Below are 72,089 nucleotides of genomic sequence, written 5' to 3'. Positions count from 1 at the left end.
TCAGCACCCACCGGCAGCTTCCTGCCCCCCTGCCCAGCTCACCTCTGCCTCCGCCTCCTCCCCTGAGCGCACTTCCCCCCCTCCCTCCCAGCACTCGCGCCACGAAACAGCTGTTTTGCATGGCTGGGAGGGAGGGGGGAGAAGGAAGAAGGCGGCACGCTCGGGGAAAGAGGCGGGGCTGGGGCGGGGATTTGGGGAAGGGGTCCAATAGGGGCAGGGAGGGGGCGGAGTTGGGGACTTTGGGGAAGGGATTGGAATGGGAGTGGGGCAGGGGTGGGGAAAGGGTGGAGTCGGGGTAGGGCCGGGAGTGGGGGCGCGAGCACCCACCGGCGCCGAGGAAAGTTGGCGCCTATGACTGAGATCACTGATTCTGTGTCCAGTATGAACACACCTGAGAATGGGTGTGCCAGTGATTCAAGCTATTTTATTTTTAGGAGTTAATCTCACAGTATATTGACAATGCACCAGTCCTTCAATCTGCATGTAAGAGAGCAGTATGGATGCTAGATAACATTTGCTGTGAATATTTATTGAGATTTTTATACATGATCAATCTACACATTCCAAATCCATAACGCATATACTCTGATTTTAAAAAGGAACTGTCAAGATTTATAGCCCTAAAAAGTTATTTACCTTGACATTTGTACCATGCTGGAAACCCTGAGGGGTCCCTATTATCAATTGCTTTTTTTTTTTAAGTGCCTTTCACAAGCCTCACGGGACTTTTCAGGATTAAAAACTGTGGCCCTAACCTTGCAAAGAGATCTCAAATAGACCTTATGTCCATTCTAGTAGCTGAAAGCTGGTGCTGTGTCATGGGTGTAATTCATACAGTTGTGTGTAAAAGAGCCAAAAATGGGGGGCTCTTAATTCCATGTGCTGTGTTGTAGTGAGCAATGCCCCTGTTTGTATGTGCTCCCCCACTTTGTGCACAGTGGCCCCACGTCTGGAGGCACAACATCTCTTTGTCCCCATGTAGCTGTTCCTCCCACCTTCGCTGATTCACTGTCACGTTACAACCGGCACAGACCCTTTGGGCCCCAGCAGTCTATCTGGTTCTCACAGGACCCAGTGATGACTGAATCTGGTGATGCTCTGAGCAAAGAGAGCTCTCAGCCATGTTGTAGCTGCTACCATCACTTCACACTGATTCAATGGACATTCTAGGCTTCAGAATGACACAGACAGAGTGGCAGTCCTGGGAGATTTGTGTGGATGGTGAAATAGGGGTGTTTGCTGCGATGAGGGGTTGTGTGTATTTTGGGTTGTTGTATACGCTGGTTGTGTTGTATGTGGATTGTGTTGATTTGCAACTGGGGATGTTGTGCTAGAAGATTTGTGTTGATTTGTGGGGGTGGCAATTGTGTACTTGGATGGGGCAGTTGGGCCAAGTAATTTACCATCTGTGCTGTTGCCCTCATACAACCGATGAAATTATTACATGCAAATTAGCTGCAAAGTAAGGGTGGTGTTTTGTTACCTCTGATATTACAATAGTCTAGGGCCCTTGGCATGACATCAGTACATGCCTTAGGGCACGTCTTCACTACCCGCTGGATTGGCGGGTAGCAATCGATCTATTGGGGATCGACTTATCGCGTCTAGCGAAGACGCGATAAAATCGATCTCTGATCGCTCTACCGTCGACTCCGGAAATCCACCACGGCAAAAGGCGAAAGCGGAGTCGACGGCGGAGCGGCAGCGGTCGACTCGCCGCCGTCCTCACAGTCAGGTAAGTCGACCTAAAATACGCAACTTCAGCTACGCTATTCACATAGCTGAAGTTGCGTATCTTAGGTCGAGCCCCCCCCCACCCCCCCCGTAGCGTAGACCTAGCCTTAGTGTAGCTGTACACTGCATAGGTGTAACTTGTAAAGTCAAAACGGCTGAGAATGTAAAAATTGGACAGTAACAGACTGTGACTCCCAATGATGATTGAACCTGGTGATATTCTGAACAAAAAGTGCTCTCAACCATGCTTATAGCTGTTTCCATTGCTTCACACTGACTCTACAGGCATTTTAGGCTTAGCGTCAGGGCCAGCTCCAGGCACCAGCCCACCAAGCATGTGCTTGGGGCGGCACCTGGAGGGGGGCGGCGCGGTGGGGCGCCCCGGCCGGGCTCGCCGCCCTCCCCCCGGCGCTCTGGCTGCCGGGGAGAGCGGAGCCGCGGCGGGCTCGCCACCCTCCCCCTGGCGCTCCGGCCGGTTGGGGATTGCGGGCCCGCGGCCGGGCTCGGCGCCCTCCCCTGCCGCGCTGGGAGGGGGAGGGGGCGGCGGGGGACTTTTTTGCCTAGGGCAGCAAAAAAGCCAGAGCCGGCCCTGCTTAGAGTGATACAAAGAATGACATTCCTGGAATCTCATTATATAGATAATTTTTATGGTGTTCAACTGAAGCCAGTGAAACTCCTTTGCAACTTTTGGCCTAATGCATAAATGGCCCCAGAAGAGGGGTAAATTAATACTTGCCGTGTTCTCCATCCATAGCCCTTCTCCGCTTTAAATACAGAGCTTATTCCTATTCTGAGCAGGAATAATATGTGGAGACAAGGGGATTGGAGGCTAGGGCTGCATGTGCACCAACATACAGACAGTTGCCTCCACAGCTGAAACCCTCTGAATAGGTTATTTTGGGGAGTCAGATTCGATGTGTGAAATCACATCTACCCTGCCATTCCCCTTCCTGCATGTTATTTTTCTGACATGCACATATATACCATATATTAGGCAATCAAAATTTGGCCCTTTATGTATACAGGGATCAGATCCATTGTCATCAAAATGCCACTGGTGTGGAATGCAGCAGTCATTATAGCGGCAATGATAGCACACAGCGGTTTTGGAGAGGAACTGAAGAAAGAAATCTTATCCTTTGGTAACTATTGGAGAGGAGGAATTTGACCAAGATATTTGGGTTAACACTGCACCTCTTAAGAAAAGTGCTAGGTGATCTTTACTGAATGCAAGTGGTCAGGACTCAGGACCTTAGTATTAATTCAATGCCCCATGGCTGTATCAATGCAGATTTACGGCTGCCTACTGATGTCTTGTGTCCTTCCAGAATGTTGAATTCAGCTACAGTCCAATCCAAGAAAACCAGGAAATTAGGAATTAAGGTATATGCCACCCCTGCAATGCACAATAATAAACATACTTATTCATCATAATAAAGGCCCAAGCCAACTCCTATTAAAGTGAATGGCATTCTTTCCTAAAACCCTACACAACTATATTAAAATGTGGAGGTTAATGGCATTACTGCATTGAGAGCACAATTCACATGAGTGCTCTGAAGAATATTTTAAAATTGCTGAAAACATGTATTGTTCAGGAGCTTGACTACAACTAGGGAAAAATATGAATTTTTTTTGCTTTTGTGCCATTGTGCTGATTTTTTTTTTTAACGTATTAGCCCCTTAGTGCTGTGGGTTGATATAAGATCTGAATATTGACTAGTACTTACTGCTAGCATCTTTGGGCTAATAAGTTAATAAAAGAGCCCAAATAAGCTTTATAAATTAGCTTTTTTAATGACAGGAAATGAATGCTTAATTAGTTCAGAATGGGCTAAAATGACATGGGAGCTATATAGGAACATTTTTTTTTTAGACCACTGACAAGCAATTGAAAAATTCAAAGGTAGTCATCTAGGTTCAGTACACAACCTGGGAATGCAATCTAAAAGGTATATAAATATGATTCTGGAGTACTTAATGGAGTTATCTCAGGAAATTAAATCACTGAAGATTGCAATCTTGAATGTCTGCAATGAAGAATTTATCAATCCGTTTAAACATAAGGAGAGCAAAGAAACTGGAATGCTCTGGCCCAAAATGCTTGGGTTATCTTGTTTACTGTCATGTCTAGACTCCCTACATTTGTATGATTTGTTGATAGCAATATAGATAGCATGTCAGAGGCTTTTAGAATCTTGTGGAAATAACAGTTTTTTTTGCAAAAAATAATATTGCTGCTGAACTGTGCTCCTCAAATATTCCACAGGTAGAAAGTGTATTGCAACAAACATTCAGCCTGACTTGTTGATTATCATTTTGCACGTACATAGCCTTTCATCCACAGGTCTCAAAATACTTCTACAAATCTTAAAGGTGAACCATTTCTTATGGGTAAGAACCATGGTGGATGGTGGAGTGGAGAGACACATTAATTACAAGAGCCAACATTGCACAGGGCTGGCAACTGCACCACATGGTAGGATACACACTATTTCTTTGTAAAGGAACAATGTATATCCCTGGCTATTGGTTGCAGCAGATGGCACTGTCACAGTACAGGGCAACTGTACCTGGATTACCCCTCTATGGTCCAGGTAGGGCACCCATTCTCAGGGCTCCCAGCTCCTCAGCTGTCACCTCTCTTGGGCAGAGACTTGTGTCTCTCTCCCTTCTGCGTGGGTTATTTCCAGATTGCATGTTCCCTGCCTACACTGTGAATTCCCCAGCAAAGTCAGACTGCCTAAGCAGGCCTGCCTTGCTTTTCTTTTCTGAGATGGTAAACAGTGTAGTTGCCACAGTTAAATTACCACTTAGCTCTTTCTAAGCAAGCACATTTATTCTTAAGGCAAAAGCATTACAGAGAAAACATATTAAGAACAAAGAACCTACATGCATGCTAATAAGCTTACCAGCAGTCACCTCCCTTCTCCAACAAGGGCTCTGGTTAGCAGTTAGGCCTTCAAACCCCACAAAAGGGTTTTTCCCATTGTCACAACTTCATCACAGCTTCAACTCAGAACAAGCACACTCATGAATCAGTGAGTCAGTCCCTCCATTATCCAGTTTGGATCTTTGAAGAGACTGTGAATAGTTAATCAGCCAGACAATAGGTTCCCCCTCAGGGCAAAGCTTCAAAAGGCTAAGTTCTAGCATAACTGGAGCAGGTGCATTCACATACCCCTTAAAGGAAGTTTTTACATAATCTCGTAAGACTATATCAACATTTGCATTTTGAATACAATGAACTCCTAAAATACTTAAACTTAATTCAAGAAGGTTTTGTCCCGGATATTGTCTTATCTACCACAGACACCATATATGTTAGCCAGTCAGGGGTCCTGGTTATGCTCCTTTTTGACACTCAGACACCATGACAATGAGCACAGAATAAATACCTAGACAGCTAGATATGGTAGAGTTCAGGGTGAGGATGTGCTCTCCCAGTGCTCTCTCAAGTATACTAAACTGGAATCTACCCTGCTGCTAGGGCCAATTCATACAATGCTGCTAGGGCCAATTCATACAATGCTGCCAAACCTGCAGGCCACAGAAAACCATCACCACACCAAAGACTGGGGGTAAAACTTTATTCATCATGCTCCCATGCTGCCTGGTGTAGAGTGCCTATTGTTTGTGCACCGTAATAGCTCCATGGTGATAATAAATTGCACCTCCTGGAAAATCAGGACATCTCCCTATCCTTCACAGCTTGCAGGTTCCCCCTCCTACTGTTTAACAGAAAACCTCTATCCATTATTCCACTAACTCCCTCCAAAATACACAAGTCTTTTTCAAGTTCACCTCTACCTCGATATAACGCTGTCCTCGGGAGCCAAAAAATCTTACCGCGTTATAGGTGAAACTGCGTTATATTGAACTTGCTTTGATCCACCGGAGTGGATATTACAGCGTTATATCCAAATTCATGTTATATCGGGTTGCGTTATATCGAGGTAGCAGCGTACTACTATATTTCCCTGAAGTGAACCATTCCCCCGGTGTCCATGACATAATAGTTTGTGAAAGGTGATGAACAGATCCGACTTTGATTCTTAGGCCTTGCAGCCAGGGCATGAAATTACAGGTTTTGTGGCGGTGTAGGCACATTTACTTAAACCATCACTGCCTGATGCAGCTCAAGAAGCAAAAGGCTCCCATGCAGCACAGGGTAGAATTTATCCTGCTACTGATAATTAACTACTTTTCTAAGCTGTTGAGAAAATATTTTAAAATTTATACAAGAGTGATATTCAAGTATATGGTACATTTGAAAGTAACATTAAATTTCTTAGCTGTGATGTTCCTGCTAATCATTGAGAATGGGGAGGCTATTGCTGTGATCTCTCCTTGGACTTGTCTTTACATTTCCATAAGGACTCTAATAACAAGTGAGGTAATTCCTACAGAATTTGCCTCTACGAAATTGATCAGATTTTGTTACTCACAGGACCTTTTAATCAGTGCTGTAATACAGAACTTTCTCATCCTGGCTTCCCAGCTGTACCTTATAAGCTTATATATAAATATGCATCTCAATTAACTTGCTAGAAAGTTGTCTTTGTTATCAACGACTCTGTGATTAAAATTAATTGTTGCAGAAATTGTCTGAGTAATCATTCATGATGGGAAGTCTGCATGCAGTTGGAATACCTATAAATATTCTTTTACAGCTAGGGTGACCAGATGTCCTGATTTTTTAGGGACAGTCCTGATATTTGGGGCTTTTTCTTATATAGGCACCTATTACCCTCCACCCCCGTCCCGATTTTTCACACTTGCTATCTAGTCACCCTGTTTACAGCCTTCATGTTAATTAGGTTCAAGTTACCAGAAAAGTAAATTTCCTGCACTGAATATAATCTATAATTGAAAACAATGTAGTGGATTAAGAAAGAGAACTGCATTTAATTTATCAAGTAAGCTCCAGTGTAGGACTTTCATAAAAAGTCACACTACAGAAATAAACAATGCATTTGTCACTCTTGTTAATGAAGTCCATGTTTCCAGCATAGTATTATTTTGTTTTTAAATGAATACTTTACATTAAATATTGACAGAAATTTACATTTGGCATACATGCGGGAATGGATGTCTAAGAAGATTGGCAAGGGGATACAGAACTTTCATCTATAGGTTATTAGTTCAAATGGAAGCCCGGTTGGAATTGTTACCAGCTAATGCCTTGCTAGTGATCCATGCAAAATCAATTCAGTGGTTCAGTCTAGTTTCCAGTAGACAGGTGTCTATATTACAAAAATTACCACCATCATTAGCACCCTTGTCACTGACAGAGGAAAGGCCAAGGATTGAATGGGTACAGACTGAACTGTCCTTTCATCTTTATGGGTAGTCACTTCAGGTCTGGGTGCTACCCAAACTGTGAGTGTCATATGGATAAATAAGAATTAGGTCACGCTGGGTTTTCTAAGACACCCAAACAAAGAAAGGATTTTTGGTATGAAAATCTAAGATTGAACTGACATGCACCTTCATTTGGATTCAGCAAATGGACAGGACCTTCTCTCCAAGGGTGGTGCAGCCCCAATCCTTTTAGAAGGGTTGGAAGAGACGCTGACCTACCAGGGCCCCATAAAGATGGGTGATTCCTGGTATATGTATTAGTAACCATGTAGGAACTTTTATTACTTTTTATATGTCTACTCTGTGATGCTTTTGTACTTAAAATAAATGTATTCTGCTGAGAAAGAGTTGTGTGGGAACTTGTAATGGCTGGCAATACACTGTTCATAGCCTCGAAGAGAAAGCAATGCACAGGCACTGGCCATTAGGCAGACTGGCTTGCTGGGGATATCACAGTATAAGGAAAAACCCCTGGTCAGAAGGGAGTAGGACAAGGGTTCCTATTCATAGACAAAAATAACAAGGAGTCCGGTGGCACCTTAAAGACTAACATATTTATTTGGGCATAAGCTTTCGTGGGTAAAAAGCGCATCTGAAGAAGTGGGCTTTTTACCCACGAAAGCTTATGCCCAAATAAATCTGTTAGTCTTTAAGGTGCCACCGGACTCCTCGTTATTCTTGTGGATACAGACTAACACGGCGACTCCTCTGATACTGTTCATAGACAGGTAATGCCAGGAGTCCAGAGACCTGACTAGGCATTCCTGGAGTGAATCACGGAGGGAGAATACAGGTGCAGTTGCCCTGAAACTGTGACAGGTATCCCCCTGGGTAATCTTCACATTTAAAACCGGAAAAGACAAAGTAATAGAAAATGTACAAAATTCTGCTCTGACTTCCTAAGGCAAATAGGCTAGTTGATTTCATTTCTATGAAATGTAGTTCAGATGTTGATAAAAGATAATGCATGCAGCTGACATTTAAATGATAAAGGCTTAGATGATTAATTCATAAGCAGGGTTTCTCGATGTGTGTTTTATCACAGTCTTTTAAAACCAAAACGGGACCAGAAAAAAACACACCAAAAAAACCAAAGACCTTGTAAAGCTGGCTTCAGTCCTGGTCCTTGGAAGTGCTAAGCTCTTCCAATTCCCACTGAAGTCAATTAGAACTGTAAGTGTTCATTACCTGTTGGGATAACATCCTAACTTTTAGATGTAAATTATCCCAGATGCAGAGGGAGGTGAAACTCCCATTGTGAAATGATTCCTGTTATAACTTCCAACTTCTCAAAGCTCAAATATGGGACAAAATAATCAGCACAAGAAGGAAGCTCAATTAATAATTAATACTTAACATTTATATAACTTGCTGCATTGATTCTCACAACAAATTAATTGGATTAATTATTCAATTAATTATTTAATGTTTGCACAGCGCTTTATCCAGAAACTCCTGAGTTTTAGTCCTGGATCTAACACTAACTCACTGTGACTTCAGGAAGTCACTTAAACTCACCATGTAAATTGTAAAATGGGGATAATCGCAGATTAACAACATAGGATCCATTTCTTTAGTATAATATTCTCAGAGACAATGAGATATAGGATATGTGGCCAGGAAGTACAAGAGCTATTAGTCACAGGACAAAGACCACAAGGAAGACCTAGAAAAAGGTGGTTCAGGACGCTGAAGGGGGACATGAAGAAGGTAGGTATCATGTTGGGAGATGCACTTGACAGGAACATTTGGAGATGAAGAAGAAGAGCCACCAACCCCAATTGATGGGACAAGGCGAAGAAGAATTATTCTCTGTAAACTCTAGTCCACAATTTTACATTTCTGATGTAAATAATTTACGATAGTAAAAGTGAAATAACATTTGAAAATGGTTCAGGTAAATTTGGGGCTAAGGATGATTTAATTCAGAGGCATGTTACCTGCCATAGATATGCAACTGTCATGTGATTTTTCAAAGTAACAACCAGCAGCCTTTACCAACAAGGCAAAGCTTCAATGGAATTAAGTAGGGTGCACTGAGGACAGTTGATGGGCCCAGTCTTGCAGCCCTAGCTCATGAGCAGTTCCATAGGTCTACTTATGAGATAGCGGGCGTATGTAATATGGGCACTTGTTAACTAGAAATTAGAATGAGACCATCGTTTCACTTTTCACTGGGCACCAAAAACTGACGACTGCAACCCTGGATTAGATTTGTGTCAGCAGCAAGGTGAGAAAGTTTGAATAGGTCTTTGACAATCACCTAAGCCATTCAGTTCTTTCTACTATGTGTTTTTGTTTTCAGTGATATGCAGCAATGTAAATTATGGCCCCAATCTTGCAGTAAGACACAGGCAGACCTTTGTGCCCACGTGGAGCTTCAGGGCACCAGGTGGGTGTATTTTGTTGCAGGATCTGGGCCACGGGCCTGATAAATTAACCACTGAAGTCAAATGGGACCCCTTCCATTAATTTCAATGGGTACTTGATCAGCCCTATAGTTTGCACTGCAGGATATTAGCTGAAAAGGAAAGTACATAGTAGGAAGGACTGAATTAATTAAATCATGAATTCTCAACCTGGGCATCAGGACCATCTTCCTGTTCATAATGGCTAGGTGGAGGGGGATGCTGACATTTTTTTCTGTTGTAACATGGGGTTATGGGAGTGAAAAGTTAAGAATTACTGGCTTAGACAGTTGGTAAAGGGCTATACAACTTCTTTTGAGTCATGAATTCAAATCCAGTCCAGAGCTATAGCAATCAATATATGGTGCCCTATGAAAAATGAATTTGTTTCAGTCCAGTACCTAGTGAATAGGTGCCCACATGAGTTAAGGCTGCAGAATAAAGCCCATAGACATAGGGCTGCAGGATTCAGCCCTACAATGATATATACACACAGGCAGATCTGTGCTGCTTCTCTGGAATTGTTTTAGTTCGTGGAGGAGTTGTGATAACCCTCCCCCATGGAGTAGGACACCATCATACAGAAAACATTCATAAGTTCAATACAATGATCCCCAAAGATACTGCATGGGGTTGCAATATCTGTCACAATACCAAACTGGGTGAGTTAGAAGGAAATGAATCAAGTGGACCAGGACTGGGACTGACACCAGCTACTTCTGCTGGGGAGTCTGGGAAGAGAGAGAATGGTGGAGGCAATATTGTGGCCAAGTGCAGAGCAGGGGGAGAGGTGGACACTTTTGCTCCCTCATGAGTAGGGTATGTAGCAGTCAGGGTTGGCAATTTCCTGGGAAAAACTAGTTTAGGACAGGTTTCAGAGTAGCAGCCGTGTTAGTCTGTATCCGAAGAAGTGGGTTGTAGCCCACGAAAGCTTATGCTCTAATAAATTTGTTAGTCTCTAAGGTGCCACAAGTACTCCTGTTAGTTTAGGACAGGGCACTGGTAAATACTAGCTTAAACCCAGTTTAAACTGGGAAAAATAATTGCATCAGTGTCCAGCAAGTATAGAACAATTTTTTTCCAATTTTGGATACTTTCCATTCCGAACTGAGGAATAGGCTGGGTCTGTCCACTATATCCAAGTAGGTTTTCTGCTACAGACTGCTGCATGGCCAAATGGACTTGGACTAGTAGTCTGAAACTCTGCATGCTTCTGATTGATTAATGCTTCAAGCCTACAATGCTGCATTATTGTCATTTTCATAAATCAAATGTTTTTTACTTCTGTTTATATAATATTGAAAACTGAAATATGAGTCATGACATGGATAACTTCCTTGAGAAAATACCAAACCAAAATGTATAGACATTCTGATATTCAGTATGATAATTACATATATTAGTATTATGCCCAAGCCAATTTTACTTTTTATTTGTACAAGCCTAAATTAACCTCTGAATCTATTCTTATGTAACCACAATTTGACTATGTAATTAAAACTAAGTGTAATGTGGTGTGTATTAATGAAACAGTTTTTAAAATAGAAAATGCCTTAAACTAGTACTAGCTAGTTGTTCCCAAGGTTGTAAAAACCATGATTTTACCTGGTAAAAATTACCTCAGGTAAATACCGTGCCATCCCTGGCAGCAGTATCATGTACTAGCACCTCACTGGAACATTATCTTGTTCACCAAAATCTCAGCTTTCATGTTTTGAAAAAACTAAGTATTTAGCTGTTTGTGAAGAAAACTTAAAAAATTTGAAGCAACAGTAACTCTTGCAGAGATGTCCCCATGAATAAGCAGAGTCAATAACAATAGCTCAGAGAGGTGTGAACTGCCCCTTTCATCTTAGTGATGTTATTTCAGGTGTCCAGTGATGATAATTTAAATGCCAACACTATTACCTATGTCTCTCTGCGTTCTTACCTGAGAAATGAAAATCACAGATCTGCACAATTTACTGTGATATCTCATTTTAGTGCCACAAATAAGTGACAAATGGGAGATGCCGCCTTTTCTTTGTTAATCTCCCACCCTCCAATCGAGAAGGAGCCAAGCCCAAGGAGCCTGACATGACACTTGAATATGCTTGAAGGGGAGCCAAGCTCCAGGAGCCCAGTGGATCTCACAAAGCATGCACAATTGTATTTTGAATATCCACACAATCTACTGTGAGCAGTGTAAAGTAACAGAGGGTCCTGTGGCATCTTTAAGACTAACAGAAGTATTGGGAGCATAAACTTTCGTGGGTAAGAACCTCTCTTCTTCAGATGCAAGGGTGAGCAGTGTCTCATTCTGATGACTCATAGGATGAGGGGGGGGCTGAGTTTGGAAGAGTATGGCCATCTTTCCCCCCTTTAATATAAGTCCTGCCTGTGAGGCCACATTTATCCTTTTGAAATACTGATTGTAGCTTTTACTAGCATCCAGAAAACTGCCCCAGCTCAAGCCTGCAGTGATTCTCATCTGCCGAACCAGTTCAGCTGCCATCTGCCGCACCATGTCTAGATTGTGGGATGCCCTGTATAGATCCTGAGATGCTGGAAAATTCTTGGCCATTTCTCAGTCTAGCTCCTTTCTCAGTCTAGGTCCCTCTATCGCAACCTGTTCCCCTCCTTGCCTTGTCCCTCACCGAAGCATTGCATGGAGTCCCCATGATGCCCAGGGGCTTGCTGGGGCATGTAGAAGGACAACTACTGAAGATTCAGTACCCTCGCAAAGTGCAGCTCCTTTCTAATGTCTTCTCTCCTGCTCCACCTGTATGATTAGTGCACCAGGCTTTATAACACTGGCCCTAAAGCGCCTTCATCTTCTCGTGGCCCAGCTGGCTGGGGCTCATCAGCCGCAGTCAGAGGCGGGCAAGGAGAGAGCCAGGCGTTCCTGGCCGCCGGCGACAAGGATCTGCTCACTGGGAGCGCCAGTCCCCACCGCCTGTGCTGGGCTGGCTACCAGGCTCTGAGTCACACTGGGCGACGGGCGTGTGTCACCTTAAGTGCAGCAGCTACCCTTCCCCAACCCAGAAAAAACGGGAAGCAAACAGGATACCGCAAAGCATTCTAGGAATTGTGTCCTCTTCCGCAAGCTTCCTCCCCTGCCGACCCGGTGACCAACACAAAAGACTACATCTCCCAGAAACCATTGGGAGCTAATCTCGCCTACCTCTTCTCTCTCCCGTACCCTTCCCAACGCATTGCATGACGGTACTTGTAGTTCTGGAACTATCCAATCTCCTATTGCCAACAGCCTGGCTCCTCTCGCGGAGAAAACTACAATTCCCGGCTGGCTGAGCAGCGTCGCGCCTGCGCCGTCTGCGTGGAAGGCCGTTGCATTGCAGGCAACGGCCGGGGCAGTGAAGAAGCAGTAAGCGGTGGTGCCGGTGGCTTCCGCGTTCCGTGGGAGGCTTGGTGCGCCGCGGTTGGGGGAAGGGGCGGAATCCGTCGGGCTCCGGCCGTTACCCGGGGCGAGGGGATGAGCTTGTGAGGGGAGAGAAGCTAGGGGGGGAGACTGCCCACTGCGGAGCGATGTCCCAACCGCCGCCGCCTCCTCCTCCGCCTTCTCAGCAGCAGCAGCAGCAGCCGCCGCCGCCTGTCTCGAAAAAGCGGGACCGGCGCATCTTCTCCGGAACCTGCCCGGACCCCAGCTGCCAGGCGCGCCTGTTCTTCCCGGCCCACGGGCCGCTGAGCAGCGGCAGCATCGAGTGCACGGACTGCGGGCAGCGCCACGAGCAGCGGCAGCTGCTGGGGGTGGAGGAGGTGACGGACCCGGACCTGGTGCTGCACAACCTGCTGCGGAACGCGCTGCTGGGGGTGAGCGGCGGGGGGCCCCCCAGGAAGAACACGGAGCTGGTCAAAGTTATGGGCCTGTCCAACTACCACTGCAAGCTGCTCTCCCCCATCCTGGCCCGCTATGGCATGGACAAGCAAACGGGCAAGGCCAAGCTTCTCACCGAGATGAACCAGGGGGATATCTTTGACTGTGCTCTCCTGGGCGACCGCGCCTTCCTCATCGAGCCCGAGCATGTTGACACTATGGGCTATGGCAAGGACCGCTCCGGCAGCCTCCTCTACCTGCATGACACCCTGGAGGACATCAAGAAAGCCAACAACAGCCAGGACTGCCTGATCCCTGTCCACGTGGATGGTGACGGCCACTGCCTGGTCCATGCTGTCTCACGGGCACTGGTGGGCAGGGAGCTGTTCTGGCATGCTCTCCGGGAGAACCTGAAGAAGCACTTCAAGGAGAACCTGAGCCGCTACAAGGCTCTATTCCATGATTTCATTGACGCAGTAGAGTGGGAGGACATAATCAATGAGTGTGACCCTTTGTTTGTCCCTCCAGAAGGTGTGCCATTGGGCCTGCGAAACATTCACATCTTTGGTTTGGCCAATGTGCTTCACCGGCCCATCATCTTGCTGGATTCCTTGAGTGGAATGCGCAGTTCTGGAGATTACTCAGCCACTTTCCTCCCTGGGCTGGTACCGGTAGAGAAATGCATGGGAAAAGATGGCATGTTGAACAAACCTATCTGTATTGCCTGGAGTAGCTCTGGACGTAACCATTATATTCCTCTGGTTGGAATAAAAGGTGCTGCTTTACCGAAACTGCCTATGAAATTACTTCCTAAAGCTTGGGGAGTTCCTCAGGATCTCATCAAAAAGTACATCAAACTGGAGGAGGATGGTTGTGTGATTGGAGGAGATAGAAGTTTGCAAGACAAATACTTACTGAGGCTGGTTGCTGCAATGGAAGAGGTTTTCATGAATAAGCATGGTATTCATCCCAGTTTAGTAGCTGATGTACATCAGTATTTTTACAGAAGGACTGGTGTAATAGGAGTTCAGCCTGAAGATGTTACTGCAGCTGCCAAAAAAGCAGTCGTGGATAACCGCCTTCACAAGTGTCTAATCTGTGGTGCCCTTTCAGAGCTTCATGTTCCTCCAGAATGGCTGGCTCCAGGAGGGAAACTGTATAACCTGGCCAAAAGTACCCATGGCCAGCTGAGGCCTGACAAAAATTACAGTTTCCCTCTGAACAGTTTGGTGTGCTCTTATAATTCTGTGAAGGATGTCCTGGTACCAGACTACAGTCTGAGTAGTTTGACTGCTTGTAACTGGTGTCATGGTACCTTGGTGCGTCGTGTCAGGGGAGATGGATCTGTTGTGTATCTGGATGGGGACAGAACTAATACTAGATCCACTGGTGGCAAATGTGGCTGTGGATTCAAGCACTATTGGGATGGTAAAGAATATGACAATCTCCCTGAAGCCTTTCCTATTACTTTAGAATGGGGTGGAAGAGTGGTGAGAGAGACTGTATATTGGTTCCAGTATGAAAGTGATACAACTCTTAACAGTAATGTGTATGATGTTGCAATGAAACTTGTTACCAAACATTTTCCTGGTGAATTTGGTAGTGAGATTCTTGTTCAGAAAGTTGTCAATACAATATTACATCAGACTGCCAAAAAGAACCCTGATGATTATACTCCTGTAAATATTGATAGTGCTCATGCGCAAAGAGCTGATGATATACAACAAGGACAAGACTTAGAGTCGCAACTTCCAACCAAAATTATTCTTACTGGACAGAAAATGAAAACTTTGCACAAGGAAGAGTTAAATATGAGTAAAACTGAAAGAACTATTCAACAGAACATTGCAGACCAGGCTTCTGTAATGCAGAAACGGAAAACTGAAAAATTAAAACAAGAACAAAAAGGGCAACCTAGGACTACTTCCCCTGCCGCTGTTCGTGATGGGCCATCATCTGCTCCTGCTACGCCTACAAAGACCCCTTATTCTCCAACTTCTACAAAAGAAAAGAAGATCCGAATAACAACAAATGATGGGCGACAGTCTATGCTTACATTGAAGTCCACAACCACATTCGTGGAGCTGCAGGAAAGTATAGCCAGAGAATTTAATATTCCTCCATACTTGCAATGTATTCGCTATGGCTTTCCTCCCAAAGAGCTTCTGCCACCCAAGGAAGGAATGGAAAACGAGCCAGTTCCCTTGCAGCATGGTGATAAAATAACTATAGAGATCTTCAAAGGTAAGGAAGAAGGTAGTCAGTCTACTTCAGCACCCTCAACTCATGCTGTGAAATATGAAGATGTTGCAGTAACCAGTAAAATATCTTCCAAGGAGTTGCAAGAGCAAGTTGATAAAGAAATGTACTCATTGTGTCTTCTAGCAACATTAATGGGTAAGACTAACTTTAATTTGTATTTAATTTGTCTTGTGAGGTATCTATAGTTCATACATTTTTTTTTTTTTTTTAACACAATACAGAAAATACCTTCTACTCTATGTCTTTGTGGAGCCCTCTCTGAGCTCATTCTGTTTTTCCCCCCAGTCCCTTCTGAAGGTAAAATTTGTTGTATACATAAGTTACTCTTCCCACCCTCACCCAGACTTCAGAGGATGCAAGGATGGATGCAGGCTAAGGGGATGAGAAGAAAATAATTACAGCTTTTGTTTAATTGGAAGTTTGGATGCTATCTAAACTCTTAATTTTGTACAGAGATAAAGCCTTACAGCTTGCCACACAAAAGGTTACACTGGTCAGTGAAGTCAGTGCAACATTGCACCTTGGCTAAGTTGATGCTAGACTGAAACATAGTGAGGAACAGTAGTTGGGTATTGTAATTGTCTTAATGTAAGCAGAGGAGAAGCAATAGATACCAAAGAAAGAAGCTGAATATATTTGAGTCCCAAATCAACCAGTAAGTTGGAGAAGCTTCACTTGAAAACAATTGAAAAATGTGAATTTGAGGTATTCATAATGCCAGAAGAAGGGACTCTTCACCGCTTCCTTTTTCTTGTCATCTTATTTTCATTTTTCCTACCTTGACTCAGATGACTCAGGCCTTTTTCAGTGCTTCTCTCACTTCCTGATGTCTAAACTTCTGGTGGCTGACAAGAGAGACTGTTTCTAGTACTGATAGTTTTTATTTTTCCTTTCTTCTATTTATTTCTGTTCTGCCTCCTCTTTTCCCATTGTCTCTGCTCTGTTTTTGTCCCAGTAATGTACCAGTGTGCTAAGCTGAAATGGCTTTGCATTACTCAGTGCAACAATTCCTCTCACTTATTTCCAGGAAGTACAACGTTCACTGTAGTACATTAGCTGGACAAGCATACAGAGTAGTAATATTTAGAGTGTTTTGTTGGAATGGGCCTTCTCCTTTGCCTGGAATTAGTTTGGCTAACACAAAGTAAAATGTAATATTTAAAAACAAAACAATTTCATAATCCGAGAGTGCAGTGACAGAAGCTTACACCTTATTATTTTGCTTTCTTATGAGTCTGTCTACACCCAGATCTCCTGTATGATAGCATTTTGAACCACCAGCCAAGACATTAGCTTGGCATATGTGCTACAACCTCAAGGGCCCATTTTGGACTAGTCTAGGTTAAAAACTGCTTTCCTTTAAGATGGAGCTCTAAAATACTCACTCAGAATGTATAACAAGATCCCCAGAAAATACTCTTGAAAATGCAGTGACAACTGACGCTCAAAAAAGCACTCTGGCATTCTACATTTGTTCCAATGACTTCTGTATCAAACTTGCTTTGTTTACAAGTAAATACACTGCTACCTCGATATAACGCAACCCGATATAACACTAATTCGGATATAACGCGGTAAAGCAGTGCTCCAGGGGGGTGGGGCTGCGCACTCTGGTGGATCAAAGCAAGTTCAATATAATGCGGTTTCACCTATAACGTGGTAAGATTTTTTGGCTCCCGAGGACAGCGTTATATCGAGGTAGAGGTGTATTGTTAAATTGTGAATGCTGCAAGCTCAGCCTGGGATCAGAGACTCAAGTTATTCTTTGACTCTCACATCACTAGTTCAAGATTCTGCATTTGGAGCTTGGTTAACAGTTTTGTTGATGTACAAGCTAGAAAAAGAATCCAGCTCACTCTCTTATGGCTGTATTAGCTTTTCAGGGTTAATAGAATAAATGGTAGCACACACTTATTTTTTCTCTTAAAAGTAAACAGCTACGACAGATTACATAGAACAAAACCATTGAGTAAGATGCTATTTTTACATAGTCACTCTTTTGATCAAAACCGTACTGTACTTTATTCTAATGACTTCTGGAGGGAATTTGTGCTGACAACTGGCTGCTTGCTACTGTATTACAGCTGTTTAGTTCCATTCATTAATTGAGCAGGCAGCTAAGACTTCAAACAATTTGTTTTTATAAATTTTAATTTTTCACAGGAAAAGAATGTAATATTCTTGGGATGCAGAGGACTGGGAGCATTTCAGATGTGATGCTTTCAGCCATCATGCTATATGGGGCTATGTAAGTGATAGTTTCTCAGTTGCCACCTAGCTACAGTGTTACAAATTCTGAAGCGTCTGTGCGCCTCTTTTTACAGAGTGAGAGAGGATAGCATAGTATTTGCTTTTGTCAATAAAATCCTATAGACTTGGTAGATAGATGAGGTAGAGAGAGAGAAGAGACATGTCTGAAAATTCTGTTTTACATTTTCATGATTACAAGGAAAATCCATTTTGGAAAATCTGTTGCTGATCATTCTGGATGCTGGAAAACTTTTCTTCGACACTGGGGAAAACCATATCCAGGCTTTTTAATGGAAGGACACCAGTTCAGCCTATTTGATTGACTAAAAGCTCTCTTTCTGGTGCAAGTATTTCTAGATCAATAAGTTAATTAAAGATCTTGACAAGCTTTCTCTGGAGCATTATGCTGTGTTCAACTAACTTCTAAATTGTGATGTTTTTTACAGAGCTTTAAACTGGATACTTTGCATTATTTTGTTTTTGGACTTTTGCTTTACACTTTATATCTGACCTGTGAAAAATTGGCTCTAGCTTTCTTCCCCATTTTTGCCTGGCTCAAAATTTAGAAGCCCACACCATACACAGGAACTACTTTCTGTTCCCAAAGACCTACTCTAAACACAGAGTTGCACCGGTTTAACTAAAGGTGTCTTTTTAAACCAATTTAGTTTAACCATTGCAAAACCCTTTGTGGGCTCTCACAAGCCAGGTTGAAATCTATTTAGATCGGTTTGGCTTGTGCTGGTAAATTAGCAGGTGTTGGATAAGCTGATATAACCAGGTTTAAACTGCTAAATGTGTCAATATAGGGGCTTGCACTAGTTTAACTAAACTGATTTTAAAACTGATTTCAGTTAAAACAAGGCAACTTCTTTGTGTAGTCAGGCCTAAGCTGAAAGCTCAGGTAGCTGATTTTTGTGTGTGTCCTCTCCTCCCAGTGCATGAACTGACTGTTGGGGTGTCATTGAAATATATATAAAATAAATATAGGTTAGGCTGTCTCATTCCTGTTGTTGAAAAAAAGCAGGTGCATATGCTTCCTGTGAATACAAGACTGCCATTCTTGCAGCCATATCTGAAGCTGAAGTACAGAAGTCTGCTCTTAAGGAATCCATAACCACTGTGTAATCAGCATACTCCAACATATTACTAAGAGTATCATCTCTGATATGTGGAGTCCTGAGGCAGTTTCTAAATCCTATTGCATGATCTGCCAGATTAATGGGCTGTTTCATTAAACCCATCTTCTGAGCATTGAAAAGAACCTAACCCAGCAACACAGGACAAATGTATAGACCCAAAAGGTAACTTACAAATACTTGAATTGCAAACAGCATTATAGTACCATTAAAATAAATCTGTCCAGATGCAATGATACATTTTCTTCCTCTCATCTGAGATCTCTTCATTAAAGCGTCACAACCTTTTCATATGTTTCTTCCAATGGCTGACACTACTATAGTGTGAGCTGTCTTCTCCATCCTTGTTCTTTCCTGATACATAGTCCTTCTTAATGTTACATAAAAGAGCATATAAACTAAGAAACTCCTTTGCTGCAGTGCTTCAAAAATCCACTTGCTTGGGGCAACAGGAATCTTTCCTGGCTGAATGCCATTTAATTCAGCAAAATCAAAGCTTTTTAAACTAAAAGTTTCTAGTTCTTAAGAGACTGTGGAAAGAAGAGAACCTTCCAAATATGAACAGAGTGTAAAATGATGCAGTACTGTCTGTCTGAAGCCTTATGCAGCTGTAATGCCTGCATTGCTGCTGGTCATAGCGTTCCCAAGCTGCAGCAGAGTCAAAATTATATTTCATTAGTTATCAATGTATTAGTTACTCAGAACCCTGTGGGCAACCATGATTTCGGCTTGCTGCTGCTTGGGAAAGCTCTGAGCAGTAGAGTGGTGCTCTGGATCCATAAAGGGTATGTCTACACTGCAATTTAACATCCGTGATTGGCCTGTGTCAGCTGACTTGGCCTCACAGGGCTAGGGCTAAGGGGCTGTTTAATTGTGGTATAGATGTTTGGGCTCAACTAGAGTCCAAGCTCTCTGTCCCTCCTCCTCACAGGGTCCTAGAGCCTGGGCTCCAATCTGAGCCTGTATGTCTACACCACAATTAAACAGCCCCTTAGCCTGATTCCCTGCGAGCCCAAGTCATCTGACATACGGCAGCCACAGATGTTTATCTGTCAAAACTATTTAAAAAAAAAAAAAAATTGAATTCTGCCAAACCTAAATACAATACAGAATGAACAGTGTACAAATGTTAGTCATTTTAAATTGCAGGAGGCATGGTAGCAAAAGTATTTTTCACCATGATTAGTAGCCTTGATCTCTAGATTAATTGATACCGCTGTTAATTTTTGAAGCTCTGCCTTGCTGTAATTAATCAATAACTGTAAAAGTGTAAGATGGACTCTATGTGCTATAATTCAGAGGCATTATTCATACTTCTTGCAATTAGACTCTCTTCATACACAGTCTAGATATTTAAAAAAAAGAAATAAAAAGGTTGTTAAATTTAACATGAGCAGAATTGTTAGGACCACATCTTAATTAAATGGAAACAGAAGTTTTATTTCCTGGCAGTGTTGTGAACTCAACAAGAATACTGTAGTGTGTAACAACTGGGAAGCAAAACTCATGAGAAAGAAAGTGAAACTATTAGGAGTTTTTTACTGACAAAGGTTAATATTCAAAAAATAAATGCAGCATATCATAAGGGTGAAAAGTACATTTTAAATGTTCTCTTTTTTTAATATGTTAATATTAGTAACAGTTAAGGGAACACTTAAATGTCATCATAATATGCCTTTCTATAAAACGAAGAGCACCTATCTGAATTTAATTTTGCTTCTCTTTATAACGGTGCGTTAGATTAAAAAAAAAAAACTAGCCTGTAGCTTAATGTTTGGGGATTTTCAAAGGCACCTATGGGAAATAAATTCAAATCCTTTCAATGTGATTTGAGTTCCTAACTCCCTTATTTTCCTTTAAAAATCCTAGCCTAAATGAAAATGAGTATCTATAAAGCAAGAATATTTACTGTATTTTGTTAGCTTTTCCAAGATTTGGGGTGCACTTAGAGAGGTGAGCAACCATCTATGACGGGGTGGGCAAACTTTTTGGCCCAAGGGCCACATCTGGGTATGGAAACTGTATGGTGGGCCATGAATGCTCAAGTAATTGGGAGCTGGGGTGTGGTAGGGGGTGAGGGCTCCAGCTGGCGTGCAGGAGGGGGTGAGGGCTCCGGGATGGGGCCAGAAATGAGGAGTTCAGGGTGCAGGAAGGTGCTCTGGGCTGGGGCTACAGGCTCTGGGGTGGGGCTGGGGATGAGGCGTTGGGGGGGAAGAAGGGTACTCTGGGCTGGGACCAAGGGGTTCAGAGGGTAGGAGGGGGATCAGGGCTGGGGTAGGGGTTTGGGGTGCGGGAGGGTGTCAGGGGTGCAGGCTACAGGTGGTGCTTACATCAAGCAGCTCCTGGAAGCAGCAGCATGTCTCCCCTACGGCTCCTCTGTGCCCTGTCTGCAGGTGCCGCCCCTGCAGCTCCCATTGGCCGCGGTTCTCGGCAGGGGCAGCATGCGGAGCCACCTGGCTGCCCCTACGCATAGGAGCTGGAGGGGGGACATGCCGCTGCTTCCAGGAGCCGCACGCAGCCACAGCACGCACGGAGTGGGGCAAGCCCCTGGCTGGAGCGCCGGAGCGGGGCAAGCCCTGGACCCCGCTCTCCAGCCGGTAGGAGCTCGAGGGCCAAATGAAAATGTCTGAAGGGCCGGATGTCGCCCCCGGGCCATAGGTTGCCAACCTCTGATCTATGAGATGGTTCCATGGTCTTTATGATTAGTAAAAACCAGCCAAAGGGACTTTGGGCCCATTGACAATCTCCATCAGTGCTTCACTTGAGATACTAGGTATTTGCTGGCTTTGAACAGGTATTTAGAATCAAGAAACAGTCTTCTTGATTTGGAACCTCATCAACTACCAGCCTTCTTAAACTTCCTCTTATTTTTTTTTTAGTAGGGGCAGCTTTTTATAGATGCAATATAGCAAGACCTATAGTTAAGGTTGCATAAATATTTTTCATTGTAAATGGCATGTATGAGTTGCATATAACTTTCACCTGCCAGGATGAAATTTGCCAGTTCTGCTCTCAGCCAGAGGATGAACTCTGGAAAGTTTGTGCAAAAAACACCTTTCAGCCTTTGACTACAAAGAGTAGGGAAAATACACTTTTTTTAAAGTGAGTTTTTTTTTTTTTTTTAAGAAGTGCAATGGAATTTGTTGAAGTGTTAAATTGTTTGATTTCAAACCATCATAAAAGCAGATGGATATGGAAGTATGGCATTAAAGCCATTTAATCTGGTCTGTTTTAGTTCATATACATTCTGCAACCTTATTGATTAAAATTTGGAACATTATCTTGGATTGTTGTCTTTAGAATATTATTATTATTAATTTGTATTATCATAGCACCTAGAAGTCTCAGTCATGGACCAGGACTACAATGTGCTAGGTGTTTTACAAACAGAACAGAAAGACGCTCCCTACCCCAAAGAGCTTACAGTGTCATAGTTCATGATCATGGCAAAACTGTGAGTTTTAAATACACCGCTACCTCAATATAACATGACCCGATATAATATGAATTCGGATATAACGCGGTAAAGCAGTGCTCCGGGGGGGACGGGGCTGCGCACTCTGGTGGATCAAAGCAAGTTCAATATAACGCGGTTTCACCTATAATGCGGTAAGATTTTTTGGCTCCCGAGGACAGTGTTATATTGAGGTAGAGGTGTATCAGATCGTTTTTCTACTAGCTGCTAACATTTTTGTTTGGATAACTTAAGGGCTTGTCTACACTGGCACTTTACAGCCCTACAACTTTCTTGCTCAGGGGTGTGAAAAACACCCCCCTGAGCGCTGCAAGTAAAGTGCCAGTGTAGACAGTGCACCAGCGCTGGGAGCTATTCCCCCTCGTGGAGGGGTGTGTGTGTGTGTGTTGTTTTGTTTTTTTCTCTCCCAGTGCTATGTTGCGACTAAACAGCATTAAAGCGCTGCCAGTGAAAATGTGCCCTAAGACTTGCCTAGATCTGTGGAGCTTGCATTGCAGGAACTGTGAAATCTTATAATATAATTGCTTCTAAAAGAGTAGTGGCAACTTCTCTGATTGAAGTGATAGAAAGTATTTTTTTTAAAAAATAGGTGAGAAAATATTTGAACAGAAGCAATAGTGTGTCATCCTATTTGTCGGTTGAGAGAACCAAGGTTTCTGCTCAACTCAATGGCATTTCTATCTATTTGTAACATGATAATTTTTGAACAGTGCATCTGATCAATTCCAGAATTTCAGGGAATGGTCTAGGCATCAGTTGTCAGACCCCAATTGATTTTTGTGAAAATCAGAAAAAGCAAAGGGTGGGTGTGGGTGTGGACACATTGAGCATTAGCTTCAACCCCCTCTGCAAGGGTCTATAGATCAAAGATCTGGTTGATGACAGGCATTAACAACTTCTAGCATAAAAACAACAAGGAGTTTGGTGGCACCTTAAAGACTAACAGATTTATTTGGGCATAAACTTTCGTGGGTAAAAAACCTCACTTCTTCAGATGCATGGAGTGAAAATTACAGATGCAGGCATTATATAATGACAGATGAAGAGAAGGGAGTTACCTCACAAATGGAGAACCAGTGTTGACAGGGCCATTTCGATCACGAAAGCTTATGCCCAAATAAATCTGTTAGTCTTTAAGGTGCCACTGGACTCCTTGTTTTTGTGGATACAGACTAATATGGCTACCTCCTGATACTTGACTTCTAGCATAACAATACCTCACCATCTCAACTCTGCCTCGCTTCCCAGTAGTTTTAAAATGCTGCCACCCTAAATGATTTTCTCTCCCAAACAGAAAGAAAAGAAATAAAAATGGGAGTGGAGGAGAAAGTGGGACTGGGAGAATGGGACATGCGTGGAGCCCCTGGCTTGGGGGGTGGCCTAATGGGTGACACACAGAACACCTGCCATGTGGTGAAGGAGGGAGCTCTTAGCATGGGTAGGTTGGGAGGGAATTGCAGGGAGTCCCTGAAATTAAGGGGGATGGGAGGCTAGCACGCATGGAGCTTGTGAACAAGGGTGGGGACATAGAGGAATGCAAGAAGCGCCTGGTGTGGGTAATGAGCTCAGCCTAAAGAAGCTATGAAGTGTGCTACTCTCTAGTTTACCTTACTTTATGTTTTAGCTTGTATCCCCTACTGACTGAAAAAGTACTGAAGGGTGATATTTTATGGCATCTTTCAAACATACTGTCTCCCCAAATAGCAGATACAGTTAACTTATTTCCTTGGTGCTATTTATTATTTGACATTGCTTCAGCTGACAAGATTTGATGGAGAGTTAAGACAGAGAAATACGTGGCTGTTTAGAATGCAAGATCTGCAGAAGGCGGCTCTTAGACTATTTTTTTCCTTTTTAAGTCTCTGAAAACTTTTCCATTTCACTTTTTTAGAATGAAAAAATTAATTGTCCAGTTTAAGTTTTTTTTGGGCCAGAAGATTGGGTTCAAGTTCCACTCCAGAATTTGGGCTGATACTAAATACTGATAGGCAGGGCTTTGGAGCAGAGCCCGGAGCTGGAGTGCGGAGCAGTGGAGCTGCAGGTTTTTGCCTGGAGCTGGAGCGGAGCCGGAGCACAGCTCCAAAGCCCTGTATAGGGCAGTAATAATGTCTATTGACCTAGTTGGTCACAGTACAATGCTAATTAAATCACTTCTCATTCCTGTGAGGCAGGTAAGTGGTTGACATTTTCTTTATTTTGCAGATGGGAAATAGAAGCAGAGATATTAACTGACTTGCTGGGCTCCCTTCTTAAATCATTGGCAGAGCTGGGACCAGAAGCCAGGGTTTCTGGGATTCCAGACCCTTGCATGGTCCGTGCTAAACTATGCTGCCTCTCTACAGTCCTAAGAGATGCTGCACTGTTAAAGGTAGTATCCTTTGAATGAGATATAAAATCGTGCCACCTGAGTTAGGAGATGGCTGGGACACCAGGGTTAATGTTTCCTTTCTATTTGTGTTCTTAAGTGTAAAGAGTACTTGTGTCTGGACTGTTGGTAACATTTTTCAAAAGGACCTAAGTTACTTTGGGTGCTAAGTCCTATCATCTTTCAATAAGCCTTAAGTTTCTAAATCCCTTAGACACTCTTGACAGTGCTTAATTTGTAATGAAAGAGGTGCCAGGGCTCAAGCAATTTTTTTACATTCATAACTGATGCAGCAAGCCCAGAGGTCCGGGGCTATGAACTGCCACGCCTAGAGGTATTGGGGCTCAGCCCTGGTAAGCCCTGGCATAAATCAAACAGTGACTATTGAAAATTTTACCCTGTGTCATTAAATATGACTGCTTGCTTCTAACTATTACTCTATTTTTTGTCTTACAGGAGAAGATGTTTGGTCATATGCAAAGGGGCTTCCTCACTTGTTTCAGCAGGGTGGGGTGTTCTACAGCATAATGAAGAAAACTACCGGTACAGTTTGTTTCTAACTTTGAGGTTAAAATTATTAAAATCTTGGAGTGTATCTTCTCAAATCATTAAGAATGAGAAAATTGATACTGAGGTATTTGCACCTCAAGCATCCTAAATTTGTATTTTTTAATATAGTCAAGATCTTAAGCTGCACTGCCATAACACATTCTCTCAATTTAATAATGCCATACCAACTTCTAATGCTCCCTCATTTCTTAGAATAAATTAAATGGAAAAAATTAGTAAAGTACCAAAATAGGGGGACAATGCAGTAAAAAGCATGCTATTTGAGAAAACAACATTTTAAACAACATGTTCAGGTTAAAATTATTTAAATCTGTAGGACTTCACGCATCAAACATTTAGATCTGTGACTGCTGAACCATGGAAACCCCAGAGCCTAGGCTTGGAACTTGCATGTGTAGATGATGATTGTGTCCAAAAAACCAAGGTTTAGCAAGAGTCTTTTCATTTGCTTGGTTTTTAAAACACAATTAAAATGCACCAGGTACATATTCACTTTCTTTCACTAACTTTAACACAGGAACTGCAATCATATAAACTGAACCAACCGATAGTTGGTTTTCATGGTAGCTTGAATAAATGCCTCTATTTCTTGAAATACTACTTTGTAACTTTTTAGAGTAGGGGTTCTCAACATATGGATTGTGATTCACAAAGGGGGTTACCAACAGTTGTCTGTGGGATTACAAACTGGCTCCGGTTCTTGTTAGTCATGTGGAGCAGATTTGCTTAGTCACTTGAAATCAATCTTTCTCAGTCATGGAAACAACCCTTCTGAATTTCTCCAAGAAACTTTCTCCTTAAAAATGGCATGGCACTTGGCAGGATTCTGAAATTCTTACATCTTACAGGGGGAACCAGCTATAAGTGGCTAAGTGTTAAGAGTCTGAAAATCCCATAGAATCTGGAGCAAATCACATCTCCATTGTGACCACCCATTCTTCCCCCTCAAAGTACTGATTCACTGTAACATTAGCACTTCAGAGTCTGCAGCTGCATTTTATACTGCTTCTTAGGTTGCAGAAGAAACCAGCAGTGAAGAGGCAAACCCTACCAGTGATTGCCAATAGAACACTGTTTTGGGCCTTTTCTGTAATTTCCCTACATTCTTACTAATAGAATAGAATGTGCTCAGATGCCATAGTGATGGGCACAACGTAGCAACCTAAAGATAGTTTACATGACTAAATAATATTTATTTTAAAACTTAATCTGGGTATAATAAAGTAATTATGTATGGGATACTTTCTAATAGCAACAAAGAGTCCTGTGGCACCTTATAGTCTATAAGGTGCCACAGGACTCTTTGTTGCTTTTTACAGATCCAGACTAACACTGCTACCCCTCTGATACTTTCCAATAGCAGTAAGCCTGGTAATTGTGTAAAATATTTTGAGGTTATGAAGGTTGGTAGCTGTTTCTAGGTAAAATTACACAGTCATGAAGGAAAGTTACCCAGAGTTAAGTTTTAATTCTAAAATTGTCTCTGTACAGCTATGTATAGGGCCCTACCAAATTCATGGGCTATTTTGGTCAATTTCACGGTCATAGGATTTTAAAAATTGCAAATTTAATGATTTCAGCTATTTAAATCTGAAATTTCACAGTGTTATAATTGTAGGGGTCCTGACCCAAAAAGGAGTTGGGGGGGGGCGGGGGAAAGGTGACAAGGTTATTATAGGGGGGCTTGCAGTACTGCTACCTTTACTTCTGTACTGCTGCTGACGGTGCCGCTGCCTTCAGAGCTGGGGATCTGGAGAGCAGTGTCTGTTGGCTGGGAGCCCAGCACTGAAGGCAGAGCCAGCAGCACAGAAGTAAGGATGGCATGGTATGGTATTGCCACCCTTACTTCTATGCTGCTGCCTGCAGAGCTGGGCCATCGTCAGCAGCCGCCACTCTCCGGCTGCCCAGCTCTGAAGGCTGCAGCGCAGAAGTAAGGGTGGCATGGTATGGTATTCTCACCCTTATTTTGGTGCTGCTGCTGGCAGGGCGCTGCCTTCAGAGCTGGGTGCCCGGCTCTGAAGGCAGCGCAGAAGTAAGGGTGGCAATACTGTGATGCCCCTAAAATAACCTTGCGATTTCCCCCTGCAACTCCCTTTTGGGTCAGGCCCCCCAATTTGAGAAAAAACTGGTGTTTCCCCATGAAATCTGTATAGTATTGGGTAAAAGCACACAAAAGACCAGATTTCATAGTCCGTGATGTGTTTTTCATGGCCACGAATTTGGTAGGGCCCTAGCTATGTATCTCCAGTTAAGCTTCCTGAGCTGCATAAATAAGGAAAATAGTTTCTGTATGTTAGCTGCTCTTCTTTGCTGAATGCAAGATAACTGGGTTTAAGTGCCATGGTTTTCATAACTTTGCATGGCATGAGGCTGCAGACTGAGGAAATAGTGACTTTTTTTTCATATATAAAGGCTTTCAAAGTTCTGTTCTTCATGCTCTAAAATGCATAGGTGATATTGTTAGTTCGTTTCCATATATGAAGTGGATGTTCTTGTATTGTTGAAAATGCCAATAATCTGACGTGTTAAAGACCAAAGCAAGAAGATAGAACAAATTTATATTCTTCAGAAACTAATTTTAGAATCTGAGAAAACAGTTGTCTACAAGTGAAATAATGTTTCCTTTTGAGAAGTTATGCTATTAATAGTACCTGATTCTCTTTAAGTTCCTTCTCTGAAATATTAGGCTTTTCTTACCCAAGACTTTGCACTCACAGTACAACTTAGTTCTTGTGGTGTCATCTACAGTGTAGCACCCACTCTTCTGCTTTCTCACCACTTGATTTATTTCTAGATTCTGTTTTACCAATCTCAGCTAAACTCTTGATTCTGGCTTGAAACAGCTGTACCACATCAATCATCTCTTCATTGTATGTTAAATACACTTTTATCATAGTGTATAGAAAAATGTGTTTTTGCTTTGAGACAGCCCTACAACAATGAGCATGATTTATAATTAATAAAGACTACACAACTCATCCCATTCTCTTCTACACAAATCTGTAAAGTTCATTAATACTTCAGTGATATTTCATACCCTCTATTTTCAACTTAATTCTTAATCTTGGCACCAACAACTTGTAGACAAGTATCTTATGACAATCTGTTTCTTTCTGGTTTTCCATCTTTTTGCATGCTTAATCTATGCTGTGGAGAATGGTATATTGTGTGTAGCTAGTGAATTTGTTCTAACAATGGCTGATGGAGAGGATGTTTCGGGGCAATTATAGAATCACAGAATCGTAGGACTGCAAGGTACCTCAAGAGGTCTAGTCCAGTCCCCTGCACGCATGGCAGGACTAAATATTATCTAGATCATCCCTGACAGGTGTTTGTCTAACCTGCTCTTAAAAATCTCCAATGACGGAGATTCCACAACCTCCCTAGGCAATTTATTCCACCTTAGAAAAAGCTTCCTGTCAGGGTGGTTAATGTCCAACCTACACCACCCTTTCTGCAATTTAAGTCCATTGCTTCTTGTCCTATCCTCAGAGGTTAAGGAGAACAATTTTTCTCCCTCTTCCTTGTAACAACCTTTGACGTACTTGAAAACTGTTATCATGTCCACTATCTGTCTTCTCTTCTCCAGACTAAACACACACACTTTTTTTCAATCTTCCCTCATAAGTCATGTTTTCTAGACCTGTAATCATTTTTGTTGCTCTTCTCTGGACTTTCTCCAATTTGTTCACATCTTTCCTGAAATGTGGCACCCAGAACTGGACACATTACTCCAGTTGAGGCCTAATCAGTGCAGCGTAGAGCAGAAGAATTACTTCTTGTCTTGTTTACAGCATTCCTGCTAATACATCCCAGAATGATGTTTGCTTTTTTTGGAACAGTGTTACACTTTTGACTCATATTTAGATTGTGATCCACTATGACCCCCAGATTCCTTTTTGCAGTACTCCTTCCTATGCAGTCATTTCCCATTTTGTATGTGTGCAACTAATTGTTCCTTCCTGAGTGGAGTGTTTTGCATTTGTTCTTATTGAATTTTATCCTATTTACTTCAGATCATTTTCCAGTTTATCCAGATCATTTTGAATTTTAATCCTATTCTCCAAAGCACTTGCAACCCTTCCAAGCTTGATATCATCTGCAAACTTTATAAGTGTACTCTCTATGATGTTATCTAAATCATTGATTAAAATATTGAATAGAACCAGACCCAGAAATGATCCCTGCGAGACTCCACTTGATATGCCCTTCCAGCTTGTCTGTGAACCACTGATTACTCTCTGGGAATGGTTTTCCAACCAGTTAAGCACCTACCAATGCTTAATTTGTAATGAAAGAAGTGCCAGGACTCAAGCAGTTCTTTTACATTCATAACTGACGTGCCAAGCCCATTGGTGCTGGGGCTCAGTCCTGGCAAGCCCTGGCACAAATTAAGCACTGGCACCCACCTTCGAGTATCTCCATATAGGTTGTATTTCCATTGTTCATTTATTAAAAGGCTTTCTAAAGTCAAGATATACCATATCTACCGCTTTGCTCCTATCCACAAGGCTTGTTACCCTGTCAAAGAAAGCTATTAGGTTGGTTTGACACTATTTGTTCTTGACAAATCCATGCTGACTGTTACTTATCTTATTATCTTTTAGGTGTTTTCAAACTGATTGCTTAATTATTAGTTCCATTATGTTTCCGGGTACTGAAGTTAAGCTGAATTGTCTGTAATTCCCCGGGTTGTCCTTATTCCCCTTTTTATAGATTGGCACTGTATTTGCCCTTTTCCAGTCCTCTGGAATTTTTCTGGTTTTCCATGACTTTTCAGAAATAATCGCTGATGGCTCAGAAATCTCCTCAGTCAGCTCCTTGAGTATTCTAGGATGTATTTCATCAGGCCCTGTTGACTTGAAGACATCTAACTTGTCTAAGTAATTTTTAACTTGTTCTTTCCTTATTTTAACCTCTGATCCTATCTCATTTTCACCAGCATTCACTATATTAGACATCCAATCACTACTAACCTTTTTGGTGAAAACTGAAACAAAAAAGTCATTTAGCATTTCTGCCATTTCCACAGTTCCTGATATTGTTGTTCCTCCCTCATTAATAACCACCTGGAATTGAGGCCCTGCGTTAAAGGCAAACACCAGCTGGTGATTAACTGACAGGAAATGCCTGACCCAGAAGTCACTATTGCCAACTAAGGAAACGTGAAAAGAAAGTGAGGGGAGAGACACCTTTTGTATTTGAATGTTGCTGCATTGCCATGAATTATTTTTCCAGTATTAGTGTCTAAGACGGTAGGCAAATAGGATAAGTATCAACATTATATTACAAATAATGCTTTGAAGTGGTATGGATATTTTAAATTGCTATGGTCATGTAACTAGTAATACACAGTGAAGGAACTTACTCCTTTGTGCAAGCTAGGGAAGTTAAAGCTGTAATTTTTGTATCATCAGTTCAAATGAGAAACAGGAGTGCACGTATTTTTAAGTTCTGTAAGTGATAGTAATACAAAATCAAGTTTTATAGTGGCATATAGATACAGTTAATCTCTCAGATCCTATCCATGGCCTTCAAACCGCAGGACCACTTATTCAGAGTAAATAGTTTGCTATGGAAACATTCTTAAGACTAGATGAAAGTTGCAGAACCAGTGAAGAAAGAACTCAAGCATATGAGCTGTTTCTTGAACTGCATAGCTCCATATTTCATCAGGCTTACCTCTGGAACAATCCTGTCATCAAGAAATGAGTGTAATGTCTCTGGGTCCATATACACTCCAGATGAGTGATCTTCAGTGAGTTAGGGAAGAACCCATTCAAATTGAGAGATTTGGGAAATATCATGAGCATGTGCGTTAGAGGTCTCTTATTTTAATCTCAAGAACCTGACACTATTGGTGTGTGTGCGCGTATATAAATCCAGGTGTGTTAAGTCTGACTGGAAAGACAGAGATGTTTAATTCCTGAAGCTCTTAGAGGCCACTGAGGAGGGTAGCAATTTGAGGCCAAATTCTGCTCTTGGGTATATGTGAAGGTGTGTATCTCCCACTGGCATCATGGGAGCTGTGTGCATGTCATTTTTTTTGAAGACCGAATTTGGCCTGCCACCTCTGCAGGTCTCTGGACCAGTAGCAGTGGAGGATATTTTCAGCCAAATAGGCCCTTATATTGACTGACTTGATCTGTAATAAGTGATCAACTTTTTATACTTGTCATTGTCTTTTCCGTGTTCAATGTTAAACAATGAATTTAACATATTTAAAATTATTTTAGTGCCTTTTTTGTTGATGCTCCCAAAATACTTGCTTGACTTCATTCTGTTTGATATAAAGAAATTGTGTGTTTTTGTATTTTTCTACCTTGAATAATTTCTGCTTTTTTTCCCTCAAGAATTGCAAGAGCATATAAAGAAAATGCCACAAATATGCCAATTTTTGCCGCTTTTCTGATATTGTAAATTTTGTAGGTCTATTACAAGAATTGCAGTGAACAGAACTGGCTCAGGCAGTGCTGCAAAGTCTTCGTTGACGGATGGTCCCTAAGCCACAGGGCCCCACCAACACTAAAATGCTGTCTTATTGCTTACAGTCCAGCACTGCATGTAACACAGAATAGCTCATGCAAGTCTGTTCTGTGGTGACAACTAGAACATTATGAGAAGTTGGGATATATCCCCTTCTTCTACACAACAGCTTGGAAGCTCAATCAAAATGACTGCATGGCACTCCAACCTTGCTTGAACCAGCCCTGGCAGGAACACTGCAGAATCAGATGGGCAATGGAGCAGTAGATCACCAAACATAGTTTTATAACACAAATCATGTTTCTTTAATAACAAACAAACAAACAAAAAACAAAATCCACACACAACTTTGTAGGCTCACTGCATGTAGTGGACTGAGACATCATTCTGTGACTCAGTGACATTTCTCTTTCTGAGAAGAAGATATTTAACTATTAAAATCCATATTCTTGAGGCCTAAATGCTGTCGGGAACACAGCTTACTAAAATCCTCCCAAAAACCCAGTAATATAGAAACCTTCCTGATAGCACACACTCCCTGCCCTCCTACTTCTAATGACTGAGGGTATGTCTACAATGCAATTAAAAACCTGCAGCTGGTCTGTGCCAGCTGATCTGAGCTAAGGGGTTGTTAAATTGCGGTATAGATGTTCTGGCTCAGGCTAGAGCCTGAGCTGTAGGACCCTGCAAGGTGGGAGAGTCCCAGAGCTCGGGCAACTGCCTGAGCCAGAATGTCTACACTGCAGTTAAACAGCTTCTTAGTCTGAGCCCCGTGAGCCCGAGTCATCTGGCACAGGTCAACTGCGGGTGTCTAACTGCAGTGTAGACATACCCCTGTCAGTTGCTAGATTTGTATATCTACTACAGGTCTCTGACTGGAAAAAATTGACTAAATTTTTTGACATTTTACCTCTGTCTGGCCTCAGTTTATAGTTAATTTTATTTCAAATTGCTGCCTCCTTGTAATACTCATCTGGAAATGTTCTTGTGGGCTCATGCCATTCTATATTGAACACTTGCATGTTTTAGTCCACTGGTTCTCAACCTTTTTTGGACCAGGACCCATTTGTAAACATTGATGGCCAATACTGACCCAGTAAATAGCTTAAGTAGAAAACACAAGTATTTTGGCCACAAAATACTTATTACCCCCTACATGTAATAATAACAGCAATAGAAATAATAAGTTAAAGCTGCTGCAAGCAGCAGCACAGAAGTAAAGGTGGCAATACCATACCACCCAGCCAGCAGCTGCTGCTTTCCATCTGCCCAGCTCTGAAGGCAGCGCCACCACCAGCAGAAGGAAGGGTGGCAATACCATTGGTATGCACAGTGTTAACATACGGTAAAGCACAAGTGGCATCTATTTAAAAAAAAAAAAAAAAAGTATCCAAATATGATCTATTTTTAAAATTTGTTTGCAACCCTTTCATATGTTCTTGTGACCCATTTTTGGGTCATGGCCCATGGGTTGAGAAACACTGTTTTAGACTATCCCCAATTCAACAGTGCCTTACTAGTTATTTAATGTTAACTTAATATAAACCAAAAGCAGTGTTAGGATCCTGTAGATGCTCTTATGAAACTGGCTGCTTTAACCTAAGCTGTGCTGCCTCTACACACAAGACACTAGAACAATTTAAGGAAAACTGGATCTCTTCAAAATTGCTAGAATTTCAGAAAATGATTGTATGCTGTGATCTGTATAACTCTCTTCCTTGCCCTGTGAAGATGGTCTTCTGATACTTGAGGATTCTCCCTTTATTTGCCTATCTTTTATTCATCCCCATGTTGTGGTAACTATTGCTCCAGCTAATATGACTCTCTCAATCTTTTGTTTGTTTAGTGATGACAATACGATCAGTGCTGTCTGATTTATAAAGACAGAAAATCTGTGCTCCAAAGAGTTTACAATCTGAGAGAGAATACTAAAAGACCCTGGATCAAATTTCTAAAAGCATCTAAGTCCCATTTTCAAAAGTGATTTAGGCACGTAGGAGGAGCCTATGTCATATTGACTTTCATTGAAATTTAGGATCCTTAGTCACTTAGGTGCTTTTGAAAACTTCACCTTCTGCTCCTAAAACTGTTAGATAGGGTCCTCATTGGGGGACATCCTCCAGACACTCAGCGTGTTACCTAAAAAGCATTACCCAGCCTTTGGTATTCAGACTTGAATTCTAATCCTGTGTGGTAGTACATACTCTACCACTAAATCAGAGTCAGCTTCTTGAAACTTAGAACTTGTGTTCAAAAGCTGCATTATTTAAAAATGAAGTCATTTCTGAAAATAAATTCCTTGCCCTGAAATCAGCTGTTTGCAGCCTATCCATTAGTTGTCTTGGTTCTTAGCATTTATTTGAGTCTTGGAAGCATATTCTGCAGCTTTCAGCTTCATACCTCACCATCTCTGTGGAGTAAGCAAATAACACATTACAGTTGTATATCTTGCCATGTATTCTTTGTTCCAACCTGTTGTGGGGCATCTTTGTGTGTTTGCTGTAAAGCAGCACAGAATGTTTACTCCTAATGTGGTGGTCACTGCAGGAAAAGCCTGCATAAATCATCTGATCACACTTGAATAGGTCTACTATAATCACTTTACCGTTTTCTGATACCATAACTAATATTTTGAATTTGATGGCATAATATAAGTATGTTTTTAGAAAAAATGGTCTGTCTTAATAACATTATTGATTTCCCCCCTATCTTTTCTATAGGTCTGGCTGATGGCAAGCACTGTACTTTTCCATATCTGCCTGGTAAAAACTTTGTGTATAATGCAGCAGAAGATAGATTAGAGCTGTGTGTGGATGCTGCTGGGCATTTCCCTATTGGTCCTGATGTTGAAGACTTGGTTAAAGAGGCATTAAGTCAAGTACGAGCAGAGGCTACTTCAAGAAGCAGGGAATCAAGTCCTTCACATGGACTTCTGAAATTAGGTAGCGGTGGAGTAGTAAAAAAGAAGTCTGAGCAACTGCATAATGTAACTGCATTTCAAGGAAAGGGCCACTCACTAGGAACTGCATCTAGTAGCCAACAACTTGATCAGAAATCCAGGGAAACACCACTTTTAAGAAAGCATAACACAGAAACAGACTTCAATCCCAGTCCCACTAAAATAGAGCCTTCTATATTCACAGCTGCTTCTGGTAACAGTGAGCTTATCCGCATAGCTCCTGGAGTAGTGACAATGAGAGACAGCAGGCAGCTTGACCCTACCTTGATTGAGGCACAGAGAAAAAAGTTACAGGAAATGGTTTCTTCTATTCAGGCATCAATGGACAGACACCTGCGGGATCAGAATGCAGAGCAGTCAGCATCAATCGATCTGCCACAAAGGAAAGTAGAAGCGGTGAGTTCATCACCTAAAACTGGCAGCATTCAGGCTAATTTGCCAGAATCTTTTTCCGTAACAGGTGGCACTGAACATTCAAATACAGAAACAACTGCTGGCAATGTGGTAAATTCAATGGGAGCAACATTCCACACAAGACCTAAAGCACAAAAAGGAAATTCTGTTGAGGAGGCTGAGGAGATGGATAGTCAAGATGCAGGAATTGCTAATACAACTGAGCCGATGGATCACTCTTGATTGGTTGAAAGCTGATAAGGATAGAGATTACTGTTCAAATGTAATGTTTGTTGGCTGGGCCACATAAAATGATTAGTCATTAAATCTTGTATGTTTCAAAGATTATATCTTCTTATCCAGTGCATGATAGCAAGTGTGTGACTGGCAATAGCTTTTAATATTCCATGCTGCTGCCCAGGCTGGCTCTCAGTGACCTGTAAATTAGCTATTAGAGAATGCACTGAGATGAATATCTGCTGTAGATGTGGGTTATTGAAAGTTCTTTGTAATTTTAATTCCATGAAAGTCTTAAAATTTAAGCCCATGTGAGATTCTTAGTGCTAGTTTAAGATTACCAAAAAGGCTAGAACAGAGCAAAAATATAAAATTGACAAAGTTAATGTGTTATCCCAGAAGTCTGTGTCCACTCAAAATTATAGTGTAAACAGACATTTACATTAATTTCAGAAGAGCAACTGAAATTAAATTGTATGTTAAACTTCATAAAACAATATATACAACACTTTAATTACATGATGCTGGCATTCCCTTAGATTTAAACACTTTTGCATCCATATTCCTGTATGTGCTTGTCAGAACCTTGGAATAAGAGTAACTATAATTAAGGTCTCTCTAACTTCTTCATATTGTCAGTTTGAGCAAGATTAGAAAAAAGGCTACTTAGTGTAAGATGAAGACAAAGCGAATGCGGTGCAGTTACGCATGGCTGTCTGAGCCAACACAGCCATTTCAGTGCTCTCTTAGTAAGTGATAGCATGCACTTTTTTGCCATGCAATTTTTTTGATATTAGGGTATGGGAGAAAGAGGTTGGAAAGTGTTGTAAGAAGTTACAACAGATCAATAGCAAATCAGTTCTTAAAGATTTTGATTATTAGCACTGGTAAATGGTGGCTATAGTTAAGTAATGGCTAATATTTTCAGAGCATGAGGAATTAACAGAATTCACTAGAAAGAAATAGCTCTTGAATGAGTTGCATTGTTCTAAACTGTTCTCCAGTGATAGTTGAGCTTCTAGAAGCTCATTTTTTAAACTCCATGGAAACAGGAAATATGTACTGTTTCAATGCCCATAAAGACTACTGTTTCTATTGGTTTCTCTTCAGTTTGTGATGCAAAATTCCCTGCATCAGTTCATGATAAAGCTGGTATCCGCTTAAGTAGCATATCATCAGATCTACAGTGCTAGTTCTTAAGCAGCCGCTGTGCGTGCTCCATAAAGATGGAATGTTTATCTTTATATTGATATTTCACTTTGCCTTCTACTTGTATATTCATATTTTAAGTGCATTATTGCTGCTTCCTCTGATTTAAGCTAAAGTGGATTAGGCAAAAGGTGTTAAAACAGCCTCAAAGGAATTCAGAACATTTAGATCTTGAAGTCTGTTTGTGTACACACATGGGTTTTTACTAGTTCCACAGATAGTAAGTTTTTATTATAAACATGTTTGTATTCAGAAAAATATCTCCTTACTTTTTACATTTATAGTCACATCAACAGAAACAAATTCTAAGCACCGTTATGATAGAATGCCCTAATTAAGGGAGGACATATTTTTTTATATGGAAAAGTACCTGAAGCAAGTCACTTAAAATATAGTCCCAATTTAGTTAAATTACTAGTAATTAAAACATCATATATTGGCTTTCTCTTTTCATACAGGGAACAAATATTTAATAAGGTAGTGCACTACTTACATATGAAACACAAAAATCACCTTTTCATGAATAAATGCTAATTTAAAAGATATCCTTTTGCTAACTTAGTCATTTGGTTGAGAATTGCAATACGTGAAGTAAACTTGGCACCAAAATTGACCTCTTTGGTGTATTGATTAACTGACCGTGCTTATCCAATGAGAAATAGGATGCACATGCAGCAGCTGGAAGCTTGCCATAACCTCAGATGTTGTATTAGTGTCCATTGCTGCAGCCTAGCTGTTTGGAGGCTAGAGACAGAAATGGAATGTGGAGACAGAAGCACAAGCTTCCACATGGTGAGAGGTGTTAGAAAAAGGGACAAGCAGCAGTATAGTGTTCCCAGAAATCACTATAAATGAGCAGGGTTGAGAGAAGAGGTACGTGGGTGGCTTTGGATTTTAGTGAATCTAGCTGATATAAGAATTTCTTAAACACACACTAAAATCTCTTCAAGGAAAAGGAGAGAGAAACCTTCCCCATAAGTAAAGTATGTGTAGGGTGTTGGGGGAGAACGAGGTATTTCTATGCATTTTTAAATTTATTACACCCCATTCTTTCTTAATCCTATTCAGAGGGATGGTGTGTACCTGTCAGCTACCTATTGCATTTTCAGGGGGACTGCATAAGTAGGTGTGTGTGCACATCTTATTGCTTGAAGAGGAAGACTTAGAACAGTTTTGACTTGGATTTTGTTTGGTTTATTTTGTTAAATCTTTCCACACATCTGTCCTATATGAACAGAAATTACATAGATGCAGATTATTCATTCTTTGTTTTTGGCCCACAATTAGTGTCATGTGTCTGGGACCCATCAACAATCATGTCTTTCAGAACCCTTCACTTTGTGAAATAAAGAAATATGAAGAAGGTATAGTTAAATGTTCATAAAACTCCAGGATGCATGAGAACTGTAATTGAAGCTCATTTTTTAGCTTGATGTGAGCTTCCCTAGTTTCATGCAAGCTTGCAATAAATGTGCATATTTCTTTGCAGTTTTCTTTATTTCATTTAACTTTCTGATGCATTTAAACATCAGTTTCCAACATATCCAAAATGAAGTTAGATTTCATCTACACCTGGGGAGGTGTGTATCCGTATGAAAGAAAATAAATAAAGAGCACTGAAACTTGTAAGTTTGGGAGAGTGTTTCATCTGAACTCTAGTGGGCCTAATAGAAGCAAATATAGTTTGAGAGATATATGTGCCTGTTTTTCTGCCACTTGTGTGCTTGTCATCTTTCCCTAAGAGTGTCAGGGAAATGCTGGGTGGGGGGATGCATGCTGGTGGGAGGAGAGCTTTAGTAAAATAATAGTGGTTAATAAAGCTGTGTGACTAGGGCTTCTCTCTAAAGGTGCAAAGATCAGTCAGTATTGTTTATCATCAGGTCTACTAGTACTTACTACAGAGTCACCAGTGTGAAATTCAGTAGCGGTTCCCACATTTTGGGACAACTGTACCAGTTACTATCCCAGCCAGAGCCTGCCAACTTTTACTCAGTGTGCATGACAAATTAGACTAAGTTTTGGAGCATCCCAAGCTCTGTTGCTGGTTAATGTATGTAATTTGAATGAGAGGCAAGGCAGGCAGTGGCAATGGCAATATGCCAGGGCCCAGTGCAAAGACTTGCTAACATAGAGATTGAAATCCAGACTATTGGACAAATGCTTTTGAATCAATATCGGTATGCACACTGGAAACCACTGGAGTACAGTATGCAGTTAGCTTTCCAGCCAAATGCAAGATTTTAACGGTATTGTTATAATGGTTGGCTATGAATAAGTACTTGCTACTGTTATATTTCTCTGGGAATTAATATTTCATTTCTTTGCTTGAGTGAAGTAGAGATTGATATACCTTTCTTAAAATGCTGTATTAGTTACTATAATACATTCTTTGGCACAACTTTCCTTTTGCAATCACAAAGACACTCATTCATACAGGTTTTTTGGGGTTTTTTTGAGCTTTTCAAGTTTATCAGATGTAAAAATATAGCAGAACTTAAAGGAGTCTGATCATATTTGAAATTAAAGGCAGTCCTTTATTTTACACATATATTTATTGTGTGGTTTAATACTTATGTGGAATTTTTAAAACCACAGATCAAGCATGTGAACATAAAACAGCTGTTCGTAAGAATGATATTTAGGTATGGCTGTGTTAATGTCTAAACAAGGTTTCTGTAGCCTCCAAGAGAATACTCTGGCAAACTTCACAGAAGTACACTGGCTCAAAGCTGTGTGCTAACTCCATACAAAGGGTATATATATATATATATGTATTTTTAAAACCAAAGTGTTTAGTTTAAAATCTTCAAAATATGGTTAAAAAAGGGAGGGTGGGGGAAACTATACTGCCCCCTAAGACTAGCTCACTAATTCTGCCTTTTCTTTGGAACACGCTGAAATGCTGGATATTACAATTCAATATTTAGAAGTGTGGGAGTTTCAGCACTATGCTTCACAGCATAACTGAACAAAATGTGAATGAGGAAAATGCCATTATTTGTACATTTGTTTGGCACCTGACAATTTTTTTAAATTATGGAGTCTACATACATTTGTAGTACAATATTAACATGAAGTTGAGCCTCCTGTTTAAGAACACCAGTAGTGATCTGTTTAATGTTGTTTTGCTTGTGAATATCAGTTACTGAGTATTTTAAATTTTAAGATGTTGCTTAAAATCTGTAGAATGCAGAATTCCCTCTGAGCCCTTATGCCTGTGGTAGAGCAATAAAAGATTGAAACATGATTGGTATTTTCAGATTTATTTTATTTTTACTGAGGATTATTGCCAAGAAACTAAAAAGAGTGCACTATTTGGAGGTAATGCTATTTAAAATATGTATAAATAAGCATTAATAGTGTATATATTTAGAAAACAAATCTTTTTAAACAGTAAGTGCTTTACATGTTGAATTAAAAATAAATTAGCGTAAGACATTGTACCATCTTCACAGCACTGGCTGTTATCCAGCACATTTTGGTTTGTTTTATTTGTGATTCTTGTACTAATTACATTTGGTTTTTATCTGTAATGTAACAATAGTGTATTATAACAGTATATAGTGTACTATACTACACTTCACTGTACAGTATTTGGAATTTTCTTTGATTGCTATATTAAAACTATAAGTTAAAATGTCTGCTTCTTTATAAAGTACAACTTTTTGTCTAGCCTTTCACATCTCAGATTTTGTTAATTTTTTTTAATTAAAATTGCTTGCGTCTTTTTAAAAAAAAGTTAAGGGGGGGGGTCTTAATGTCATTAATTAGTACACCTAAATTAAAATCACACGCTACTTGCACACAGTAGTACTAGTAATACATAAGGGGGAAAATAACTTCTCTTGCCTCATTATGTATTAGTTTAGTGACACTTCTGCTTTAAGGAAATGTTTCACTCTTTAGAATGATAGTGGGACCTTTCAACCTCACACCTATTTTGAATACTTCAATAAGTATTTAATGCAGCTACACTTAGAAGGCTGTCAAAGACGCTTTAAAGATAGGATTTAATGTGCACTAAAGCTGAACTCTGAAGAATTATTGATTCGAACATTAGAAGATGTCGCTTGGAGAGGAAAGTAATAAAATCAACATGAGACCAAGTAAGACATTCAAAGTAAACATGCAACCTGGGATATGAAGTAGTGAACTAAAAAACCTTATAATTTAAAGCAAAATTTTACGAAGGGTGTGTGTGTCTAGGTAAATATAAAATAATAAAATTAGCAATGGTTTATATTGGTGGTGGTGGGGAACCTAAACTTTAGAAATCCTAGCAATACTTGGGTCATACTATGTTTGCTATATCTCTAATGCTTAAAATACCTCTGCTAGTTTCACTTGCTATAAGTTAAATTTTCCTCTGAAAATGGGCTTGGTAAAAATGGCATTGTAAGGTTCCACGTATGTCTGAATTAGAGCTGGTGTGTTTTTTTTAAGTTCACTGGAAATTCTGAAAAATCATAAAAAAGAAAAAAGTTAAACCTGATCTGAAAATCTAAAAAAGTTGGTGAATCAAAAAAAGAACAAAATTTTCATTTTGTGTTGAATGAAACATTTTGTTTGACCTGGAACAAACCCTTTTTTTAAAACAGTTTTTAATGTAAGAGGAAAAGAAGGGCTACATTCACAAAACTGCCAAAGGAGGTGTTTGTGTTTGAGACAAAATAGTTTCAGAGATGATTCAGGGTTTTCACAAGCTTGTATCTTCCTGGGAGAATTCATCTTTGGGGTTTAAACTTTCAGTTTTTGGCCTTGGCCAAAGATGCGTTATTTTGGAAACTGGGAAAAATCTCTTCAGCCATTTTCAAATTTTGTATGAATGGAAAAAACAGCCACACAGGTAACTCAAAGAACTCTGAAGAATGGCATGTATGTAGTCCTTTCTGAGTAGGTCCAGAATCAAATTTGAAGGGGAATTAATTGCATGTTAAAACTTTGCACAAGTGAAAACGATGCCCTTTTATAGAGTTGTATTTCACAGGTGTGTGCACTTAATGTATGTTAGTGGTTTAGGCAGCTTCACTAATTTCATTAGTGCAGTGTTCAAAGGTGTACAGTTAGAGGAAAAAATGCGAAAGCTAATACTCCTATGTTAACCTGGCTACATTGGTTCAACTCATAAAGCTTGTCTAAATTTTAGCTTTGGACTGGAATTGAAGGGGTAGGGCAGTGAAGGCACAGTTCTTTGACCTTGCCTTTTCTACCATAATTACATAGTAACACATTTAAAAAAACCAACAAAGAACCATCCAAAAAACAAACTCCACTATACACCCTTCTCCTGCTGGGAAGAGGATGAGAGAACAAACTGAGACAGATATTATTCACACTGCTTAACACATTACTAGAAAGAACTCAGATACCACATGGTATACAAGCCTTTATAGACTAGAAGAGCATGTGCTTGTCATGGATTGCACATTATCTCCACGTTGGGGTCAGGACTCATGTTTACTGATGTTGCAAAAGGGCTAGTTATTTATTATTGGTTTTCTTGCAGAAGCTAGTAGAAATGGTAGACTTTCCAAAAGATGTTTGGTGGGGGGGGGGGTGTTTGTGTGTAATTTTGCTTCTTGTTTCATACATACATTGGGTTGATTTACCTATTGTAAGAATTGTAATGTGTTACAAATAAGTCTAGAGCTTGATAGCTGCATTTTATAAACTGAAGAAATGAATATGTAATATTTGGAAGTATATATTTTATAAGAAAAATAGGAACAGAAAATACTATATAGATGGGCCTCAAGGCCAAGTTGACATTGTTGGAGCTCTTTACTTTCTGCATTTCTGACTTTTAATGATTTTCTTTATTATTCTGACTGCAAATGACTCTACATTAATCTATATTAATCAATGTATTTGCTAATTTAGTGATATGATCAGAGTCTTACTTTGAATATAAATGTCTTCTTTATTGTGATAACCAGCAAAAAAGGTGACACAACTATTGACTTCATTGAGATCTCGTAAATTTCCTTTTAGATGAAACAGAAGGTATATGCATTAGCGATAGCATAATTGCACAAGGTTGTACTGTAATTTCATGTGCTTACCATACTTTTTTAAAGAGAGAATCAGATGAACCTTCACATCTTTGTTCCAGCACTGAAACTGTTACTTCCTGGTCGTCCTCACTGTAAAGAGCCAATAAGTCAATTTTACTTCAAAAATCAGCGTTAATCAGTTTGAGGGTCAAAACTGAATACTACTTAACTAATTTAGCAGAAGTCAGGTGCCCTAGGCCAGAAGCTTTTATTCAACAAAGTAAATAGATTAAAAATTAACTTTTGTGGTAACATTGCCTCTCTCAGCCAACAGTGACAGGAGTTATTCTTGTTGAAAGCAGAACACATAAGAATTATCTGTTAAATTTTGAGCTCTCGTTTAAAAAAAAAAAAAACAACCCTTTTCTTTAGATTGTTTTGAAACTCAGGTGTATATGCTGTATAGTCACTCAACATGTAAGGATTTATTTAAAACCAGAGCCCCATGCATAGTGCAGTTACAGAGTTGTAGAGATGAATGCATAATTTACCATGCATTCCCCCCAAACTTTGTGCAGCAAATCCCAAAGAGGTCCATTAAATATTTTCCTGACATCTTTCTGCTTGTCTGCTTGCCAGTTGCCTTTCTTCTCTGTGCTTGTGTGGCTTTTATTGTGTATTCATAATGGGAGTTTTAGTCTGTTTTCTGTACTTCTCCCCATGCTACTGTTCTAAAGACACAATGGGAGGTAGTGACAAAACGATTCTCCAAGATTCAGGACACCAGCGAAGATGAAAGCTCAGATGCCAAACTGATTTGATCATTAGAAATGAGCGATTTGCCCTGCTGGACTTTCAGAGGTGGGCATTTGTGGAGGGTGCAGTATAGCTGGCAGGGCCAACAGAAGACTGAAATACTGCCCTTTGTGGAAAAGGGGAAGCTATCATGCAGTGCTTATAAGCCACTTAGCAGTTTCACATGGCAACTATGTAGCCATACTGTGCAGCTTCTTAGCTATGTGAAATTGGTGTTTCTCTGCTGCGATGCTAATGCATTTGTATTGGTTATATACTCACCTTCTAGTGCACCTTTAGAATCCTTTTGATAAAAATGAACAGAACAAATGATTTTTATAATCTGTTAAAGCAATGAAAGTCCATCATCTCTTCTCTCCTCCCCCCCCAAATTTCCGTGTGGCTCTTCCACAGAAATTTGGCAGGGGAAGCTTGGGGCTGAATTTAGGTCTAATATGTAGCATAGTACGTGATAAATGATTAATCATTTACACATTGCTGGACAAACATAATCTAATCCCAACAACATTCCTGTGAGGTGAGTGACAATTCACTTGAGAGAAGGGAAAACAAGTAGAGAAAGGCTAAGGACTTATTTTTCAAAACAATTATCGCATCTGCATGCCTAATTTGTGCATTAAATAACGGTTCTTTTATCACTAAAATGCATATGACTATTTGCATGTCCAAATAGTATTTGTGTTCAATGGAGCTGTGGGACACACACATCAGCCATACAGTTACACACACTTTTGAAACTAGGCCCGAAGATCAGTGGTTGTAGCTAGCAATCTTTATCCCTCTTCTTCCTTCTGCTCCCCCTCTCCTCTTCCCTGCAATCTGTATGGGGATTATTACTGGAATGCTCTTCACTCTGGTCAGGGGTGTTGCAAGGAAGTGTGTTTCTGTGGCATGAGGGAAGTTGTTGAGGAAGTAGGAAGATAAGAGTGTCCTCTTCCTTCTCCCTGTCAGAATGGAAAAACAGGGATGCTCCAGTAAAGGGAAGGGCAGAAAACTAGTATTAATTCTGCTGGCTCTGGCACTGTCTTCTGCTAGTTTCAGGCTCTCTCATTCCAATATAGCTGTTATGCTACCATCAAACCCATTCCATTAATTGACTCTTTCAGGGTTGCCAGGTGTCCGGTTTTCGAGCAGAACGCCCGGTTGAAAAGGGACCCTGCCATCTGCTGACCAGGCTGTTAAAAGTCCAGTCAGCTCTGCGTGGCTCCCAGAAGCAGTGGCATGTCCACCCTCTGGCTCCTATACGTAGGGGCAGCCAGGAGGCTGTGCATGCTGCTCCTGCTCCAAGCACCAGCTCTGCAGCTCCCATTGGCCAGGAACCATGGACAATGGGAGCTGCGGGGATGGCACCTGTGGATGGGGCAGTGCATAGGAGCCGGGGGGGGGGGGGCATGCTGCTGCAGCTTCTGGGAACTCTGTGAGGTAAGCGCTGCCCAGAGCCTGTGCCTCTGACCCCCTCCCGTGCCCCAACCCCGTATCCCAGCCCTGATCCCCCTCCCAACCCCTCGGTCCCAGCCCAGAGCACCCTCCTGTACCCCAAACCCCTCATCCCTGGCCCCATCCCAGAGCCTGCACCCCCCAGCCAGAGCCCTCAACCCCCCACATCCTAACCCCCTACCCCAGCCCTGATCCCCTGCCCACCCTCTGAACTCTTTGGTCCCAGTACAGAGCCCCCTCCTGCACCCCAAATCCCTCATCCCTGGCACTACCCCAGAGCCTGCACACCCAGCCAGAGCCCTCAGCCCCTCCCACATCCCAACTCCCTGCCCCAGCCCAGAGCCCTCTCCCACACCCTGAACTCCTCATTTCTGGCCCCACCCCAGAGCCTGCCCCCCTAGTCAAAGCCCTCACCCCCTCCTGCACCCCAACCCCCTGCCCTAGGCCTGGTGAAAATGAGTGAATGAGTGAGGGTGGGGAGAGAAAGTCACAGCGGGAGGGGGGATGGAGTGAGCCAGGGGGTAAGGCCTTGGAGAAGGGGCAGGACAGGGAGGGATCTCAGGGGGCGGGGGTGGGGCAAAGGTGTTCGGTTTTGTGTGAGTAGAAAGTTGCTAACCCTATCACCTTGCCACCTTTCCAACCTCCTCAGTTTTCTCAGAAACAGCCTGTGATGGGGTGCTGTCCCCACATTTGCCCTGAAAGGGTTAAGGCAGGCTAGCGGGGCCAGTTAGCCTATTAGACAGCAAGCTGGGGGGAATTAAGACAGTGAGAGAAAATTAGAAGGTCATCTGTGCAGGAACAGGTGTGGCCTATATAAACCATGAAGTGGGCCACTAAAGTATCTGCTGGGAAAGGCTGCAGTCACTTCCTGGAAGGAGTGTTTGGAGACTGTAGATACCCCCTGGCAGGCAGGAGTCATGAAACTGGCAGACCTAGAGAAGGAAGGGAGGGACTGAAAGTTAAGAAAGGGATCGGGGAAATGCAGCAAGATATGGGTGGAACAGACCTTGGCTGGTGACTAGAGGGTCCCTGAGCTGGAACCCAGAGTAGACTGCAGGCCTGGGTTCCTGGCATGGGTCAGAATACTGTGTTTGGATGGTAGAGCAACTTGAGCTTAAAGCTGAGTCTGAACCTGAGCTTATTATGTAGTGTAGACAGACCCTCTGGGCTAGTCTTGCAAAAGATGTGCTTTGTGCCTTGCAGTCCATGTGCTGCAGGACTATAAGTCCCTTGAAAGCAGACAAGTGTACTCAAGCCTCTCACAAGTAGCCCTCCAGGGCAGTGGTCCCTAAACTTTTGAGGATTGTACCCCCCCTTGCACCTGTCAGTGCCTCCCGGAGCCAGCAGTGACACAGCTGGGGACGGGGAGAGATGTGGCCAGGGCTAAAGGGGCTGGGGCTACAGCTGTGGGTGGGTCTAGGGCCAGAAGCAGCGTTGTGTCATGGGGCCAAGGGAGTGGAGGGGGGTGGAGCTGCAGCTGGGCTGTGGTGGGGTCAGCAGGTGGTCCCGTGGCCAGGTGCAGCTCCACTCCTGGCCTTGCCACCAGCCTCGGCCCTGGCTGGGGACGGGACCAGAGCTGGGGGTGGGGAGGGGCTGGGTGGTGTTCCCTCCCTGCCCCTGTGGGGGCTGGCCTGGGCCCTGCTGTGCCCCCCCCCCCCTTGCCAGATGTTCCTCTGTGCTGCCTTAGGGGGTACATCCCACACTTTGGGGACCTCTGCTCTAGGAGCAACACTCACACTACACAGTTGTGAAATTAGTGGGGCTTAGCCTTATTAAATGCTAATGACCAGTCACCTCTGCTTGAGATTACATAGTGAGCCAGTGTTAAAGGTAGAAACCTGGGATGTTTGATTTCTTGTCTCCCATTCTTACTATTGGGCAACACTTTCTCTTGAATTCTTTCAGCAGAGTAGCCTTTTGGTTTTGTGGGGTGGAAAGGCTGGATGGTTTAGGCTGGTAGTAAGATATTACCAGCTTGACTCTACCTCAGGCTGGTGATGACCAACAGTTACCTCCATCTGACCGCTCTTTGTTTCCCCATGAGAAAATTTGGTGGGCTTAGTCCACTTGTCATCTAAATGCTATCAGAGCTGGAACTAACTGCTTACTTGCAGTCTTCTCAGCAAAAGAAACCAAGCACTGAGCAGGGATGGAGACAGAACTGACTTCACACACCTATACAAGTGATCCCTCCAGGAAAGGGTTGGAGAACATTGCCTAGGCAGTGTGTGAAAACTTGCACTGATCTTGCCTGGGCTGTACATCAAACAAACAAACAACCCCTTCCTTCGCCAGAGCTGTCAATCTGGCAGCTTTCACAAATACGGGATACACTTTCATTTATTTTTATTAAAACATTTGCCAGCTGCTGCTGCTGACAAATAATGATAAACCAGTAAAACTACCCCTCCCTTGGGTGGGTATAGCCAGTGGAAATGAAATGACATTTTAGACATGAAAAGCCTGCTGAGTTTATCCTTGTGAATTACTAACTTGGTAGCCATTTTAATATTGTTTGCCTGAAGAGGTTAAGGTCATAGGTAAGAATGGAGTATAAATATGGGAAGAATTACCTTTCCAGTTACAGCTGGTTCCACATTTAACTCCTAAATAACATTTATTAAATATGTTTGCCTATATATTACCTGTATACAGATTATTAATGTCATAGCACTGAAGTCAAAGGCAGAATTGTTACTTACCCCGAAACATACTTGAAGATCCAGTTATTGTACGGTATGTCTACACTGCAATCATTCATGCAGTGTCACTACAGCTCATGTTGACATACCTTTAATCAAGTTAGCTTGGGTACCAGTAGCAGTGCAACCATGCAGCACAGGCTGTACAAGCCTGTCTGAAATAATGAGTAATTACTCTGGCAGCTAGTCCATGTTGCTGCTGTGGCTTCACTGCTCTGGTACCTGAGCTAGCTAGATTAAAGCTAGCCCTGGTATGTCTACAGAAGCTGCAATCACATTCTGTGATTGTAAAGCAGATATTTTCTTCATGTGCATCCCACTGTAGGTGCACATGCATGCAAGACTGTATTTATTTTAATAACAATGTCTGTCAGGCCATGCATGTGCCATGTATGTGCCCTGCACTGCCTTGTGCTCCTGTGTGAGGGTGTAAAGCGTGGGATGATTGCAACCATCCCTCAATTCCCTTGCCAATTAAAGCCCATGGTGGCTGAAAACTCTCAAAAGTAGGAACAGAGGGCTGCTTATGGAGATTGCAGGAAATGTAGCCAGGGATTGCCACAGTCCTTTGGCCAGTTCCAAGATCTCTTCATGAATTGGGAGAGTGAGCCTGGTGAGCATTATTGTACTCAAATGTCAAGAAGCTAGAGATTTTTCTTGTATGAGTGTGGTCTCAATGTTCAGGGTCTCTGCAATTTCAGACAGGAGCTCCTGGAAGTCTTCACTTATGGGTTGCCAGTGTGGGGCTGGTGCCACTGCCTTATCCAGTATTGAGGAATCTTTTGGGTGGAGATGGTGTGTGTGTGTGTCTGTGTATTGTTGCCTCACTATCATTTCCTTTTCCTGTGGGCCCACTTCTGGTTCCAGTGAAGGTGACTTAGCAAACAATGCTGTCAAGAAGACTGATCTCCTCCTCCTTTTGTAGACCTGCAGGAGGGTGATCTGTGATTCAACATATGGAATAATAGTCCTCTGTAAGACAAATAAGGCTGTATTGGCTTCCTACATGGATGCTGGCCTAGTACCACTCCTGTGCCTCCTCTCGGGCTCTGAATGGGGATTCCTGATGCCCTGTTTGGGGGTCACACTAGGATGGCAGGGGAGTGGAATGTTTGCTCATCTTCAAAGGTGGTGCTGATTGGTTGCATAGAGGCAGTGTTGGTCTCAATGCTAGTTGCCTCTTCAGTACCGGGAATGACTATGGAGGTGCTAGGAGCCCATATCCCTCATCTTTGCTTAGCTCTGTCAGGATGAGGATTGGGTCCAGATCTCTCAATCTGCCTGACTGCTTGGAGCCTTTGTACTTGGAGAAGTGATGCTTCATGCCCTCCCTCCATATTTTCTCCTCTGTCTTAGAGCTATACTTAAGTTCAGTCTGACTTTGTGCAATGATGTCCTGTTCACAAGCAGGCATAAGTGGTGGCCTTGAGGAAGCCAGTACTGGTAGCACCAGGGCTGTTGGTGCTGAGGTTTTGTGTGGTGAGGACTTCACTAATTTTGAGATGGTCTGTGTTAACTTTTCTGACTGTGCTGATTCAGTCAGCGTCCTCTTCACCGTCTTTCAGGTGCTTGATCCTGGAGTCTGTGTGCACAGACCTATGCTGCTTTATCTAACTGCCACCTCTGGGTCTGAAAGTGATCTGCATGGACTGATCCAGCAGCTAGAGCTGATTATCCCTGGACTTGCAGGTCCTGGAGGAAAAGGACTTGCACACAGAGCAGATATAAACTGGCCGTGGGGAAGTTTAGGCTTGAAATTAGACGAAGGTTTCTAACCGTCAGAGGGGTGAAATTTTGGAACAGCCTTCCGAGGGAAACGGTGGGGGCGAAAGACCTCTCTGGCTTCAAGATTAGGCTAGATAAGTTTATGGAGGGAATGGTTTAATGGGATAACGTGATTTTAGTCAATTAGGTAATAAAGTGCCATCGCTGGTAAAATGTGGGTCTGGCTAGAGAATCTTGCCTGTATGCTCGGGGTTCTACTGATCGCCATATTTGGGGTCGGGAAGGAATTTTCCTCCAGGGTAGATTGGCAGAGGCCCTGGAGGTTTTTCGCCTTCCTCTGCAGCATTGGGCAGGGGTCGCAAGCTGGAGGATTCTCTGCGACTTGAAGTCTTTAAATCACGATCTGGAGACTTCAACAGCTGAGTTAAGGGAAAGCGGGTGGGTCAGCTTTTGTGGCCTGCATCATGTGGGAGGTCAGACTAGATGACCATAATGGTCCCTTCTGACCTTTAAGTCTATGAGTCTATGAGCAGCTGTCTATGATATGGTTATCTCTGAAGCAGAAGAGACATTGGCTGTGCCTGTCCTTCATGGGGATCACAGCATGGGCAGGGTTTAAACCCTGAGGGTTTGGATTCTGCCATGAGTCATGGTGGTTGGTGGCAGGCACCTTGCTGTGCTGTATTGGGGGTTGCCAATTGATTTATCTTTCTTTTTTTATTTATTTAAAGGAACATGCTTTAGATAAAATTTCTTACCAAGTTGGCTGGAAAGAAAAATCGGTTTAGGATTTCTGAAGAGTAATGGATCACGTGTTCATCAGATTGTTTCACCGCCACCTACAGTAAAAGGGAACAGAGGGAGGGACTACCATGACCTTTATGCCTCAGATGGGAGCATGAGGAAGCACAGGGTGCCTCCGCAGCCCTGATGGACGTTGCTACTTTAAAAAAAAAAAAGTCTGCTCTTGTGTGCATGGGATCCACATTAAAACATACTCCTAGAACAATATGTACTGCACACCTTGGCAAAACTAAATTTTGAATATTGTGACCTTCAACTCTTAATCTATAATCAAGACTAATACTTCAGAATCTCGTGTGTGTATATTAAAATAAAATGTGTGAAAATTATATATATACTAGCGTACACCCATAAAAAGATGTGAGCTTTAATAATGAAATTTGTCTTTGCGACCCAGTAGTGTCTATTTCAGGCCCTTTGTACTTTATATCTGATGATTTTATTAAAGTATTTATTAAGTTCAGATGTTTGGTGCTGTACAAGGCAGACACAAAGACATGGGAACTGCCTGAAAAAGGCAGTTTTAGTTGCATATAGATCTTGAACAAACAGCCTGTGTAGTTCAAAGATTTTTGTCATGACCTTGATGTGGGGACACATGCTGTGGTATTATCTCTGTACAGCACAACCATATCTGTGCAACTAGGCACTGAACAGACATAGTACATAAGCCAAGAAAAGCTTATAAAATTGTGTGATAATTTTAAAATCAGGTTATGGTCTTGTTTTTTGTTTTTTCCTCACAGAACAATAGAACCATTTCCGCATTACTATTTTACCACAGCTTTACCTATGCACTTTCGGAACAACTGCTGAGAATTTAGATTCTTATTTGAAAGTGTAGGGGGCGCTACAAGCTAAGATTTACCATTTTGTTTGGTACAAGCTGCACATCTGTTTCCAATACAGAAGAAAAACTCAGAGATAAAATGTTTATCTTCCTGAAGCCTTTCGCTTCTGAGCAGAAATTTATAATCTGCAGTGCTTAAAGGCATAATGTTTAGGTGAAAATTTCACACAACTGTATTTTCTTTGAGTTTCCCTGGATAAAATGTGTGTACACATTTTCCCCACAAACCATGTGCAACTTAAAAATCCTGTTAAAACTATATATAGTATATATTGCCTTGAATTACTAATGACATGATAGGATACCAAAAGGTGAAGAACTTAAACTCAGTTTTATGTGTAAGTATTTTTGCTATTTGCTTAACTTTTGCACTAGTCCTGGATAATAAAAATAATTACTTTGTGTCATTGGTTTACTATCAGTTTCTAATCACTTTCACTTCAGTTTTCATAGCTTAGCATAATGTTGCAATATTTTGCTTGCAAACCTTGAAGGGAAATGTCATTTGCTATAAACAGCTACTTTATATACAAAAATTTCAGTTGGAATTTAAAAAAGCAAACGAAAACATGGGCAAAAATGGTGTTACTTGTAGGATTTGTAAAAACTTGTATTCTGGGCCAAATGTTATCTAATTGCATTCCCTTAATCATGCCATAGTTTTGTTAATAACTGATCACATTTCTGGAGAACTTTACCTATAATTCCATAAGCAATTCTGCATGCTTGTTGAGAAAGGATAGACCATAGCTTCTAAATTAGAGATTCAGAAGTGCATAACTAATTTTCTCCATTCAAATTATTTTTCTTGAAGCTGGAGCAACACCAGTGACAGCACCTAAGATTACCTGCTATTTTGCAGCCATTGTGTTTTGAAAGTTGTACTGCTTGCAATAATATGGGGTTGTACCTTGTGGGTACACAACAGGAAGAGGTTAAAGCACTTAATAAACAACTGGTAAGAGGAGGCCAAATTATATTGTGTGATTGAATATAATTCCATATAGAAAGATAAATCCCTCTCCAATCCAGAGCTTTAAATGCTGCATTGGTGCCCAGATGCAGTAGCCTTTGTAAAGACTTTTCTACTTGCTGTGTTCACAGTTCAGTACCCAATCGTCTTGTTGTTCCTGCCTACGCCACCTCCTTCCCCACCCCAAAAAACTCCTCCTTTTGTGCACCAAATTGTAAAAATGGTAGTTCTTGGATATGGCCCCCTTACTTGGAATTGAGGATTGTGCCATAAGTCACTGGAATGGTAACTTTTCCCTAGGTTCATAAGACCTCAAATTTTGACTTTGTTGTAAGTTACTTATATGAATAACTTAAAGACTGCCATGTAGGGTAAAGAATAAGCAAATGTATAGTCTTTTTGTACCTTAATTTACAAAGATGAAACTCAAACCGTTGCTTGTTTACAATGCTTATACCTGTTTCTTGAACAAGAAGCTCAACTATATTTTGTAACTTTTTATAAGTAGACCTAGTTTTGAAGTGAAGAATAAACATTTGTCTTGGTGGGCTTGTACTTGAGCAGCTAGCTCATACCGTCACCTGTGTTGCAACATCCATACTATTTTTATTGTGCTAGCTCAAGCAGAGCCAGTGAGTGTTTGTTTACCTGGCAGTGTAGACATACCCTCTGAAATAAAATGCTACTGTAATACAGCATGAAACTTCAAATGAAATTACATTAACTTCTAAAGCCCTGATCCTTCAGTGTCCCCTGTGCAGGAAGATCCTGGAGCAGAGTCCTAGGGACTTCCATGAAGGAATGTGTTTGGATAGAGCAATTTGTCCCTCTCACTAAGGATAGGGACCTAACATTATTTTCTATAGAGTATTAAAACTTACCTCTGAAACTAGAGTTGTCAACTTTTTAATTGCAGAAAACCGAACACCCTTGTCCTGCCCCCGAGGCCTCACCCTTCCCCAACGCCCTGCTCATTCCCCCCCCCTCCCCCCCCCCCCCCCGCCGTCGCTTGTTCTCCCCTTGCTAACTTGCACATTTTCACTGCAAGGCTCAAGCAGGCACCAGGAGAAGGCCAGGAGCTGCAACAGGTTGAATGTGGGAGATGGAATGTGTGATTCAAATACCCTTCACGTCACCAGGGAGAGGATTTTAAACACTATTGTAAAATTAATTGCTGCCTAAAAGAGTCCCACTCATTCTCAATATGAGCGACTGAAGAGAAAATTGCAGGAGCTTCATTTTTCTTGCCTTCACCCAACTGTCCTGGTAGGGGATCAGTAGAGCTGAAGTCATTGATGGACTCCTTCCCTACCTGACAATGAACTGTATAACAAGGAAAAAAAGTTATGCTGTTCCATGTTTAATGACTAGTTAAATTGTTAAAATGTATGCTTTAATAGACAATATTTGCAACGTGGACAAATTAATGTTAGGGGAGTCTGTCAGAGCCATCCCTAGGGTACAGCAAATCGGGGTGACTGCCCTGGGCCCTGTGCTTTGGGGAGCCCTATACTTTGTGAGGAGGTGGGCAGGGAGGTGAGACGGGTGGGTGAGTGGGGGGGGCACCCACCAGTGTGAAGTGCTAGGCTTTGTGCACAGCGATGTCTGGCTGCTGGCATGGTTCCTGATGTGCTCCACTGAGTAGGTGGGTTGCACAGGGCTGGTGTAAGGAAGTTTCACACCCTAGGCGAAACTTCCGCCTTGCGCCCCCCCCACCCACAGCCCTGCGGCAGCTCCCCGCCGCCACCTCCGCCCTGAGGCTCTCCCCCCCCCGCCCTGAGGTGCCCCCCCCGCGGCAGCTCCCCCCTGGGGAGCCGTGTGGCAGCTCCCCACCCCAGCTCACCTCTGCTCCGCCTCCTCCCCGAGCACGCCGCCTCCGCTCTAATTCTCCGCCCCTCCCAGGCTTGCAGCGCCAAACAGCTGATTGACGCCGCAAGCCTGGGAGGTGGGAGAAGTGGAGCAGCGATGGTGTGCTCAGGGAGGGGGCGTAGCAGAGGTGAGCTGGGGTGGGGAGCCCTGCGGCAGCTGCCCCCCAGCCTTGAGGCACCCCCGTGGCAGCTCCCCACCCCAGGACCGCCCGGGGGGGGGCAAGTGGGGCAATTTGCCCCAGGCCGCGCAGGGGCCCCCATGAGAGTTTTTTGGGGCCCCTGGAGCGGGGTCCTTCACTCGTTCCGGGGGCCCCCGAAAACTCTCGTGGGGCCCGGGCCCCTGGAGCTTCTTCCGCTCCGGGTCTTCGGCAGCGGGGGGTCCTTCCGCCCCGGGATCCACCGCCGAAGTGCCCTGAAGACCCGCGGCGGGGGGTCCTTCCGCCCTGGGACCCGCTGCCGAAGTGCCGGGTCTTCAGCGGCAATTCGGTGGCGGGGGCCCCCTGCCGCCGAAGACCCCAGGCCCCTTGAATCCTCTGGGCGGCCCTGCCCCACCCCCACCCCCGGCCCGGGAAGCCGTGCGGCAGCTCCCCACCCCAGCTCACCTCTGCTCCGCCTTCTTCCCGAGCACGCCGCCCCCGCTCTAATTCTCCTCTATGTGTTCCCAGGAGCAGCACGCAGAGACCACAGCGGCCATGAGCCAAGCAGCAGGGGACACTATGCAGATGATTGCATGCAGCAGCTGTGGTATGTACATGGTCCTCGCTGGGGAGCCTGAACAAAGGTATGTTTGCATGAAATGCCGCCTGATAGACCTGCTAGAGGAAAAGATTAGAGGGCTCCAGATGCAGGTAGATACTATGGTAGAGTTTAGAAGGGGATTCGAGCAGCTAATGGAGCAGAAGCTGGGTGTGGCAGAAGGAGAATGCTCAGGGGTACAGGTGGAAGCACAGGCTATGGTCTGTGAGGGGGGAAGGTCAGGGGCAGATCAAGAGCAGTGGAAGCATGTGACTGTGAGGAGCAGGCCAAGGAAAAGGAGGGCTAGTGAGGGGGGAATAGAACTCAGGAACAGGTTTGAGTGTTTGGATAACGAGGAAGAGAGGCAGCAGGTGGTAACTGATGGTGGGAGGCAGAGGAAGAAGAGAAGAGCGGCTAGTCCGATAGAGAGAGGGCAGGAGTTGATGGAGACAGCACCTATACCGGGCCCCAGTAGGATAGAGGATGGCGCTAGGGGGACTATAAGGGAAAATAGAGAGACACAAGAGGTACGACTACAGGGGACAGGGGATAGATTTGTACAGAGTACTGTCACCAGGCAAAGGCAGGTTTATGTGATTGGAGACTCCTTGCTGAGGAGGTTGGACAGGCCTGTGACCAGAGCGGACCCTGAAAACAGAAGGGTGTGCTGTCTGCCGGGCGCTAAGATAAGGGATGTGGACCTGCGGTTGAAAAGGATCCTAAAAGGAGCAGGTAAGAACCCTTTAATCATCCTTCACGTAGGTACGAATGACACAGCTAGGTTCTCGCTAGAGAGAATAAAGGCAGATTATGCCAGGCTGGGGAAGACGCTTAAGGAAGTGGAGGCTCAGATTATCTTTAGTGGGATTCTGCCTGTTCCAAGAGAAGGACAGCAAAGGGCCGACAGAATTATGAGGATAAATAGCTGGCTAAGGGAGTGGTGTTATAAGGAGGGCTTTGGGATGTATGGCCACTGGGAGGCTTTCGGGGACAGACAGCTGTTCTCACGGGATGGACTTCACCTGAGTAGGGAAGGGAATAGACTTCTGGGAGGGAGGCTGGCTCATCTCATCAAAAGGGCTTTAAACTAGGAACTTGGGGGAGACGGTTGGGAGATGTTCAGGTAATCTCCACGCCAGATTCCAACACAGAAAAGGAGTGTGAGGAGTTAAGCACAGACATAGATAGGGGTAGGGAATTGGACATAAGAAAGAGGAGGCGGATGGACAGCATGGGGTCCGTTCCAAATTGCATAACTAATGGGAGAAAGGATAGACAGCATACGGTAAGATGTTTATACACCAATGCGAGAAGCCTAGGTAACAAAATGGAGGAATTGGAGCTCCTGGTCCGAGAAATGAAACCTGATATCGTGGGAATAACCGAAACGTGGTGGAACGGTAATCATGACTGGAGTACAGGTATGGAAGGGTATGTGCTGTTTAGGAATGACCGGAAAAAAGGTAAAGGTGGGGGAGTGGCATTATATGTCAATAATGAGATAAAATGTAAAGAAATAATAAGTGATGGGATGGATAAGACGGAGTCTGTATGGGCAATAATTACACTGAATAAAAGAACTACTAGAGCCTCCCCTGAGATAGTGCTTGGGGTATGTTATAGACCGCCGGGATCTAGCCTGGAGGCAGACAAAGAACTACTTAATGTTTTTAGGGAAGTAAAAACTGATAAGAACTGTGTCATCATGGGGGATTTTAACTTCCCAGATATAGATTGGGTAACAAATGCTAGTAACAATAATAGGGCTCAGATGTTCTTAGACGTACTAGCAGATGAATTCCTTCATCAAGTAGTAAGTGAACCAACGAGGGGGGATGCCATTTTAGATTTAGTGCTGGTGAGTAGTGAGGACCTCGTTGAAGAAATGGTTGTAGGGGACAACCTTGGCTCGAGTGACCATGAGCTAATTCGGTTTAAACTTAATGGAAGGATTAACAGAAATGATACTGTAACTAAGGTTTACAATTTCAAAAAGGCCAACTTTAATAAATTAAGGCAACTACTTAGGGAAGTGGATTGGGCTAACATACTTAGGGATCTAAAGGCAGGTGACGCCTGGGATTATTTCAAGCAGAAGTTGCATGAGATGTCTGAGGCCTGTATCCCAAGAAAGGGAAAACGATTAGTGGGCAGGACATTTAGACCTAGCTGGATGAGCGGGAGTCTCAAAGGGGCGATTAAGAAAAAACAGAAAGCATACAGAGAATGGAAGAAGGGAGGGATCAGCAAGGAAACCTACCTTAGTGAGTTTAGAGCATGTAGGGATGCGGTGAGAAAGGCCAAAAGCCGTGTAGAGTTGGACCTTGCGAGGGGAATTAAATCCAATAGTAAGAGGTTTTATAGCCATATAAATAGGAAGAAAACAAAGAAAGAGGAAGTGGGACCGCTGAAGAATGTGGATGGAGTGGAAATTAACAGTAATTTAGGCATGGCACAATATCTAAATGAATATTTTGCTTCGGTCTTTAATAAGGCTAATGAAGGGTTTAGGAATAGAGGGAGTAGGACAGAGGGGAATAGAGGATGGGGGATAGACATTACAGTATCAGAGGTGGAAGCCAAACTTGACCAGCTAAACGGGACTAAATCGGGCGGACCGGATGATCTTCATCCTAGAATACTGAAGGAACTGGCGCGAGAAATTGCGAGCCCCTTGGCGACAATTTTTAATGAATCTGTAAACTCGGGGGTGGTACCGTTGGACTGGAGAATAGCTAATGTGGTTCCTATTTTCAAGAAGGGGAAAAAATGTGACCCGGGTAACTACAGGCCTGTTAGTTTAACTTCTGTTGTATGTAAGGTCTTGGAAAAATTTTTGAAGGAGAAAGTAGTTAAGGGCCTTGAGGTGAATGGCAATTGGGACAAATTACAACATGGGTTTACGAAAGGCAGGTCCTGCCAAACCAACCTGATCTCCTTCTTTGAGAAAGTAACAGACCTTCTAGATAAAGGAAATGCGGTGGATCTAATATACCTCGATTTTAGTAAAGCATTTGATACGGTTCCGCATGGGGAATTATTGGTTAAATTGGATAGGATGGGGATCGATAGGAAAATCCAGAGGTGGATAAGGAACTGGTTAAGGGGGAGACTGCAGAGGGTAGTACTGAAAGGTGAACTGTCAGATTGGAGGGAGGTCACCAGTGGGGTTCCTCAAGGTTCGGTTCTGGGTCCGATTTTATTTAATCTATTCGTTACTGACCTCGGAACCAAATGTAGGAGTGGGCTGATAAAGTTTGCGGATGACACAAAGTTGGGAGGCATTGCCAACTCGGAGAAGGATCGGGATATTCTGCAGGGAGACTTGGATGACCTTGTAAATTTGAGTATTAGTAATAGGATGAGATTTAATAGTGAGAAGTGTAAGGTGATGCATTTAGGGATGACTAATAAGAATTTCAGTTATAAGCTAGGGACGCATAGCTTAGAAGTGACTGAGGAGGAGAAGGACCTCGGAGTCCTGGTTGATCGCAGGATGACTATGAGTCGGCAATGCGACGTGGCTGCGAAAAAAGCTAATGCGATCTTGGGATGCATAAGGCGAGGTATTTCTAGTAGGGACAGGGAGGTGCTGCTTCCGTTATACAAGGCGCTGGTGAGACCTCACTTGGAGTACTGTGTGCAGTTCTGGTCTCCTATGTTTAAAAGGGATGAACTGAAACTGGAACGGGTACAGAGAAGGGCAACTAGGATGATCCGAGGAATGGAAAACCTTTCCTATGAAAGGAGACTCGAGGAGCTTGGTTTGTTTAGCCTAACCAAAAGAAGGCTGAGGGGGGATATGATTGCTCTCTTCAAATATATCAAAGGGATAAATACCAGGGAGGGGGAGGAATTATTTCAGCTCAGTGCTAATGTGGACACGAGAACGAATGGATATAAACTGGCCGTGGGGAAATTTAGGCTTGAAATTAGACGAAGGTTTCTAACCGTCAGAGGGGTGAAATTTTGGAACAGCCTTCCGAGGGAAACGGTGGGGGCGAAAGACCTCTCTGGCTTCAAGATTAGGCTAGATAAGTTTATGGAGGGAATGGTTTGATGGGATTACGTGATTCTAATCAATTAGGCAATAACGGCCATCGCTGGTAAAATGAGGGTCTGGCTAGAGATTCTTGCCTGTATGCTCGGGGTTCTGCTGATCGCCATTTTTGGGGTCGGGAAGGAATTTTCCTCCAGGGTGGATTGGCAGTGGCCCTGGAGGTTTTTCGCCTTCCTCCGCAGCATAGGGCAGGGGTCACAAGCTGGAAGATTCTCTGCGACTTGAAGTCTTTAGATCACGATCTGGAGACTTTAACAGCAGAGCTAAGGGAAAGTGGGGGGGTCAGCTTTTGTGGCCTGCATCATGCGGGGGGTCAGACTAGATGACCATATTGGTCCCTTCTGACCTTAAAGTCTATGAGTCTATGAGTCTATGAGTCCTCCCCTCCCAGGCTTGCGGTGCCAAATAGCTGATTGGCGCTGCAAGCCTGGGAGGTGGGAGAAGTGGAGCGGCGACAGCGCGCTCAGGGAGGGGGCTGTAAAAAAAAATTGGGGGCACTGCTTTTTGGCACCCCCAAATCTTGGCGCCCTAGGCAACGCCTAGTTTGCCTAAATGGTAGCACCGGCCCTGGGGTTGCAGTGGCCACCCAAGGGTAGAGGCTGGACCAGCCCCAGTGCACTGCCCCTGGATGCCTTAATAGACACACACCCTTCATGCTCCTCCTGCAGGGAGGGACTGGCCTGCACAGCTGCTGTGTCCCACTTGCTGGGAAGGGCTGGGGGTAGGGTGTATCTTCATAGCAATTAAAGCTGCCTGCCCTCTGTCTGCTGACTTTGGCTCACTGTGGGGCTGTTTGGGCTAGCTCAATCCTAAACTCTGAAACCCCTGAGTGGGGAGGGATTCAGAGATCCCAAATGTCTACATTGTAATGTTACGTCCCCAGTCTGCTGAGCCAGGCCAGCAGGGAATTTAATTGCAGTGTAGAAATACCTCAGAGTGGCTGAAATGGAGGCCCCTGGGTAAGGACTACCGGGAAAGGGAGCCGCAAATTTGGAGCATGTCCACTGGACCCCTCCTCCCCAAGCAGCCTCCACCTAGCTGGGGTGGTTGCTAGGAAGAGCAGGAGGGTGCTTCGGGGTTAGGGGTGCAGGAGGATCTGTGGGCTCTGGGATGGGGTCAGAAATGAGTTCAGGGTGCGGGAGGAGGCTCTGGGTTGGGGCAGCGGGTTGGGGTGCAGGAGGGGGTGAGGGCTCTGGCTGGGGGTGCAGACTTTGGGAATGAGGAGTTTGGGGTGCAGGAGGGGGCTCCAGACTGGGGGGTGGGGCTGAAGGTTTCTGAGTGTGGGAGGGGGCTGAGGCAGGGGGTTGGAGTGCAGGGTGTGGGCTCTGTGAGGGACTTTGGGGGCAGGAGGGGCTTGGGGTGTGGGATCCGGACAGCTCTGATTGGTGTGGTTCACAGCGACCCCGGGAGGCACTCACCTCAGGCAGTCCCTTAAATAGTAGCCGCACCAGTGCTTCCCTGGCATTTCCTGGGGACGCAGGAAGCTGGATGCACCCGTGATGTCCCAGATTCGTGTCCGCTGTGGATTAGCGGACAATGGGAGCTGCAGAGCCGGTGCTCAGGGTGGTGCCTATGGTTGGGGGCAGCACGTGGAGTCTCCTGGCCACCCCTCTGCCTAGGAGCCAGACATGCTGCCACTTCCTGGCAGCCAGGCAGAGCTTCGCAGGGAGCCTGCCTTAGCCCCGCTGTCCTGCCGCGCAGCCCGGCCCCAGCCTAATGATGCCAACCAGACTTTTAGCGTCACGATCAGATGTGCTGACCAGAGCTGACAGAGTCGCTTTTTGACCAGACTGAGACACATATACTACCTTCACAATTCATGATATAACGATACTGTCCTCTTCCTTAGACTCTCTTCCTTGTCGGGGTTGGGTGTCTTATTTCTGCTCAGCCCAGTCCTCCAAATGCATACTGCTGTGAATGGGACCTGATCCTTTACACCTTAAATGTATGGGTGTTTTTCCATTGATAGCATGAGCAGGATCTGACTCAGAGTGCCTACTACCATGAGTAATTCCAGTAAAGTACTGCCGATAGGACTAGTCACAGTATGAGGCACTTTGCTTGGAAGAAATATTTGCAGAAGTGCCTGTCCCCAAGAGATTACAATCTGTCTTTATCTGTACTGTAGTGTAAGGCACCATGGGCATTAGATTATAAAGTAATAAATTATGTATACACACACAATTTTTCTAATTCCTGTATAGATAAGAGAAATCTCCTAACTGCTCTCTTCAAATTTTAACAATATTTGGTGTCACAAGTTAAGTGGTATAGGAGCTAAATAAATGAGTTGTTTAACCCCTAAATGGCAGAAATAAAGCATTTTATTGATCACAAAGAGAACTAAGGCCCCAGTCCAGGAGTGCCGCCAGCTTTTTTGCCACCCTAGGCGGCGGAAGTTCCTGCCCCCGAAATGCCGACGACGACCAGGGCGGCCGAAGATCCGGCCGTCGCGGTCGCTGCCCCCCAAATGTTAGTGCCCTAGGCAACCGCCTAGGTCGTCTAATGGGTTGTGCCGGCCCTGTCCCAGTCCTAGGGTTGTCAGATGTCCAGTTTTCGACCGGAAATTCCAGTTGAAAACGGCACCTGACGGTGTCTGGTGCAGGGGGTGGAGCATAGGGTGGGGCCTCAGGGAGAGGGGGCGGAGCTGGAGTGTCCAGTTTCCAGAAATTGGAACGTTGTCAACCCTATCCAGTCCTGAAATGACCTATGGACATGTATAGTACTACACACATTGGGTCTCTGTGTGTGTGTGTTTAAACTAAACCATGTGCATAATTATTTTGCAAGACGAAGGCCTAAGTGTTTAGGCAATCCCCCTGTCTTGGTTTTAGTTTCCTGCCTTTTTCCTTTTTAAAATCATGCTTTATTTCATTTAAATAATTGTACAGTACCAAAGTTTGCAGATGATACTAAACTACTCAAGATAGTTAAGACCAAAGCAGACTGTGAAGAACTTCAAAAAGTTCTCACAAAACTAAGTGATTGGGCAATAAAATGGCAAATGAAATTTAATGTGGATAAATGTAAAGTAATGCACATTGGAAAAAATAACCCCAACTATACATACAATATGATTGGGGCTAATTTAGCTACAACTAATCAGGAAAGAGATCTTGGAGTCATCGTGGATAGTTCTCTGAAGACGTCCATGCAGTGTGCAGCGGCAGTCAAAAAAGGAAAAGTTATTTATTTGTTCCCATAATATAAGAACTAGGGGCCACCAAATGAAATTAATGGGCAGCAGGTTTAAGACAAATAAAAGGAAGTTCTTCACACAGCGCACAGTCAACCTGTGGAACTCCTTACCTGAGGAGGTTGTGACGGCCAGGACTATAACAGGGTTTAAAAGAGAACTAGATAAAGTCATGGAGGTTAAGTCCATTAATGGCTATTAGTCAGGATGGGTAAGGAATGGTGTCCCTAGCCTCTGTTTGTCAGAGGGTGGAGATGGATGGCAGGAGAGAGATCACTTGATCATTACCTGTTAGGTTCACTCCTTCTGGGACACCTGGCATTGGTCACTATCGGTAGATAGGATACTAGGCTGGATGGACCTTTGGTTTGACCCAGCATGGCTGTTCTTACGTTCAATTAACTAATTAAATAAAAGGTGTAAAAGCATTAGGTACTAAATGCTGTTCATAAAGGATAAAATATTTTATTTAGAGACACCATGAGTTAAAATATTTGTAAAATCCTTACATATGTGATAGAGGCGAATCAGTATATTAAGTGAAATAATTTTTAGAATTTGATCTTCTACATACTGTTTACTACAGTAGAACTTCGGAGTTATGAACACCAGAGTTACAAACTGACCAGTCAACCACACACCTCATTTGGAACTAGAAGTACACAGTCAGACAGCATCATAGACAAAAAATAAAAAAAAGCAAATACATTACAGTAATGTGTTAAACATAAAGTACTAAAAAAATAAAAGAAAAGCAGCATTATTCTTCTGCGTAGAGAAGTTTCAAAGCTGTTTTAATTCAATGTTCAGTTGTAAACTTTTGAAAGAACAACCATAACATTTTGTTCAGAGTTACAAACATTTCAGAGTTACCAACACCTCCGGAATGGAGGTTGTTCGTAAGTAACGGAGGTTTTATTGTACTTTCATTTCTCTCAGGGTAGACAATAATGATAAATAAGTTTTGTTTTGAATGTCTAGTCATTTCCTCTTTAGTTTTTATAGACTATTTTGCTTGGGTTGCAAACAGTTGGTGGGGGGGACGGACGGAAAATGTGGTTAGAAAAGTTGCTTTTTTTAGACTAGGTTGAACACCTATTATTAGTGTTTGATTTAAATAAAAGGCAAAAAGATAATACCACTTTGACTTTCATAATTAACCTCCCTTCCCCAATACAAAGTACCTTATAAGTGAGGAGGCTGATCTTCTGCCTTTTCTTACTCATAATGCTTTTTTCACAGGAGTAAGGGAGGGTCCTTAGGGCTTCTCTACACTTACAGTGCTGCAGCTGCACCCATGCAGCTGTAGTGCTTAGTGAAGCTATCTACACTGACAGGAGAGCTTTGCCCCTTGGCATAGGTACTCCAACTCCCCAAGAGGTGGTAGCCATGTCAATGGAAGACGCCCTCCCATTGATGTCGTGCTGTCTACACCAAGGGCTAGGTTGGTATTACTATTTTGTTCAGGCAATATAAATTTGTACTGTAGACCAAGCCTCAGATTATACATTATATCATACCATATTATGTCAGGCAAATATACATGAAAGGAAGGAAAATCTCCCTAGAGAGAATTTACTTGTTTTTATAGGGGGGAAAATTGTAAGTCTGGCTACCATAATATTGCATCAATAGTCCAGGGCTGGCTCCAGGCACCAGCGCAGCAAGCAGGCGCCTGGGGCGGCCAATGAAGAGGGGTGGCACATCCGGCCCTTCGGTGGCATTTATGCCGAAGTGCCGCCGATCATGATCACAGCATTTTTTTTTTTCACCGCTTGGGGCGGCAAAAACCCTGGAGCCTGCCCTGCAATAATCAACACGTGTCCTCTCCAAAGCTCCATTTCTCTCTCCATTTGTTATTGGTAGAAAAGCTGCCCTCACTAAATTTATTACTGCCCCAGATTACCTTTTCTTTAAGTGCTATGAACTGAATTATACTAGACTAGTTGAGTCATGAAAGTGAGATTTGTGTACAGAGGAAACAAGCTGACTCATAAAGTCCCTTCGATAGCTCAGCTGGTAGAGCGGAGGACTGTAGAGGTGTTGCCTATGGGAATCCTTAGGTCGCTGGTTCGATTCCGGCTCGAAGGAGACATGATTTTGTAGATTACGCTCTACAGCGGTGAAGATGAGAAATCCCTTGTCAGTAACATTTGTCTTAGAAAGGGTGTTTTCCTCCTCTGCAGACTGTGCGGTTCACGTGCATTTGATTAGTCCTGAGTCACTGGCATGCGAGACAGCTCCTGAGTGTAAGTGGTTACTGATCACAACCAGCCCCACTGCCTCCCTGCAAGCGCCAGCCCTAGCAACTGAGGGGGAGAGGGCCGAGGCCTGGGAGCCAAGAGCGGCAGCAGCAGAGCCCGGACAGGGCTGTGAGCTTATTGCGCAGCCTCAGTGGAACAACCAGCCACTGTTTCCCACCGTGAGGCTTGGCGGGAGGGAAAACTCACTCCCCCAGCATGCAGCGCGCTACGTCCAGCCTCCCCGCTCCGGGTCCATCCCTGTCGGGCTCTATGCCCCGCCTCCTCCTTCCCTACTGGTCGCACCCCTTCCCCCGCTGGCGCGGTGCCCCGCCTCGATCTCGTGCGGCCCCCACAGCCAATGGGGTTGCAGTCCGCGTGCGCAGATTCAAACGGTGACTCTGGAAGGAGGCTGGGCGCGAGATTCGGCGGCACGGACAAAACCAGCAGCGAGTGTGGCGGCGGCGGAGCAGCTGGAGAGGCGCGGCCGGGACGGGCACGGGGGAAGCTGCGGCGGCGGCGGGGGACGCAGCTGGAGCCGGGGCCGTTGTGACGGGGCCTTGGAGCCGCAGCTTGGACCCGGACAAGAAGCGTCCGCAGCCCCCGATCCTGTCCCCGCAGCCGGGCCGGGCTAAGCCATGTTCTGTGTGTGGGGGGCCGGGCCAGGCCGGGGCTAGGAGCTGCTGCCGGTGGAGGCGGTGGGGTTAGATGCGCTGAAGTCTCCGGGAGTGGTAGAGGGAGCCGCCCCCTCCCCCCGGTGTGTGACGGGGACGGGCGCCACGACCGGCACAGACTCCCGAGCCCGTGCGTGAGCCCCGGGGCAGCGTGAGGAGCCCGGGCGGGGAGCCGCGCAGCTCTGTTCGCCAGCCCGCCTCCGCCCCCTCCCTATGGTGCGCCTAGAGGATGGCGAAGAGACCGCGCAGGTGAGTAACGCCCCCCGACTGGCCGGCCCGCCTGCCCTGGCTCAGGTATCTCCGGGTCTTGGTCCCAAATCCCTGCTCCCTCCCCCGGTCTCAGCGCTTTCTGTTTTCCGCGCCCAGGTGGTACCTGTCCCCTGCACTCCCCGCCGGGTCCGCTCTCTGCTGTGGGGCAGGTAAGTCCTCCTGCCCCCACCCCTCGTCCCCCTTCATCTTTCTCCCCGGACCAGAGGCGCAGACTCTCCTCTTACCTAGCTGTCCTTCCCCGTGTTCAGTTGTCACTGCCCACTCTCCGCGCCCCGCAGCTGTCCCGATCCCGTCTGCATCACCCCCATCTCCTGTCACCCGCCTGTCGCTACGCAGGTGTTCCCTGACTTCTCCATCTCCGCTGCATGTTGGATCCCCCAGGAGTCGCTGCATCCGTGTCTTTCCCATGTTACCCCGTACCCCAGACATAAAGGTAACCTCATCTTCTCTTTCCCCGCAAGTAATCGATATTCTTCCCACACAATAGTTGTTTTTGTCAGTTTTCCCTACTTCTTCCATAACCTTCCTGATCCTTTACCTCTCTGCTTTCACACACCCCTGATGGGAAGCTAGGCTTGACCATAACCAACCATGTGCTTTTAATATTCTTTGTCTTCACTAATTCCTAATTTTTTAAAAAACACAGACTGTTTCTCTAGTCCTGGCATGTCCACTGATTGAAAGAAAGCTATATGGGGTTCTTTCTCTATAGCTGGGGATCTATGAGAGAAAGTGTGTTTATTCAGCTGCAAACATTGAGAGCTGTTCTAGATAAATCCTCAATTTTGCAGGAGCCTGTGTGTTTCCTAAAAACAGATTTTGAATATAAAATGAAACTAAATGTATTAATATAGTTACTGCTGTCTTCAGTTTTTTTTCTAGCTGTGGACTTCCGTAGTGTTACCTGTTTTTAAAAACAATAAAATTTTGAAAACTGATAAGGAAATACAGAAGGGGATTTATAAGGTTGATAAAGGAAGAGCCGGGTAAATGGTTAATATTAGTTATGAAAACTATTAGGTTTTGACCTTCCACACTATTTGGAGGTTGCTGTGGATTCATATTGTGCATAGGAGTGAAGAAATTATAGTTTGGTGGTTGCTACATAAGAATCTGATACTGTATTTTTCTTCTTGAGGAGATCAGGTTTATTACAAGTACACTATAAATTCATAGTTTTTGTTGAAAAACTGCAGCGGGGGAGGAAAGTAATATGTTTGCCCTGTAATTGTTTCAAGGAGCACACAAATATCTGAGAAACTAGAGATGATCAACTACCTTAATATAGGTATCATATAACATCAGAAATTCCATCTACAATATTGTACCCAGTATACCATCTGGAGCTTCTCTCTTTTTTCCAACAGAAGTTGGTCCACTAAAAGTTATTACCTCATCCACCTTGTCTCTCTGGCGTTTAGGAGCTAAGCAAGACTTACTAGTCTTTCTGTAAGTGCTAACATGCTGTCAGTGAATATTGAATTGTGAAGAATTTACATTTCTTGCTAGATAATTAAAATAGTTGTGCATAGAGGATGAACTCATCTGCTACAGATTGGTAACACCAGAACAAAAATTATATGTTGGCATATAACAACACGACCTGCAAGAACGGGTGCAAATGGCTTTTGGGATTGCTAATTTAGTACAAGAGTAAGGAGGCATCTTGATCTTTGAGTTCCAGGTAGGTATAACATTGTCTTTGATTTTTAAAATGAGAAGTTTTCATTTCTTAATGCATCTGCCAACTCTTCAGCTTCATAATAGAGGGACACCGAAGCCTAGAATCTTAATTTAAAAAGTCTTTTGACTATTAGAATTGAATTATTGAAATTTAACTTATGTACACCTCTACCCCAATATAATGCTGTCCTCGGGAGCCAAAAAAATCTTACCGCGAAATAGGTGAAACCGTGTTACATTGAACTTGCTTTGATCCGTCGGAGTGCGCAGCCCTGCCCCCCCCCCAGAGCACTGCTTTACCGTGTTATATCTGAATTCGTGTTATATCGGGTCGCATTATATCTGGGTAGAGGTGTATTTTGTTTACTCTTTCAAACAGCTTGGTGAAATTAAATGGCTCCGTTTCACTTTCTGTTTTCATGCACTAATTCAATACAGTTTCAGTTCACAACACTACAGAGGAATGGTCAAATAAATTGTAATCACTGAAATTTTAAAAAATCCATTCATATTAGGTTTTGAGGGTTTTTTTAAACTACCTTTTGATTACTTAAGCACATATGTAATTTTTTGGACCTAAACTGTTTGTGTCCTAGTCTAAGCAAATCTATATGCTACAAATTCATGTTTGTTTTCAGATTGAGATGGGTGGGGTACAAGAAATTTTAATATGTGGACTCTAGTGTAGATACTCTTTTTCTCTCTGTGAAATTTAAACTCTCAATCTTTGGGCTGTGTAGAATGCGTTTGTCTTTTTGTAGAACGTTCAAGTGAATAGTTCTTAACTGCCACTGTAGGCAGGGCTGTGTGTATCTTGAACTGCTGAGGAATCCACTGCTGGCTGTGATATGCTCCATTTCCAGAATCTAGATACAATTTTAAAAAAATTGTTCCTAGCACACGGTAGCCAAGAGAACCTTAAATATATAAAACAAATATAGGAAGATTCTCTGTTGTCTTCCTGAGGCTGTAGACAGCCTGAACTAATGCTCCAAAGATGTGACCTGCCCCGTTCACCTCAGTGATGTTAATTCTGAGTTTTAATTGACAGTTTAGATGTAAGCATTGTACATTATTTTAGTGCTGGCTGTTTTAGTAGAAACAACCAACTAATATTATTGCATAATTCCATGCTATTTCCCACATCTGGTGTCAAAAGTGCCAACTGTGCCCTACCACTTGCCAAAACATCCAGCTTTACCCATAGAAACTTCTACAGTGTGATTTTTGTTTCTTAAAAACAAAAACACGCATCCATCCATCCCGTGGTCTACTGGGAATGTAGGGTAGTGTAAATTTATTGAGTTTAATATCAAATAACAATTGATTATATTCATTTTCATATTTCATTTGAGAAAAAAATTACATTTTAAAAATATATCAAAGTTGCTCCAGAGTTTCCTATTCACCGTACTAGAATGCCACAGCGACCAGGAACTGTGGTGTTGCTGCATAATTTTTGTCAGGCTTTTCACAGAGTGTACTGATTCTTGGCTATAATTCAAATACAGATAAGCTTTAGTTTTTTTTATTGCCTTTCAAAATAGTATTGTATTAAATAGTTTGACCCAGAAATGGTAGTATTTGAAGATGTAGATTAGTAAGACTAGTGTCTCTGGACCAGTGGGTTGTGTGCGTTGGGCAGTAGTTAAAACAGGAAGAGATATTTGCTTATTAATTATCAATATTTTAAAAATTAATGTTGGTAAAATAGTCATTCAAATGTGTAAAGCATTTACAGGATTTAAAGGATGCCTTTTTGATGTGGGAAATGAGAAATTAGATTCACTGTACTGTAACATAATTGGGAGAACTATACAAAACAAAACAGTATCTTATTGTCTATTTCATTACCTGATTCAGATGAATTGGCCCTTTTTCGGCAGCCTACTCTTTGTAATAGCTTCAGACTCCTTTTGTGAGTTGTTAACTTAATTTTGGTCCACTATGCAGTGCTTAAATTACGGAGATCATGTTCACAGAGTGTAACCACATAGAGACAATTGAGTTGTAATTTTAAGTGTACTTTGTGGCTTACTTGAGGTGAAAAAAGGTAGTATCAACATGCAATTGCTGAGCCTGAGTGTAGAGGTGGAGTGAGTGTGTGTGTGTGTGTGGGGGGGGGGGGGGGGGAGAGATGTGGGCAGGGAGAAAAAAGAAATTAAGGCTTGGGGTACAGCTTTCAAAAGCACTTAGGAGACTAAATCCCATTAAAAGCCAAATAGATTTATGTTGAAAGTCAATGGGACTTATGTCCTATTGAAAGTTGTATCCAAAACCTTAAGTCTTTTTTCTTTACAACTTTAGGTACAACTTTCCTAAGAACCTAAGAGAGTTAGGTTTCAAAGTCCCATTGACTTAGAACGTATGTACTTTTTTTTATATTTGACTATTAATGGGACTTAGATGCTTTTGAAAATTTTTGAATTTTCTTTTTTATAGACTGGATATTTCTTATTACAGTAAAATTGAAAAACAAATAAGGACAGCATGATTATTTTACAGTGATCACTTTGAGTGTAATCTATTTTCATAAGTAGTGGGAAGGATTTGCTATAGATCATTAAACATGTATATTTGTGATTAAAAAAAAATCAAAGTACTTTTAGTGACAAATTAAAAGCGGGAAAATAATGCAGTTGTAAAGGAGGGGGGGAAAGAATGAGTTAAACCATTACACACCTCTGTGTAACTGAGTTTGTTCGCAAAGTGAAGGTTGTGAAGTATTATACCACTTCTCCAGTAGATGGAGCATACTCAACACGAAGGCACAAAGGTCACTACCTGTTTCTACCATTTCTTTCCTCTGACTATCAGGTAAGGAGCTCAGCACTGTAGTTTCAGTTCTGCTGCTTGCTCAGCTAAATTTTGTCCATCTGAAATTATACTTCGTCGTTAGTTTTTGTATTTTTCTTTTATTTTTGAAAGGAACCCCTACTCATGGTCTCAGTTTGACTTTTCAGGATTCCATTGGATTTTTTTTTCTTTTGCTTGGCTCTTATTTTTTCTTAAGTTGACCCCTAGATAAGGGTGTATATCTCATAATTTTTTCCTGCCTCCCACCTTCAGAGACTGAATTATTCCTCTGCAGCTCTTCCATTCTAAGATTCACAGTAAGAAGGTTCAGGCTTGGTTGTGCGCTCTGATACGCTGGTTACTGCTTGTAGCAAGCATTTTATCTAGGTTCTGATACTGACGTATAGCAGAATGTATTTTTTGTGGGTCTGGATTTAGTGATCATGAAAGGATTAAAAAAAAAAAAAAGAATCTAGAAGACATTGCTTCCACTAGAGTAACATCCTTAAGTTAAACAAAGCGGGACACCTGCCATAACTCATAGTGTGACTGTCATATACTCTATTAAATTCCTAAGTATTTTTAAAAAAGCACATACTTTAATTGGTGTTTTAACCTAGAACTTGCACTTGTGTACATCAAAGTACATGTCATAGCATGTCTGTGTGAATTAAGAAAGTTGAAACATGGCATTAATCTGTGGATTTACTAGACTAGAAAACCGTTTTGTTATGGCCCTAATGCACCTAGTTATTTGCTGTGCCTAGCTGACACATTGTTAGATGCTATGTTTAAAAAAAGCCTAAATAGTGAGATTAAGCAAATCTTTTGCTTCAGTTTACGCTTTTAGAAATTTTCTGCCTATTCCTCACAATATATAGTTCTGCAAAATTGACTAGGTACCTTGTGGGGTTTATTACTTACCTTTGAAGCATAGGATATGAAGAGGAAGGATACTGTACTATACTGGATAAGACAATGTTCTGACTTTGTTCCTACAAATTTTATACTTCATTCTAGATATCTTCCAGAGATGCACCAGATGCACAGATTACAACCAAAATCCTCTCTGGTTTCTTGAGTTATTGGTGATCAGTATTAATTTTAAAATATATTTCTAGTTTGTTTAAACTGTTCTGTTTGTTTAAACCTGCAGTGAGGAAGAAGACGACGACCTTCAGTATGCAGATCACGACTATGAAGTGCCACAGCAAAAAGGGTTGAAGAAGATATGTAACAGAGTAAAATGGACACGTGATGAGGTAATACGTGACCAGATAACTTTACTTTTTATATCCTACCAAAATGCTATATTTTTCAGCTGATATTATGTCTTTACAGGATGAGAAGCTAAAGAAGCTGGTAGAACAAAATGGTACAGATGATTGGACTTTCATTGCTAGTCATCTACAAGTAAGTGTGAAGTATAATTTTTTTAATGAAAGGGTCTACCATGATATGTCTAATTTGGAGATGACTGGCTATGAAGCAGTTTATATGGGGAGGCATACATCACTGCTATATTTGACTATTCTATGGATACCCGTAACTTGGGCTGGGACAGCCAAGTCCCAAACCCTCGAGGCTTATTGAGTAAGACTAAGACTCTGACTTCCTATTAATTTCAGGAGTGAAGCCAGCAGCTTGTGAAGCACCAGTGTGCTATGCTCATGTCTGCCATTATATCTGAAGTGGGTTGCTGCATTCTGAATCGTTTGCAGTCTTCATGTGGGGTTACAGTCAAGTCCATGTTGTGGATTGAAGTAGTTTAACTAGGAGGTGATAAAAGTGCAAATCAATCAAAATCCTCCTTTCAGATGTGAAAGGAAAAAGAGGTTAGTTTTTTGACCAAAGGAGGATTCTTTATCACTATGGCAATCTGTGTCCGGGAGCTATGAGGAAACCATCTCAAACCTAAGGCTTTGTACCAATTTGGCAACCTGTGGTCTTACTCCCTCAGTTGATAAGGTTAGAGTAATATCCAGTTTCCAATCCTCTTTCCCCCCCCCCCCAAAACCCCTCCACCCCTTTTCTGGAGTTGAGTTTAAACTAGCAGCTTTATCCATCTGAGGATCTTTTCCACGCATTGGGATATGGTGGTGGGCTGCATTAATGGAGAATAACTGCCACGTGCATATTGATGGCACTGAAGTCCATGGCTTCTTATTTTTCCCAATTTTCCTCATGATGAAGAGGGGGAGAGAGCGAGTATTGAGTCTTGTGGGCCATGGCATGATCAGTCTGAGTGAGGCAGAGCTGGTGTTCATTTTGGTATTGGGATTTGTGTGGCAAACAAATGAATAGAATGAGTACTTTGTGATATTGCATGTCAAAAGCACCATATGGTCACTGGTGTCAAGTGACAGATCTATACAGTACTGTAAGCTTAGGGTAAATTTACAGTCCAGGTAGATAGTCTTGCACTAGCGCGGCATGAGCTAGCGCATTAACAATAGCAGTATGGATGTTGTGGTTCAGGCTGGGGCTCAGGCTCTGAAGCCCACCCAACCCTCTAGGCTTCAAATTCAGAGCCGTAACGTCCACACAGCTATCTTTAACATGCTAGCTCAGGGATCGGCAACCTTTCAGAAGTGGTGTG

General features: G+C 42.9%; 2 protein-coding genes and 1 non-coding gene across 3 annotated transcripts in view; all 3 read left to right on the top strand.

Moving 5' to 3' along the window:
* The first annotated feature begins 13,014 nt into the window (after window positions 1-13,014).
* Window positions 13,015-37,826, top strand: VCPIP1 (valosin containing protein interacting protein 1). Its single transcript, XM_024207042.3, has 3 exons — window positions 13,015-15,717; window positions 25,268-25,354; window positions 34,588-37,826. Exons 1-3 carry the CDS (start codon window positions 13,032-13,034, stop codon window positions 35,460-35,462), a joined length of 3,648 nt encoding a protein of 1,215 aa, XP_024062810.2. The 5' UTR covers window positions 13,015-13,031; the 3' UTR covers window positions 35,463-37,826.
* Window positions 37,827-63,828: 26,002 nt separating this feature from the next.
* On the top strand, window positions 63,829-63,918 carry TRNAY-GUA. The gene is given in 2 exon segments: window positions 63,829-63,865; window positions 63,883-63,918. It is a non-coding gene; the product is annotated as a tRNA-Tyr (tRNA).
* A 1,052-nt stretch (window positions 63,919-64,970) lies between these two features.
* The window catches only part of MYBL1 (MYB proto-oncogene like 1), a 37,506-nt gene continuing 30,387 nt past the window's right edge, over window positions 64,971-72,089 (top strand). The window contains exons 1-3 of the mRNA XM_024207061.3: window positions 64,971-64,990; window positions 70,647-70,752; window positions 70,832-70,903. Coding sequence (XP_024062829.1) covers window positions 64,971-64,990; window positions 70,647-70,752; window positions 70,832-70,903 — 198 coding nt within the window. The remainder of the gene's footprint in view (window positions 64,991-70,646; window positions 70,753-70,831; window positions 70,904-72,089) is intronic.

Source organism: Terrapene carolina, unplaced genomic scaffold, assembly GCF_002925995.2.
Source record: "Terrapene carolina triunguis isolate 2854851 unplaced genomic scaffold, T_m_triunguis-2.0 Scaffold58, whole genome shotgun sequence".
Classification (NCBI taxonomy): Eukaryota; Metazoa; Chordata; order Testudines; family Emydidae; genus Terrapene; species Terrapene triunguis.
Note: the sequence above shows the minus strand (reverse complement) of the source record. Positions and strands in the feature narration are given on the sequence as shown.

Excerpts from the sequence above, each read along its gene's own strand:
- VCPIP1 (XM_024207042.3), top strand. The coding sequence starts at position 13,032 with ATGTCCCAACCGCCGCCGCCTCCTCCTCCGCCTTCTCAGCAGCAGCAG. Across the intron at positions 15,718-25,267 it reads TCTTCTAGCAACATTAATGG|GAGAAGATGTTTGGTCATAT; the intron begins GTAAGACTAACT and ends TTTGTCTTACAG. Across the intron at positions 25,355-34,587 it reads CATAATGAAGAAAACTACCG|GTCTGGCTGATGGCAAGCAC; the intron begins GTACAGTTTGTT and ends TCTTTTCTATAG.